Source organism: Triticum aestivum, chromosome 1A, assembly GCF_018294505.1.
Source record: "Triticum aestivum cultivar Chinese Spring chromosome 1A, IWGSC CS RefSeq v2.1, whole genome shotgun sequence".
Lineage (NCBI taxonomy): Eukaryota > Viridiplantae > Streptophyta > Magnoliopsida > Poales > Poaceae > Triticum > Triticum aestivum.
Window position 1 is genome coordinate 66,792,752 of NC_057794.1, and position 72,089 is coordinate 66,864,840.

General features: G+C 46.8%; 1 protein-coding gene across 1 annotated transcript; it reads left to right on the forward strand.

The window, feature by feature from the left end:
- Positions 1–42,099: 42,099 nt before the first annotated feature.
- On the forward strand, positions 42,100–51,992 carry LOC123190473 (acyl transferase 4). Its single transcript, XM_044603123.1, has 2 exons — positions 42,100–42,648; positions 50,809–51,992. Exons 1-2 carry the CDS (start codon positions 42,193–42,195, stop codon positions 51,658–51,660), a joined length of 1,308 nt encoding a protein of 435 aa, XP_044459058.1. The 5' UTR covers positions 42,100–42,192; the 3' UTR covers positions 51,661–51,992.
- The last annotated feature ends 20,097 nt before the right edge of the window (positions 51,993–72,089 follow it).

Below are 72,089 nucleotides of genomic sequence, written 5' to 3' on the forward strand. Positions count from 1 at the left end.
CATATATGTTTGTCTTGACTTGTGATCAATGTCAAAGAATTGGTAATATTAGTAGACGTGAGGAAATTCCTATGTACTATTCACTTGTTATTGAACCATTTGATGTTTGGGGCTTTGATTATATGTGACCTTTTCCTTCCTCTAATGGGTATACACATATTTTAGTTGTTGTTGATTACATTACTAAGTGGATAGAAGCTATTCCAACTAGTAGTGTTGATCATAACACTCTATTAAGATGCTAAAAGAAGTTATTTTTCCGAGGTTTAGAGTCCCTAGATATTTAATGACTGATGGTGGTTCACATTTTATTCATGGTGCTTTCCGTCAAATGCTTGCTAAATATGATGTCAACCATAGAATTGCATCTCCATATCACCCTTAGTCTAGTGGTCAAGTAGAATTGAGTAATAGAGAGATTAAATTAATTTTGCAAAAGACTATTAATATATCTAGAAAGAATTGGTCTAAGAAACTTGATGATGCTTTGTGGGCTTATAGAACTGCTTATAAGAATCCTATGGGTATATCTCCATATAAAATGGTTTATGGAAAAGCATGTCACTTACCTCTTGAACTAGAACATAAGGCATATTGGGCTATTAAATAGCTCAATTATAATTTCAAACTTGCCGGGGAGAAGAGGTTATTTGACATTAGCTCACTTGATGAATGGAGAACCCAAGCATATGAGAATGCCAAGTTGTTTAAAGAAAAAGTTAAAAGATGGCATGATAAAAGGATACAAAAGCGTGAGTTTAATGTAGGTGATCATGTTTTCCTATACAACTCTCGTTTAAGATTTTTTGCAGGAAAGCTTCTTTCCAAATGGTTAGGCCCTTATATCATCGAGGAGGTCTACCGTTCCAGTGCCATAAAAATTAACAATGCCGAAGGCAAAAATCCGAAGGTGGTAAATGGTCAAAGACTCAAACATTATATCTCAGGTACTCCCATAAATGTTGAGACTAGTATAATTGATACCGTAACACCGAAGGAGTACATAAGGGATACGTTCCAGAATGTTTCAAAATGCTAAAAGGACTATGTATGTGGTACGGTAAGTAAACCGACTCCAAAACATTTCCAATGATAAATGTTTTCCATTTTGGACTATTTAAAAAATTAGGAAAATTAGAAGTAGTCCGAAAGAGACACAAGGCGTCCACAAGGGTGGAGAGCGTACCCCCCAACCTTGTGGCCACCTCGTGTGCCCTTCGGACTCTGTTTTCTTGCATGATACTTCTTTTGGTCGGTAAAAATTCATTATATAATATCCCGAAGGTTTTGACCACTGTAGCACACAAAAAACCCCTGTTTTCATTTTGAGTTGTTCCTGCAGCAGATTTGGAGCAAGATGTCATCCCAAGACTCTGATGGAGAGAGATACATGGTTGATTATATCACAAACCCAAAAGTATATGGGGATGTGGAACATTATGCTTGGACCACGGAGGAAGAGGAAGATTATGAGCCAAAGGGGAAGGAGGAGACAAGCTCCGATGAAGAGGACGATCCACTGCCCCAACCTAGCGATATGCATGTGGAGTTCAAGAAGTCAAGCCTCCCTAAGGTTCAATCTATCCCACCACGTTTCCGCAGGACAGCAGGGTGGCATTATGCAAAAAGAAAATGAAACTTGAGCTCGAAAATGAGGATCTGAGGGGGGAAAATTTTAACCTCGGACGCAAGCTAGAGAAGAAAAATGCAACAACTCCTTCATCACCACCTCCGAAGAAAGAGCTCTAAATACATTGGTATGGGCACTCCCCTTGGCAACTGCTAAGCTTGGGGGAGTGCCCCGGTATCGTATCACCATCACATCTTTATCTTTATCGTTTTTCTTAGTTCGATCCTTTTGGTTATATCTTGATCTAGTAGAGTAAAGTTTTAGTATGATCTAGCTTTGAGTTTTTGCTTCGATCGCTATCTATGTAATCGAGTCCTTGAGATATATAATAAAGAGTACTTTTGAGATAAGGGCTTTGCTTTCTTGCTATGATCTTGAGGGAATTAAATAAAAGAAAGAATAAAAGGAATGAAATAAAAACATCATATATTGATCTTATGGAGAGTAATGACTTCACATATAAAGAGTATGATGAATAAAAGTTGTTGATAGTTGACAAACATAGTTTTGGTCATTTCTGCAATTAATAGGAAGTGATAAAGAAAGAGAGGCTTCACATATAAATATACTATCTTGGACATCTTTTATAATTGTGAGCACTCATTAAAATATGACATGCTAAGAAGTTGATGTTGGACAAGGAAGACAACATAATATGTTATGTTTTCTTATATCCGAATAGAAGTTATACTGTTTTGAATCATCCAACATGTTGAGTTTGCCTTTCCCTCTCATGCTAGCCAAATTCTTTGCACGAAGTAGAGATACTACTTGTGCTTCCAAACATCCCTAAACCTAGTTTTGCCATGAGAGTCCACCATACCTACCAATGGATTGAGTAAGATCCTTCAAGTAAGTTGTCATTGCTGCAAGCAATAGAAATTGGTCTTTAAATATGTATGACTTATTAGTGTGAAGAAAATAAGCTTTATACGAACTTGTGAAATGGAAGAAATAAAAGCAACAGACTGCATAATAAAGGTCCTTATCACAGAACGACAATATAAAGTGATGTTCTATTGCACTAAGATTTTGTACATCCAACCATAATAGCCCATGACAACCTCTGCTTCCCTCTGCGAAGGGCCTATCTTTTATTCTTTTCTTCTACCCTTATATAAAAGTCATGGTGATCATCATTTTTCCTTTTTATACTTTTTTCCTTTGGCAAGCTCTATGTGTTGGAGAGATCCGGATATATATATATCCACTCGGATGTAGGTTTTAATAAAGTACTATTGTTGACATTACCCTTGAGGTAAGAGGTTGGGAGGCGAAACTATAAGCCCCTATTTTTCTCTGTGTCCGATTGAAATTTTGTATCCATAAATATCACGTGAGTGTTCGCTATTGTGAAGGATTATATGATAGTTGAGTATCTGGACTTGCTAAAAAGCTCTTATATTGATTCTTTCCAATGTTATGATAAATTGCAATTGTTTCGATGTCTGAGATCATAGTTTGTTAGTTTTCAATGAAGTTTCTGATTCATACTTTACCTTGTGAATGAATTGTTGCTTGAGCATAAGATATTATATGGCATTATATGTTGTTGTTCTAAAGATGATCATGCTGCCCTCATGTATGTAGTTTATTTGTATCGACACCTCTATCTCTAAACATGTGGTCATATTTATCGATATCGGCTTTCGCTTGAGGACAAGCGAGGTCTAAGCTTGGGGGAGTTGAAACGTCCATTTTGCATCATGCTTTTATATTGATATTTAATGCATTATGGGTTGTTATTCAAGGAAATATGCCCTAGAGGCAATAATGATGTTGTTATTTATATTTCCTTATATCATGATAAATTTTTATTATTCCTGCTAGAACTGTATTAACGGAAACTTAGTACATGTGTGAATACATAGACAAACAGAGTGTCACTAGTTTGCCTCTACTTGACTAGCTCGTTGAATCAATGATGGTTATGTTTCCTAACCATAGACATGAGTTGTCATTTGATTAACGGGATCACATCATTAGAGAATGATGTGATTGACTTGACTGATCTATTAGCTTATCATGATGATCGTTCAGTTTGTTGCTATTGCTTTCTTCATGACTTATACGTGTTCCTATGACTATGAGATTATGCAACTCCCGAATACCGGAGGAACACTTTGTGTGCTACCAAACGTCACAACGTAACAGGGTGATTATAAAGGTGCTCTACAGGTGTCTCCGATGGTACTTGTTGAGTTGGCATAGATCAAGATTAGGATTTGTCACTCCGATTGTCAGAGAGGTATCTCTGGGCCCTCTCGGTAATGCACATCACTATAAGCCTTGCAAGCATCGTAACTAATGAGTTAGTTGCGAGATGATGTATTACGGAACAAGTAAAGAAACTTGCCGGTAACGAGATTGAACTAGGTATTGAGATACCGACGATCAAATCTCGGGCAAGTAACATACCGATGACAAGGGAACAACGTATGTTGTTATGCGGTTTGACCGATAAAGATCTTCGTAGAATATGTGGGGGCCAATATGAGCATCTAGGTTCAGCTATTGTTTATTGATCGGAGATGTGTCTCGGTCATGTCTACATAGTTCTCAAACCCGTAGGTTCCGTGACGGTGTCCTGGACTAGGGGGTACTCACCACGTCATCTCCCGATCTGTTAGATTGGGCCGAGGACCCCCATGGCCGTATACTCATGGGCTAGTTCGGACAGCTGCCGCATACAAGGAAGATTCCACAAGACTTGGCAATCAAGACAAGGACTTCTCCCCACCGGCGTATTCGGCTAGGACTCTTGTTATCCTAAGCCTCTGGTGCATTATATAAACCGAGGCCAGGCTAGTCGATAGATAAGATACAACAATAATACCATAGGCTAGCTTCTAGGGTTTAGCCTCTACGATCTCATGGTAGATCAACTCTTGTAATACTCATATCATCAAGAATAAATCAAGCAGGACATAGGGTTTTACCTCCATCAAGAGGGCCCGAAACTGGGTAAAACATCGTGTCCCCTGATACATCTCCAACGTATCTATAACTTTTGATTGCTCCATGCTATATTATCTACTGTTTTGGACTATATTGGGCTTTATTTTCCACTTTTATATTATTTTTGGGACTAACCTATTAACCGGAGGCCCAGCCCAGAATTGTTGTTTTTTGCCTATTTCAGTGTTTCGGATAAACAGAATATCAAACGGAGTCCAAACGGAATAAAATCTTCGGAAATGTGATTTTCTCACTGAACGTGATCCAGGAGACTTGGACCCTACTGCAAGGGATCAAAGAGGTGGTCACGAGGGTGGGGGGCGCCCCCTCCTAGGGCGCACCCTCTGCCTCGTGGGCCCCTCGGTGCTCCACCGACGTACTCCTTCCTCCTATATATACCTACGTACCCCCAAACGATCAGAACAGGAGCCAAAAACCTAATTCCACCGCCGCAACTTTCTGTATCCACGAGATCCCATCTTGGGCCTGTTCCGGAGCTCCGCTGGAAGAGGGCCGTCATCACGGAGGGCTTCTACATCATCCTAGCCCCTCCGATGAAGTGTGAGTAGTTTACCTCAGACCTTCGGGTCCATAGTTAGTAGCTAGATGGCTTCTTCTCTCTTTTTGGATCTCAATACAAAGTTCTCCCCCTCTCTTGTGGAGATCTATTCGATGTAATCTTGTTTTTTGCGGTGTATTTGTTGAGACCGATGAATTGTGGGTTTATGATCAAGTCTATCTATGAATAATATTTGAATCTTCTCTGAATTCTTTTATGTATGATTGGTTATCTTTGCAAGTCTCTTCGAATTATCTGTTTGGTTTGGCCAACTAGATTGGTAGTTCTTGCCATGGGAGAAGTTCTTAGCTTTGGGTTCGATCTTGCGGTGTCCTTTCCCAGTGGCAGAAGGGGCAGCAAGGCACGTATTGCATTGTTGCCATCAAGGATAACAAGATGGGGTTTATTTCATATTGCATGAATTTATCTCTCTACATCATGTCATCTTTCTTAAGGCGTTACTTTGTTTTTAACTTAATACTTTAGATGCATGCTGGATAGCGGTCGATGAGTGGAGTAATAGTAGTAGATGCAGAATCGTTTCGATCTACTTATCACGGACGTGATGCCTATATACATGATCATGCCTAGATATTCTCATAATTATGCTCAATTCTATCAATTGCTCAACAGTAATTTGTTCACCCACCGTAGAATACTTATGCTCTTGAGAGAAGCCACTAGTGAAACCTATGCCCCACGGGTCTATTCTCATCATATCAATCTCCATCACTTTTATATTATTTTCCTATTTACTTTGCCTTTACTTTTTACTTTGCATCTTTATATCAAAAATACCAAAAATATTCTATCTATCAGATCTCACTCTCGTAAGTGACCGTGAAGGGCTTGACAACCCCTAATCGTGTTGGTTGCGAGTAGCTATCGCTTTGCGCAGGTACGAGGGACTTGAGCATGGGCTCCTACTGGATTGATACCTTGGTTCTCAAAAACTGAGGGAAATACTTATGCTACTTTGTTGCATCATCCCTTCCTCTTCGGGGAAAACCAACGCAAGCTCAAGACGTAGCATCCCCCGTCTCATGTTACCATCGATCCTAGACGCACAGTTCAGGACCCCCTACCCGAGATCCGCCGGTTTTGACACCGACATTGGTGCTTTCATTGAGAGTCCCGCTGTGTGATCGACAAAAGGATCGATGGCTCGTCTGCAGATTAACTGCGACGTCGACATCTTTGTCACCGGCTCGACTGGTCACCTTGGCTTGACCGAGGACTGTGCCCTGCCTCCGATTGTCAAGTTCGGGCGAGGGCCTTCATCAACATCAACTCCAATCTCTATCAAGATCATGAAGGAATCATCCATGGAGCTCGGGGGCTCAACGTCAACATTGCCCTCGGGCGACCGTGCTGTTTTTCCGAACAGCGAACTTGTATTCGCTTCCACCACTTCTTTGAGCATCGCTTTGACGATCCCTTTGGTGGAATTGTGTGGAATTAAGTCTACAACAACCATGCAAAATTTCGTCGAGTTCCGATGGAGGAATCTCTGGCAATCTATGATACACCGGAGCTCTGTCAAATCTGGACGAGAATCTGGATGAGTTTAGGGTGTGGTCACCAGAGCCCAGCTCGGAGGTCCTTTGGAAGATCCAACCGTACATCTATGGCGGAATTCTCATATCTACCACCCCTCCAAATTTCATCTCGATCCGATGGCTCAAACTCCGGGAACCTTCTGATGAGTGGACCAATTTACGGATATGTTTTCTGCGCGAATACGAATCCGACCCGAATTCATGTTTCTTTATGAACGTGATATTGAACAACCTTTTTAGAGGAATTCTCTTCTAGGGTATTGTGCATCATTTCTGAACACGCGCCCATAAAATTTTAAGCCTCCCCTGAGATCATCTTCATCATCATGCTGGTGTCGAACCAGTTCGGCAATATTGCTCCAAGACTGCCGACCTGCGCTAGACACGTCGTCACTTTGTTGAGCCGAGCTCAACTTCTTCGATCATCATCTCGGCAAGCCGAACAAGAGTTTGGCATCGCGAATGATAAATCATCATCAACGTCGCTGCCCCACGGACTACACGGAGCGAGCACACCGGCATCGCCACGCGGTAGCTGCATCAAGCAGCGTCGATCGCATCACAAGTCTTGACCTGCGTCAGCATCACCATGTTGCCTCTTCTTCAAATCATCATCAAACACGCCGACCTGTTTCGAAACATCGGCTGACAGGTAGACTCTGGCATTTCTTTGACGAGCCGCTCCAACACCTCGGCTAGACCGGGGGCTTCATCATCTCTTCATCAACATACTCCGATGACTTCGGCGTCACCAGCCGACCAGCTTCGTCACGTTAGCTGGACTGAGGGTTCCACCTCGGCAAGCCAACCTTTGCCAGCATCACCAGGCCATCGCATTATCGCCCATCGGGCAATGGGTGTGCGGATCGATTCCCGATTTTGGGAGTCGCTTTTCTTCGGAATGCTACAACAAATAAACCAGGTGCTATTAATCCTAACAATTTTTGCTTGTTGGGTTTATTTTTCTTAAGGAATTATTACTCTGGTTTGTTCCATCATCTGTACACAGGTCTATCAAATGGCGGCCACATTAAAAACGGTCGCGTGGTGGTTCGGTCAGTTTCTGTACATAGCTCGGCGAACACCGCATCCGGAGCCCGGACCGCCTTGCAAATTCAGGCGTTGTCACGCCTTCACCGCCCTACAAATTCAGGCTTCGGCGACAGGCATATTTCTTTTATTACTCACTTTGAATAAATTATTTATTATGCAACGCTTTTTTTAATTATTATTATTACTATTATCTCCGGTTTGCACCATTTTTTGTGCGCAGAAAATGATCCGGGTTGGGCAGTATCATCAACTCGGCGTACTGACATACCACATCACCTCGGCTGGACGGGGGGCTTCGTCAACACTTCATTACCCCATGCCAGGGACTTCGGCATCACTCTGCCGGCCCGCATTGACCGTGCTATGTCACCACTTTGGAGTGTCGAGCTCTTCGCTCCGCCACCTTGGGACCGGCTTGGGGGATGGAACCTTATCCCGCATCAAGCTCGGGTCACGTCATCAATACCGAACACATTAACCAGCTAAGTTGCCTTCATGCTCAAAGTCTTAAATTTTTTCACTTGTGTTCGGTTCGACCAAGCATTATACCTTTTTAAAAAAAAGTTGCTTGTAGAGAATCTCCTTGTCAAAACTTTGTTTGTGACACACAAATTCAAATACCCTGTTTACTTGGGGCTCCCTTGATGGAGCTTTTCCTCTTGCATATGATTATACTTGTACGGCTTCGTTCCTTGTTCGTGTATTACGCCACAATATGCACCATATTGACTTAAGCGATTTGCAAGCTGAGTTGCCTCGCTCCTGTGTTTACCCCTACGTTCCCGATTGTTCGGCTAGGCGGTAAAGGGAGCACCGCTGTGATTGTCATGACTGGGTCGTCCGAGCTCTGACCTCAGACTGGGTGAAGCCGAAAGCTAGCGCTCTTATTGTTTTCAATCATGGTCGGCACACAATGGAACTCATGGGTACAAAAAATCTATTGCACAAGTCTCATAGTGATAATGAGCACCGAAGAAAGGTATCGGTGGGGGTACTATTTTCTTTCAAGATGCTTCTTACACTTCGTTAGTAATATAGCATAAGTTCCTTGAATGCGCTTTGTCTATTACAGCCCTATGGCCTGATTGCTTGGTCATCGGAAACACCGTCGATACTCTCGACACGCGGAGTACATGACACTTTTCGGCCCTTGGCCGAAGAGGGAGAAGCCAACGGTCGGTTAAGACGTGTTTAAAGTTCGGGTGAACAAAGATATGATATTAGTACTTCGGTACATACAATCATTATACATAAAATTCTTTTACCCAAGTCACTTGGGGGCTCTTAAATTTATATGAGCCGTTTTATAATAAGTGTTCTTCTTCTTAGTCGTTGCAAAGTTTTTATTACTATTATTATTTATCACTCCCTTTTTCGACACGAGTGTGTGGTCACTAGCCGGGGAGCCTAATTTCTCTCTCAAAGCCGCTAGAGTTTAGTTTGCTAAACTGGCCTAATGAGAAGTACTCCGCCTTCGGGATAGGAGGTTGAAGCCATAGGCTGACCCGCTTGAAGTCTTGAGATAGGATGTGTCATGTTAAAGCATGACAGAAGCACTTTTTTTCTAAAGTCCAATTTTCTGATTGGCACCGAACACTTGATCTTGTTCGGACGTCACATTTTTACTGACATTTTTTGGTTTTCCAAGCTTATGGCACTTTTAAACTATTTGTGTGTTTTCAACACAAGTCTCGCAGTGCAACGCCGGACACCTTTAGAGATTCGGCAAAAACATTCTCGGATCTCACTATATATGCATTGGTTTCGAATTGTGTCTTCGGTCAATAGTTGGGTTGCCCGGCTCCTGCGCTTGCCTCCTACATTCCGCTTTGTTTGGGTAGGTGTGCAAAGGGAGAACCACTACGATTGTGCTTCCAGCTCACATGGTTAAGCACCTCAGTGGAGAAAGCCGAAAACTGACTATCACAATAAGCGTAAACTGGTCAGCAATCCGATGACGGTGTTAAATGATGGGCCATTCATAACAATGGCCGAAGTGTTTACAGCTTGACCTCGACTGTCACCGAACATTTCTGGGGGCCATTAACTGGCCTCCCAAACTAAAATCCTCGATATTTTGCTCTTATATTAGAGCTGAGGTTTCATGATCATGCTTAGCATGACAACCCAAAGAAAGGAACCGATAGCGGGACTATTTTCTTTGGAAGACATTTCTTATGTTAAACAGTAATATAACATATCTCTCTGCATACCTTTGTTTATAAAACCATATGTCCAGATTGCCTTCTTTGTCGTAAATCTTTGCCCTCATAAAAGCTTTATAAAGTAGGACAAACACTCCTCGGCTACTGGCCGAGGAGGTGGAAGCCGATGGTCGGTCAACAAAGTTTTGTACAATGCGGATCCGAGCATTAATGACATAAAGTACTTGGATACATAGAGTCATTACACATAATTTGTGATTTTACTATGGATATCGATCCTTAATTCGGCCACCCGTGTCCGCATTAAGGCTCAGGGGCTACTGGGCTTCGGGCTTATTATTTAAAAATATTAAAGGGGCACATCGATCCCCTGATTTGGTGTTGCCACCCGACCAGTGTCTCGGGGGCTACTGCATTGCTTGTTCAATGCAGAAAATTTTAAGTGCAATACAGTTTCCAAGGAGATTTTGATCCTCGGGTTGGTCGGCCGCACCCAACCTGAGTCTCGAGGGCTGAGCACGCCACTTTTTGTGTCCCGAAGTATTCTGCCGAGCTAGGACTTGATCCTCAGGCCAATTTTGCAAATCAACCTGAGTCTCAGCGGCTACTGGGATCAGCGGTCTTACGTCATCCTTCAGGTGCATCTCGGGTTTTAAACCGATACACACCTTGAGGGCTACTGGCTATATATCTCAGCACAGAATAAATTGCACCAATCAAAAATATTGAAAAAAATCGGCCCATAGTCGGGGTGGTGCACCACCTCGGAAGCAGTCTGGCATAAAGCTCGGGCGCTAGTGGCTGGCTCCATATAGGGCATTTCTAGCATTAAGCTCAGCTAAACTCCTTCAACTTTTTTGAACCAAGGTGATATGACACCTCGGATATAGTCCGGCGTTGGAGCCCGGATACAGTCCGGCATTGGAGTTTGGACATAGTCCGGCGTTGGAGCTCGGATCCATTCCGGCGTTGGAGCTCGGAAAGCGGTCTGGCGTTGGTGCTCGGCTGCAAAGGATACCTCGAATGCAGTCCGACATTGGAGCTCGGATGCCAGAGGACACTGCCTCCGAGGAACAACTTCAAACCCGAGGTGTGGCATAAAAATAACAAGGCATTGATAAAGGCCGAAAACTTAAAGGGGCTCCTCGGATACCCGACATGTAAACTAGTCAAATGTATTTCGGCGATCCTCAAGATCGAAGATGAGAAGATTTGTTGAACCAGTTTTCAAGACCGACAACCGAAAATGAAGAAAAGTTCGGAAGAATCGAGGAGCATCCCTAACTTGAAGACCGGTTCAAGGGGCTACTGACGGTGTCCTAGACTAGGGGGTACTCACCACGTCATCTCCCGATCTGTTAAATTGGGCCAAGGACCCCCATGGCCGTATACTCATGGGCCAGTTCGAACAGCTGCCGCATACAAGGAAGATTCCACAAGACTTGGCGATCAAGACAAGGACTTCTCCCCACCGGTGTATTCGGCTAGGACTCTTGTTATCCTAGGCCTCTGGTGCATTATATAAACCGAGGCCAGGCTAGTCGATAGATAAGATACAACAATCATACCGTAGGCTAGCTTCTAGGGTTTAGCCTCTACGATCTCGTGGTAGATCAACTCTTGTAATACTCATATCATCAAGAATAAATCAAGCAGGACGTAGGGTTTTACCTCCATCAAGAGGGCCCGAACCTGGGTAAAACATTGTGTCCCCCGTCTCCTATTACCATCGATACTAGATGCACAGTTCGGGACCCCCTACCCGAGATCCGCCGGTTTTGACACCGACAGTCCGCACACTTAAAGTTTGATGACGATCGGTATTATGAGTTTTTGTGTTTTGATGTACCGAAGGTAGTTCTGAGTCCCGAATATGATCATGGACATGGCGAGGAGTCTCGAAATGGTTGAGACATAAAGATCGATATATTGGACGACTATATTCGAACACCGGAAATGCTCCGGGTGGTTTCGGAGAAAACTGGAGTGCCGGAGGGTTACCGGAACCCCCCGGGAGAAATAGTGGGCCTTATGGGCCTTAGTGGAGAAAGAGAGGGCTGTACTAGGGCAGGCCGCGCGCCCCTCCCCCTCTAGTCCGAATTGGACTAGGAGATGGGGGGGCGGCGCCCCCTTTCCTTCTCCCTCTCCCCCTTCCTTTCCCCCTCCTAGTAGGAGTAGGAAAGAGGGGAGTCCTACTCCTACTAGGAGGACTCCTCCTCCTCCTGGAGCGCATACAGGGGCCGGCCGGCCTCCCCCTTGCTCCTTTATATACGGGGGCAGGGGGCACCTCTAGACACACAAGTTGATCTGTTGATCTCTCCCAGCCGTGTGCGGTGCCCCCCTCCACCATAATCCACCTCGATCATATCATAGCGGTGCTTAGGTGAAGCCCTGTGTCGTTAGCAATATCATCACCGTCATCACCCCGTCGTGCTGACAGAACTCTCCCGTAAAGGTCTGCTGGATCGGAGTTCGTGGGACATCATCGAGTTGAATGTGTGCTGAACTCGGAGGTGTCGTGCGTTCGGTACTTGGATCGGTCAGATCATGAAGACGTACGAATACATCACCCACGTTGTGCTAAAACTTCTGCTTTTGGTCTACGAGGGTACGTGGACACACTCTCCCCTCTCGTTGCTATGCATCACCATGATCCTGTGTGTGTAGGAATTTTTTTGAAATTACTGCGTTCCCCAACAGTGGCATCCAAGCCAGGTTTATGTGTAGATGTTATATGCACGAGTAGAACACAAAGGAGTTGTGGGCGTGGGTATATACATATTGCTTGTCGTCACTAGTTGATTCTTGATTCAGCGGCATTGTTGGATGAAGCGGCCCAGACCGACATTACATGTACGCTTACGCGAGACTGGTTCTACCGACGTGCTTCGCACACAGGTGGCTAGTGGGTGTCTGTTTCTCCAGCTTTAGTTGAATCGATTCAATAAACAGGGTTCTTTTTGAAGATCAAAAAGCAATCACTATACTGCGTTGTGGTTTTTGATGCGTAGGTAAGAACGGTTCTTGCTCAGCCCGTAGCAGCTACGTAGAACTTGCAACAACAAAGTAGAGGACGTCTAACTTGTTTTTGCAGGGCATGTTGTGATGTGATATGGTCAAGACATGATGCTAAATTTTATTGTATCAGATGATCATGTTTTGTTAAAGTTATTGGCAACTGACAGGAGCCTTATGGTTATCTCTTTATTGCATAAGATGCAAGCGCCATATAATTGATTTACCTTATCGCTATGCGACAGCAATAGTTGCAAGAGCAATAGTTGGCGAGACGACCATGTGATGACACGTTGATAGAGATCAAGATGATGGAGATCATGATTGTGACGATAGAGATCATGATGGTATTTTGGATATGGAGATCAAAGGCGCAAGATGATCATGGCCATATCATGTCACATATTTTGATTGCATGTGATGTTTATCCTTTATGCATCTTATTTTGCTTAGTTTGGTGGTAGCATTATAAGATGATTGAGGGAGTCCTGGATTACGGGGTCTCCGGACAACCGGACTATATCCTTTGGTCGGACTGTTGGACTATGAAGATACAAGATTGAAGACTTCGTCCCGTGTCCGGATGGGACTCTCCTTGGCGTGGAAGACAAGTTAGGCAATACAGATGTGTAGATCTCCTCCCTTATAACCGACTCTGTGTAACCCTAGCCCCCTCCGGTGTCTATATAAACCGGAGGGTTTAGTCCATAGGAGGACATACAATCAGACCATAGGCTAGCTTCTAGGGTTTAGCCTCTACGATCTCGTGGTAGATCAACTCTTGTAATACTCATATCATCAAGAACAATCAAGCAGGACGTAGGGTATTACCTCCATCAAGAGGGCCCGAACCTGGGTAAACATCGTGTCCCCTGCCTCCTGTTACCATCCGCCTTAGACACACAGTTCGGGACCCCCTACCCGAGATCCGTCGGTTTTGACACTGACATTGGTGCTTTCATTGAGAGTTCCACTATGCCGTCACCGTAAGGCTTGGTGGCTCCTTCAATCATCGGTAACAATGCAGTCCAGGGTGAGGTTTTCCTCCCTGGATAGATCTTCGTATTCGGTGGCTTCGCACTGCAGGCCAATTCGCTTGGCCATCTGGAGCAGATCGAGAGCTACGCCCCTGGCCATCAGGTCAGGTTTGGAAACTTAAACTACACTGCCGACATCCGCGGAGACTTGATCTTCGACGGATTCAAGCCCATGTCAGGTGCGCCGCACAGTCACGACGAGCATGACGTAACTCTGCCGTCAGACAATATTCGGAGATCGCATGTGCAACTACTCCGGCCGTCAATCCAGAGCAAATCGTGCCATCCGAGAGCGGAGGGATAGACTCTGCCATGGAGGCCGCACTCTCAGTGGCGATAGATCCGAATACTGACCTCACCCCTTACGAGAGCTGTGTCGCCGAACCACTGGATTCACCTCCGGCCACGGACTCCGAGCCGCTTACATCCATGCCCGTCGAATCCGACTGGGCGCCGATCATGGAGTTCACCTCCGTGGATATCTTTCAGCACTCGCCTTTCGGCGATGTGCTAAATTTCTTAAGGTCTCTCTCCTTGTCAGGAGAACCTTGACCGAACTATGTCCGGCTAGAATTGGATGCGGACAACGAAGAAATTCGCTGCCCACCCACCACCCACTTAGTAGCCACTATCAATGACTTAACTGACATGCTCAACTTTGACTCTGAAGACATCGACGGCATGGATGAGGATGCAGGAGACAAACAGGAACCAGCGCCCACAGGGCGCCAGACAACCATGCATCACATGACATATACATGGTGGATACACCCAAAGAAGGCAATGGCGAAGAGACAGCGGAGGATGGCCCCTCCAAGAAGCAACCCAAGCGCCGACGTCAGCGGCGCCGCTCTAAGTCCCACCATAGCAAAAACTGCGATAACAGCGCAAGAGAAAATAACACTCCAGTCGACTCAAGAGGAAACGACGACCACATTGCCCCGACGGCAGAGCACAATGAAGCTACAAGCGGCGAACATAGTACGAATTCAGCGTCCGAACACAGCGACACCGAGGATAAACCTTATCAAACCCCCTCTTGGGAGGAAAACAGTTCGGACGAAGATGCACACATCAATTCGGAAACGCACTTGGAGCAAGAGAACCTCCGCAGCAGGCTTATTGCCACAGCGAGGAGTCTGAAGAAGCAGAAGCAAAGGCTTAAGGCCGCACAAAATACGCTCAACAGCAGGTGGAACAAAGTGCTCGACAACGAAGCAAAGTATGGTGGAAGTTACCACACAAAGATCTATCCAAAGCGCAAGCTATTGCCTGAATTCGACGACGAGGCCTTAGAGCCCACACTGCCAAAAAACAAAACGGCCAACCGGTCGGATCAACCACCTTGTGACCGCGATAGAGCGGCTAACAAGGTCGCAGGTAAGTCAACACACGATCTACGTGAGGACTTGCGCCAAAAATCCGATACGACCAGATCCATCTATGGATCTAGGGAGCGCGCTCCGGCACAAAATCAAAACCGAATACTACAACCGTCCGAACGCCATGGTACATCCAAGTACAGGGGTGCCGCACACTCCCTATGTTTCACCGATGAGGTGCTGGACCACGAATTCCCAGAAGGATTCAAACTAGTCAACATAGAGGCGTACAACGGGACAACAGACCCTAGGGTCTGGATTGAGGACTTTATCCTCCATATCCATATGGCTCACGGAGACGATCTCCACGCCATCAAATACTTGCCCCTCAAGCTTAAAGGACCAGCTCGGCACTGGCTGAAAAGCCTCCCCGAAAACTCAATTGGAAGTTGGGAGGAGCTCGAGGATGCTTTTCGGGCTAATTTTCAAGGGACCTATGTTCGACCTCCGGATGCAGACGATTTAAGTCATATAATTCAACAATCAGGAGGGTCCGCCCGAAAGCTTTGGAACAGGTTTATCACCAAGAAGAACCAAATCGTCGACTGCCCGGACGCCAAAGCCTTAGCAGCTTTCAAACACAGCGTCCGAGACGAATGGCTCGCCAGACACCTCGGCCAAGAAAAACTGAGAACAATGGCAGCTCTAACAAGTCTCATGACCCGCTTTTGCGCGGGCGAAGATAGCCTGTTAGCCCGCAGTAGCACCAGCGACCCAAGCACATCTGAAGTCAGGGATGGCAATGGAAAACCACGACGCAATAAAAGCAAGCGTCGAAATAAAGTAGATAGCCCAGATAATACGGCAGTAAACGCCGGATTTAGGGGCTCTTGACCAGGTCAGCGGAAAAAGCCTTTCAAAGGCAGCAGAGACAGACCGTCTGGCCTAAACAAGATTCTTGACAAACTATGTCAGATTCATGGCACCCCCGATAAACCGGCAAATCACACCCACAGAGAATGCTGGGTCTTCAAGTAGGCCGGTAAGCTAAATGCCAAACACAAGGGGGGAGACACCAAGCGAAGACGAGGACGAGCCTTGCCAACAAAGCACTGGAGGACAGAAAAAATTCCCACTAGAGGTTAAAACAGTCAACATGATCCATGTGACGAAGAGGAGAAGCAAACATGCACTCCGAGACACATGCGCCATAGAGCCCGTCACCCCTAGGTTCAACCCCTGGTTGGCATGTCCGATCACTTTTGATCGCGGGGATCACGCGACAAGCATCCGACATGAAGGATTGGCTGCCTTGGTGTTAGACCCAATAATAAATGGATACCATCTCACACGAGTCCTCATGGACGGCGGCAGTGGTCTAAATCTGATATATCAGGACACAGTCCGCAAAATGGGGATAGGCCCGACAAAAATAAGCCACCATACTACTACCTTCAAGGGAGTAATACCAGGCCTAGAGGCCCGCTGCACGGGCTCTCTATTACTAGAGGTTGTATTCGGTTCTTCCGACAACTTCCCAGGCGAAAGGTTAACTTTCTACATCGCTCCATTCCGAGGTGGCTATCAGGCACTACTCGGAAGAGCGGCTTTCGCTCGTTTTAATGCAATACCGCATTACGCTTCTCTCAAGCTTAAGATGCCCGGTCCACATGGCACCATCACAGTTAGTGGAAACACTGAGCGTTCTCTACGCGCGGAAGAATGTGTGGCGGCTTTAGCCGCCGAGCACTAGACGGCCTCACCAACCAGAAAAAATGACAGGTCGTCAAGACCATGGACACGGTTAGACAAGTCCGGTGCATCACTACATATACATGAGATTGGTTTGATGATCAAACCCTCCTAGACTGTACCAGGGGCTTCCCGCGTGTAATCAGGGCTAGTCCGGCTCAACTTAAATTATCTTGAATTTTAATGGTTTATTGATAATAACCAATTTTCTGGCACGACAACTTTCACCTAAGTTCTTCTCTTTTACAGATGACAATCGTGCTACACCCGTCTAGGACACGGCACAACGGAGACACAAGCGCAGACGTGCAGCAGGGACCCGCTCAAAGGTTTCTTTTTAGATTAAGACCTTGTGTAAACCTTTTTTAATGTCTCTTGTTGTTCACATCCTCCGGATACTCAATACAACCGAGAAGGATGCCGACGTATTGGCATGTGGCCACGTCAGGATATTGCACGTACCTGGACACCCGGGGTTTATTATTAAGGGCATTGTTCAGCCCGGCATATGTTATAAAGACCGAATACCTTAGGGAGTGTTCGGCGTCGCGAGTTTGGCCTTATATGCATCAGCTCTGAATCATGTCTTTGGTCAAATGTTGGGTTTGCCCGGCTCCCATGTTTTGGTACCTTACGTTCCGCTATATCGGCTAAGGTAGCACTGGGAGAACTACTGCGATTGTGCCCTGGTTCATCCAGATGAGCACCTCAGTAGAGAAAGCCGAAAACTGACTGTCATGATATAGCGCGAGACTGGTCAACCACTCGATGACTCAGCGGAATCTTCAGGATTCCTCCGCATTAATGAAAGGCCGTTTCCCGGTCATGTACGTACGCGCCCCATATTCAGACGAGCGCAGAAGTACCAGGGGCTATATAGTAGCCCCACCGTCAAACTCCTATGGCTAAGTGAAAGTGTTAAAGCAATATAGTCTGATTGCCTCGTTCGCTGTGCTACCACCTCCTTAATGGACCAAGACATTGGATCAAGTGTGAATACGCGTATTTTGCGAACACCCCCGCATTATATGCATGGGGGTGGAAGCCGACGACTGCAAACTTTCAGGTTATATACATATATACATAAACGGGCGCACAGGAGGCATCATAATACTTTCAGGCAAAAGTATAAACACAGCCTTGATAACTCAATAAAACATTGTTCTTACAATCAGAGTACATGTCACTAGAACATAATATTCTTTGAGCACTGAGCCTCTATCGAACGAGCGCCTTCAAGAACTTCTTCAAAGTAGTGCTCGGTAGCCACTCGGCCCACGGCCGAACCCTGTGTTGCAACAGTGGTGGCCTCCATCTCTACCCAGTATGTCCTGACACGGGCACCCTCTATGCACGCCGACCTCTTCATAGCATCGATGGGCGGCACAGCACCAAGGAATTGTTGCACTAAACTAAAGTAACTATTCGGCCTTGGCCCTCCCGGCCATAGATGATCCACAACGGACCTCATGGTGAGTCCGGACAACCTATGGAGCTCGGCCCACTCGGCCATTCGCTCATTCAACAGCAGCGGACGCACTGGAGCATGGAATTATGACCAGAACAGCTTTTCCACTATGCGATCTTTTTGATCCTTGAAGTACTCGGCTGCATCAGTAGCACTTGCCGCCAAATCCACGTAGGCGTCCATAGAACTCCATAGTTGATCAAGAGGAGCATACTTCCGGTCTTCGAACTTAGTCCACAACAAGAAGGGCTTCCCAGCCACGATATCCGCAGCTTTATGCAGCTCCTCCTTCGTCACTCTAATTTTAGAGCGGGCTTCCTTGGCTGCTACCATGGCCTTCTCCAGGTCCGTCGCCCTCGCTCGGCTTTCTTTTTCAAGAAGCTGGTAACAGTCAGCAGCATCTTTCAACTTAATGGCCATCTTGGCTATCCTTTCCTTGCTCTGGCGATGTGCGGACTGTTCGGCCCTCAGCTCTTCGGTCGCCTTTAGAGCGGCCGCATCACTATTCCTTGCTTGTTCCTTGGCTCGGGCAAGCTCTGCCTGAAGGGTCTCCACGGTGGCAGCTCCATCTGCAATCACAACATATTAAAGATACTGGCATCATGCTCCTCTTACTATGCGTTGATCACCAGAGAAATCACTTACCCTATGCCTCATCAAGCCGCTTGTTGACAAGCACGATGTCGGCATCTGTCAATCAAGTTGTCGCTTTAGCTCGGCAAACCCATCAGTCCGGCTAGCCACCGGAGCTTCAGCCACCTGCACATAAAGGCGCTCTGGTTATTACCTAGGACTATGATCCTCTATTTGCCGCCGTTTTCGATGACAACCAGAGTCTCAGGGGCTACTATCTGCATAGGGCACACCTAACGTGTGTGGTACTATAAAAAACATACACTATTTCACGTACCTCAAAGCCTTTCAGCAGGCTCATAAAAGCTTCATGCAATCCGCTTTCAGCGGATGAAATCCTTTCAATTACCATACCCATTAGCGTACGATGCACTTTTGAGATGGCCGCTTGCTCCAGAAGACCCTTCAGTGCGTCCGACCGCACACTCTATGGTTCCGAACTCTTTCTATTGATCTCTTTAGGAGCCGAATACTAAGGACTCTGGGTGGCCAAGGGATTACCCCCTGGCCTTGGCGGATCAGGAGAAACCCTCCTCGACGACACTTCAGGTCGCCCGCCTCATGAGGCGGGTGGCAGGGGGAGGTGTTTCACTCTCCATCATCTCCGGAAGAGGATCCCTCGAAGACGAACTCTGTCAAGAAGGGCTACGACCCGAGCTACAAGACATAAGCTTCGGTTATTGTCTTCAGAAGTAAGGTAGGATATTAACACTATTAAGTACTTTTCGATTACTTACACCTGTAGAGGGCTGATACCCTTGCGGACACTGTGCGGCATGGGTACCCCCTGAGGCAGGACCCTCTGGCGAAGATTTCTTCCCCCATTTGGAAACCTCTGTTTCCGGACCTTCAGAGGTGGTCATCTTCCTTCCTCGAGGAGAGGGAATGTCAGATTCTTCTCCCTGGTTATCCTCCTTCGCGGAGGCGCTCATTCCCCCGGTTGGGACGAGTAGTGAGTGAGGCTTGCTTTCGGCCTCTTTATTCCCCACTTTATCTTCCTTCGAGGGCACCTGATAAGGCGCCGGCTCCAGCATTCTGTCTAGTACTGGATTAGCCAAGCCCTCGGGAAGGGGGGCCAGACACCTGATCATCTCCGCCTTTGTTAGCCAGTCCTGGTCAAAGAACGACTTTTCAGAATAATGTTATGATAAATAAGGGAAACAGTGTGTTCGGCCATGGGATTACTTACTTGGGTATCCGGGTGATTACAGCTCAGACCCGCATCCTCGGTGGTGTTCGGACACTTTATTTGTGGTCTGAATAATAGCTTGTACATCTCCTCGAACATCACACCGAGGAAGTGCTGAATGATTCGCGGTCCCTTCGGATTGAACTCCCACAAATGGAGAGGTCTACGTTTGCAAGGCGGGACCTGGCGAACTAGCATGACCTGCATCACCGTGACCAGGTTGATGTCTCTCTCAATGAGATCTCGGATGCGACTCTGCAATATTGGCACATCCTTTACTGGACCCCAGTTTAGCCCCTCGCTGATCCATGACGTCAGTTGTGGTGGGGGGCGAGCGAAAGGCAGGGGCGGCTACCCACTTGACACTCCGGGGAGCTGTGATATAAAACCACTCCCATTGCCACAAACTGGACACCTCTGGGAAGGAACCCTCTGGCCATGGAGCCTCGGCGCTTTTGCTTATCACGGCACCTACGCACTCTGCGTGCCACCCCTCGGTCATCTTCGGCTTCACATTGAAGGTCTTGAGCCACAGGCCGAAGTGAGGGGTAATGCGGAGGAAGGCCTCACATACGATGATGAACGACAAGATGTGAAGGAGGGAATCCGGGGCCAGATCATGGAAATCCAGCCCATAATAGAACATGAGCCCCCTAACAAAGGGATCCAGAGCGAGGCCTAGTCCTTGGAGGAAGTGAGAGATGAACACAACACTCTCATTGGGTTTGGGAGTGGGGATGACCTGCCCTCGGGCAGGCAGCCTGTGCGAAATTTCGGTGGTCCGATATCTGGCCTCTCTCAGCTTCTTGATGTCCTCCTCTGTAACAGAGGAAGGCATCCACCAACCTTGGAGGTTGGATCCGGACATAGTTGAAGGTCCGAAGCGCCTGACCTGAGCCTTGGGTGTTGGAACTCGAGGCGGGGGGGGAGGATTCGATTGAGCGCGAGAAGAAAAAGGACAGGTCTTGGCCTCTTTATAAAGAGGGTGAATGTCAAGCGTCCTCCTTGCGTCCGTTTTGGACTCGCCTAAAATCGAGGAGTCATACCAACGGGCACGAGTGGGTTACCCACGTCCGTATTGATGAGAATCCCATAATAAGGGGGACACGATCTCTTCTTCGACAAGACGTGTCAAGAAAACCGCCTCGCGATATGTGCGGTGCTGGTTGAGAAAAACGGTTCGAATAATGACCGGGCCATGACGTGACGTCGTGCTGTCAAAACGCGTCAGCAGATTAGATTTGTGGAAATATTATTCTCTCTACGGTGGTATGTGGAAATTATTTTGCAGGGCCGGACACTATCCTTGGGTCCAAAATCTTCTATGGAGTATTCGGAGGAGGAACCTACCTTGCAATGCCGAAGACAATACTGCGCGCCGGACTCATCGTCATTGAAGCCTGGTTCAGGGGCTACTGAGGGAGTCCTGGATTAGGGGGTCTCCGGACAGCCGGACTATATCCTTTGGTCGGACTGTTGGACTATGAAGATACAAGATTGAAGACTTTGTCCTGTGTCCGGATGGGACTCTCCTTGGCGTGGAAGACAAGCTAGGAAATACGGATGTGTAGATCTCCTCCCTTGTAACCGACTCTGTGTAACCCTAGCCTCCTCCGTGTCTATATAAACCGGAGGGTTTAGTCCGTAGGAGGACATACAATCAGACCATAGGATAGCTTCTAGGGTTTAGCCTCTATGATCTCGTGGTAGATCAACTCTTGTAATACTCATATCATCAAGAACAATCAAGCAGGACGTAGGGTATTACCTCCATCAAGAGGGCCCGAACCTGGGTAAACAAGATGTTCCAAGAGTTGAAATTAGTATTTCAGACTCATGCCCATGTCGAAAGGTATGAGACCTTTGAGAAGCACTTTGCCTACAATATGGAGGAGAATAGCTCAGCTAGTGAGCATGTGCTCAGAATGTCTGAGTACTACAATCACTTGAATCAAGTGGGAGTTAATCTTCCAGATAAGATAGTGATTAACAGAGTTCTCTAGTCACTATCACCAAGTTACTAGAACTTCATGATGAACTATAATATGCAAGGGATAACGAAACAATTCCCAAGCTATTCGTGATGCTGAAATCGACGAAGGTAGAAATCAAGAAAAGCATCAAGTGTTGATGGTTCACAAGACCACTAGTTTCAAGAAAAGGGCAAAGGGAAGAAGGGGAACTTCAACAAGAACGGCAAGCAAGTTGCTTCTCAAATGAAGAAGCCCAAGTCTAGACCCAAGCCTGAAACCGAGTGCTTCTACTACAAAGGAAATGGTCACTGGAAGTGGAACTGCCCTAGATACTTGGCGGATAAGAAGGATGGCATAGTGAACAAAGGTATATTGGATATACATGTTATTGATGTGTACTTTACTAGTGTTTATAGCAACCCCTCGGCATTTGATACTGGTTCAGTTTCTAAGAGTAGTAACTCGAAACAGGAGTTGCAGGATGAACAAAAACTAGTTAAGGGTGAAGTGACGATGTGTGTTGGAAGTAGTTCCAAGATTGATATGATCATCATCGCACACTCCCTATACTTTCAGGATTAGTGTTGAACCTAAATAAGTGTTATTTGGTGTTTGCGTTGAGCATGAATATGATTTGATCATGTTTATTGCAATACGGTTATTCATTTAAGTTAGAGAATAATTGTTGTTCTGTTTACATGAATAAAACCTTCTATGGTCATACACCCAATGAAAATGGTTTATTGGATCTCGATCGTAGTGATACACATATTTATAATATTGAAGCCAAAAGATGCAAAGTTAATAATGATAGTGCAACTTATTTGTGGCACTGCCATTTAGGTCATATTGGTGTAAAGCGCATGAAGAAACTCCACGCTCATGGGCTTTTGGAATCACTTGATTACGAATCACTTGATGCTTGCGAACCATGCCTCATGGGCAAGATGACTAAGACTCCGTTCTTCGGAACAATGGAGCAAGCAACTGACTTATTGGAAATAATACATACTGATGTATGCAATCCAATGAGTGTTGAGGCTCGCGACAGGTATCGTTATTTTTTGACCTTCACAGATGATTTGAGTAAGATATGGGTATATCTTCTTGATGAAACATAAATCTGAAACATTTGAAAAGTTCAAATAATTTCAGAGTGAAGTGGAAAATCATCGTAACAAGAAAATAAAGTTTCTACGATCTGATCGTGGAGGAGAATATTTGAGTTACGAGTTTGGTCTTCATTTGAAACAACACGGAATAGTTTCGCAACTCACGCCACCTGGAACACCACAGCATAATGGTGTGTCCGAACATCGTAACCGTACTTTATTAGATATGGTGCAATCTATGATGTCTCTTACCGATTTACCACTATCGTATTGGGGTTATGCATTAGAGACAGTTGCATTCACGTTAAATAGGGCACCATATAAATCCGTTAAGACGACGCCATATGAACTGTGGTTTAGCAAGAAACCTAATGTGTCGTTTCTTAAAGTTTGGGTCTATGATGCTTATGTGAAAAAGTTTCAACCTGATAAGCTCAAACCCAAATCGGAGAAATGCCTATTCATAGGATACCCAAAGGAAACTGTTGGGTACACCTTCTATCACAGATCCGAAGGCAAGATATTCGTTGCTTAGAATGGATCCTTTCTAGGGAAGAAGTTTATCTCGAAAGAAGTGAGTGTGAGGAAAGTAGAACTTGACGAGGTAATTGTACCTACTCCCTTATTGGAAATTAGTTCATCACTGAAATCAGTTTTAGTGATTCCTACACCAGTAAGTGAGGAAGCTAATAATGATGATCATGAAACTTCTGATCAAGTTACTACCGCGTAGGTAAACCAGAGTAAGTTCCGCACCAGAGTGGTATGGTAATCCTGTTCTGGAAGTCATTTTACTAGACCATGATGAACCTACAAACTATGAGGAAGCGATGATGAGCCCAGATTCCGCAAAATGTCTTGAGGCCATGAAATCTGAGATGGGATCCATGTATGAGAACAAAATATGGACATTGGTTGACTTGCCCGATGATCGGCAAGCCATCGAGAATAAATGGATCTTCAAGAAGAAGGCTGACGCTGACGGTAAATTTACTGTCTAGAAAGCTTGACTTGTTGCGAAAGGTTTTTGACAAGTTCAAGGAGTTGACTGCGATGAGACCTTCTCACCCATAGCGATGCTTAAGTCCGTCCGAATCATGTTAGGAGTTGCCGCATTTTATGAAATCTGGCAAATGGATGTCAAAACTGTATTCCTTCATGGTTTTCTTAAAAGAAGAGTTGTATATGATGCAACCAGAAGGTTTTGTCGATCCTAAAGGTGCTAACAAAGTGAGCAAGCTCCAGCGATCCATTTATGGACTGGTGCAAGCATCTCGGAGTTGGAATATATGCTTTGATAAAGTGATCAAAGCATATAGTTTTATACAGACTTGCGGTGAAGCCTATATTTACAAGAAAGTGAGTGGGAGCACTATAGCATTTTTGATAAGTATATGTGAATGACATATTGTTGATCGGAAATAATGTAGAATTTTCTGGAAGGCATAAAGGAGTGTTTGAAAAGAGTTTTTCAAAGGAAGACCTCGGTGAAAGTTGCTTACATATTGAGCATCAAGATCTATAGAGATAGATCAAGATGCTTGATAAATTTTTTTCAAATGAGTACATACCTTGACAATATTTTGAAGTAGTTCAAAATGGAACAGTCAAAGAAAGAGTTCTTGCCTGTGTTGCAAGGTGTGAAGTTGAGTAAAGACTCAAAACCCGACCACAGCAGAAAATAAAAAGAGAATGAAAAGTCATTCCCTATGCCTCAGTCATAGGTTCTATAAAATATGGTATGTTGTTTACTAGTCCTATTGTATACCTTAGCATGATTCTAGCATGGGAGTAAAATAGTGATCTAGGAGTAGATCACTGGACAGCGGTCAAAATTATCCTTAGAGGACTAAGGAAATATTTCTCGGTTATGGAGGTGATAAAAGAGTTCATCGTAAAGAGTTACGTTGATGCAAGCTTTTACTTTGATCTAGATGACTCTAAGTCTCGATCTGGATACATATTGAAAGTGGGAGCTATTAGCTAGAGTAGCTCCGTGCAGAGCATTGTAGACATAGAAATTTGCGAAATTCATACGGATCTGAATGTTGCAGACCCTTGACTAAATTTCTCTCACAAGCAAACATGATCACTCTTTGGGTGTTAATCACATAGAGATGTGAACTAGATTATTGACTCTAGTAAACCCTTTGGGTGTTAGTCACATGGAGATGTGAACTAATCACATAAAGATGTGAACTATTGGTGTTAAATCACATGACGATGTGAACTAAATTATTGACTCTAGTGCAAGTGGGAGACTGAAGGAAATATTCCCTAGAGGCAATAATAAAGTTGTTATTTATATTTCCTTATATCATGATAAATGTTTACTATTCATGCTAGAATTGTATTAACCAGAAACTTAGTACATGTGTGGATACATAGACAAACAGAGTGTCACTAGTTTACCTCTACTTGACTAGCTCGTTGAATCAATGATGGTTATGTTTCCTAACCATAGACATGAGTTGTCATTTGATTAACGGGATCACATCACTAGAGAATGATGTGATTGACTTGACCCATCCGTTAGCTTAGCATGATGATCGTTTAGCTTGTGGCTATTGCTTTCTTCATGACTTATACATGTTCCTATGACTATGAGATTATGCAACTCCCTAATACCGAAGGAACACTTTGTGTGCTACCAAACGTCACAACGTAACTGGGTGATTATAAAGGTGCTCTACAGGTGTCTCCGATGGTACTTGTTGAGTTGGCATAGATCAAGATTAGGATTTGTCACTCCAATTGTCGGAGAGGTATCTTTGGGCCCTCTCGGTAATGCACATCATTATAAGCCTTGCAAGCATTGCAACTAATGAGTTAGTTGCGAGATGATGTATTATGGAACAAGTAAAGAGACTTTCCGGTAATGAGATTGAACTAGGTATTGAGATACCAACGATCGAATCTCGGGTAAGTAACATACCGATGACAAAGGGAACAACGTATGTCGTTATGCGGTTTGACCGATAAAGATCTTCGTAGAATATGTGGGAGCCAATATGAGCATCCAGGTTCCGCTATTGGTTATTGACCGGAGACGTGTCTCGGTCATGTCTACATATTCTCGAACCCGTAGGGTCCACACGCTTAAAGTTCGGTGACGATCGGTATTATGAGTTTTTGTGTTTTGATGTACCAAAGGTAGTTCGGAGTCCCGGATATGATCATGGACATGACGAGGAGTCTCGAAATGGTCAAGACGTAAAGATCAATATATTGGACGACTATATTCGGACACCGGAAGTGTTCCGGGTGGTTTCGGAGAAAACTGGAGTGCCAGAGGGTTAGCGGAACCCCCCTAGGAGAAATAGTGGGCCTTATGGGCCTTAGTGGAGAGAGAGAGGGCTGGCCTAGGGCAGGCCGCGCGCCCCTCCTCCTCTGGTCCGAGTTGGACTAGGAGAGGGGGGGCGGCGCCCCCCTTTCCTTCTCCCTCTCCCCCTTCCTTTCCCCCTCCTAGTAGGAGTAGGAAAGAGGGGAGTCCTACTCCTACTAGGAGGAGGACTCCTCCTCCTCCTGGCGCACCTACAGTGGCCGGCCGGCCTCCCCCCTTGCTCCTTTATATACGGGGGCAGGGGGCACCTCTAGACACACAAGTTGATCTGTTGATCTCTCCCAGCCGTGTGCGGTGCCCCCCTCCACCATAACCCACCTCGATCATATCGTAGCGGTGCTTAGGCGAAGCCCTACGTCGGTAGCATCATCATCACCGTCATCATGCCGTCGTGCTGACGAAACTCTCCTGTAAAGCTCTGCTGGATCAGAGTTCGTAGGACATCATCGAGCTGAACGTGTGCTGAACTCGGAGGTGCCGTGCGTTCGGTACTTGGATCAGTCGGATCATGAAGACGTACGACTACATCAACCGCATTGTGCTAACGCTTCCGCTTTCAGTCTACGAGGGTACATGGACACACTCTCCCCTCTTGTTGTTATGCATCACCATGATCCTGTGTGTGCGTAGGATTTTTTTTTGAAATTGCTGCGTTCCCCAACAGTTATTACACATTATATCATAATACTTATGCATATTCTCTCTTATTTTACAAGGTTTACATGAAGAGGGAGAATGCCGGCAGTTGGAATTCTGGGCTGGAAAAGGAGCAAATATTAGAGACCTATTCTGCACAACTCCAAAAGTCTTGAAACTTCATGGAGCATGTTTTTGGAATAAATAAAAGATATTGGGAGAAGAAAGTACCAGAGGGGGGCCACCAGCCAGCCACAAGGGTGGACGGCACGCCCTACCCCCTGGGTGCGCCCCTGACCTTGTGGCCCCCCTGGCAGGCCTCCGGTGCCCATCTTTGGCTATATGGTGTCTTTTACCCAGGAAAAATCTAGAAGAAGCTTTCGGGACGAAGCGCCGCCGTCTCGAGGCGGAACCTGGGCAGAACCAATCTAGGGCTCCGGCGGAGCTGTTCTGCCAGGGAAAACTTCCCTCTGGGAGGGGGAAATCGCCGTCATCGTCATCACCATCGATCCTCTCATTGAGATGGGGTCAATATCCATCAACATCTTCACCAGCACCATCTCCTCTCAAACCCTAGTTCATCTCTTGTATTCGATCTTAGTCCAAAACCTCAGATTGGTACCTGTGGATTGCTAGTAGTGTTGATTACTCCTTGTAGTTGATGCTAGTTGGTTTATCCGGTGGAAGATTATATTTTCAGATCCTTAATGATAATTAATACTCCTCTGATTATGATTATGAATATGCTTTATGAGTAGTTATGTTTGTTCCTGAGGACATGGGAGAAGTCTTGTTATAAGTAATCATGTGAATTTGGTATTCGTTTGTTATTTTGATGAGATGTATGTTGTCTCTCTTCTAGTGGTGTTATGTGAACGTCGACTACATGACACTTCACCATTATTTGGGCCTAGGGGAAGGCACTGGGAAGTAATAAGTAGATGATGGGTTGCTAGAGTGACAGAAGCTTAAACCCTAGTTTATGTGTTGCTTCGTAAGGGGCTAATTTGGATCCATATGTTTCATGTTATGGTTAGGTTTACCTTAATACTTCTTTCGTAGTTGCGGATGCTTGTGAGAGGGGTTAATCATAAGTGGGAGGCTTGTCCAAGGAAGGGCAGCACCCAAGCACCAGTCCATCCACATATCAAATTATCAAAGTAACGAACGCGAATCATATGAGCATGATGAAAACTAGCTTGACAACAATTCCCATGTGTCCTCGGGAGCGCTTTGCTTTATATAAGAGTTTGTCCAGGCTTATCCTTTGCTACAAAAAGGATTGGGCCACCTTGTTGTACCTTGTTTACTTTTACTACTTGTTACCCATTACAAATTATCCTATCACAAAACTATCTGTTACCGATAATTTCAGTGCTTGCAGAGAATACCTTGCTGAAAATCGTTTGTCATTTCCTTCTGCTCCTCGTTGGGTTCGACACTCTTACTTATTGAAAGGACTATGATAGATCCCCTATACTTGTGGGTTATCAGTATGTACCAGTAGCTATGTATTTGATCTCTCTCTTTGTCTCGTGTTCTTGATTTGGCACGATCTTGATGTACCGTGAGCTTTACTATTATAGTTGGATCTTATGATGTTTCTCCCCCTCTACCTTCTTGTAATGGATTGATTTTTCCCTTCGAAGTTATCTTATCGGATTGAGTCTTTAAGGATTTGAGAACACTTGATGTATGTCTTGCATCTGCTTACCTGTGGTGACAATGGGATATTCACATGATCTACTTGATGTATGTTTTGGTGATCAACTTGCGGGTTCTGTGACCTTGTGAACTTATGCATCGGGGTTGGCACACGTTTTCGTCTTGACTCTCCAATAGAAACTTTGGGACACTCTTTGAATTTCTTTGTGTTGGTTTGAATAGATGAATCCGAGATTGTGTGATGCATATCGTATAATCAAACCCGCGGATACTTGTGGTGACATTGGAGTATGTAGGTAACACTAGGGTTTTGATTGATGTGTGTCTTAAGGTGTTATTTTAGTAAGAACTCTAGGGCTGTTTGTGACACTTATAGGAATAGCCCAATAGATCAATCAAAAAGAATAACTTTGAGGTGGTTTTGTACCCTACAATAATCTCTTTGTTTGTTCTCCGCTATTAGTGACTTTGGAGTGACTCTTTGTTGCATGTTGAGGGATTGTTATATGGTCTAATTATGTTATCATTGTTGAGAGAACTTGCACTAGTGAAAGTATGAACCCTAGGCCTTGTTTCGAAGCATTGCAATACCGTTTTCGCTCACTTTTACTACTAGTTACATTGCTGTTTTTATATTTTTCAGATTACAAAAACCTATATCTACCATCCATATTGCACTTGTATCACCATCTCTTCGCCGAACTAGTGCACCTATACAATTTACCATTGTATTGGGTGTGTTGGGGACACAAGAGACTCTTTCTTATTTGGTTGTTGGGTTGTTTGAGAGAGACTATCTTCATCCTATGTCTCTCACGGATTGATAAACCTTAGGTCATCCACTTGAGGGAAATTTGCTACTGTCCTACAAAACTCTGCGCTTGGAGGCCCAACACGAGTCTACAAGAATAAGGTTGTGTAGTAGACATCATGCCAATCTGGGGTTAGGTTGCTGCGGGCCTCGTGGGCTAGACCGAGTCCGACTCGTGGAGGCTCGTCGCTTCGGCGGCCCGTCTTCAGGGTTTCCCTATCGACGATGTCGATTGGCCGAAGTGATCCGCGCCACTGGCCCAGGTGGGGTTCCCTACGCGTGGACTGACATCGTGGATGTCCAGTCCAATCGACGGTGGTTCCGCTCTGTTGTTGCCCGTTCCCTGGTGCCCGGCTCTCGATCATCCTGGTGTTCCGGTGGTGTTGGAAGGTTCATCTTTTGGATGTCGGGGCAGTGGCCCTGGGTGGTGGATCTGCATGGTTGGCTCTGCGATGGGCGGCATAGCAGCGGTGGCGGCATCTCCACTTCGCTATGTGGGTAGCAAGGGGAGGGACGGTGGGTGGCCCTGGTGTCGTCATGGCTTCGGCGGTGCCCCTAGTTAGGATGTGGAGGAATTGCGTGGGCGGCCGCGACCCTCTCTTTGCGGTGGGTTGACAACTTTGAGTTCGCTGGTGGTTTTTGTGTAGGTCCAAGAGAAACCTCTGTGCTTCGGTGCCGACAATGGCGGCACCTACAGGTGTCGCTTCTCTCTTGGGGCCGTTGTTGTGGGTTCCTACACGGTGCCAGGGCTCCGCGGTGAAAACCCTTGTCCATCCTGATGTAGGGTAGAACCCTAGTGGCCCGATCTTTCACGATAGGAGCGGAATCCCTCGAAGAACACGAAGAACATGAGGTGGAAAGAGAGGGAAAACACAAGGGGAACACAAGAGAAACACTAGACCAACAAGAATAAGTCACACATGTGCTAGATCCTCGAATACATAAGAGAAGATACACGATCCACGGACAACTAAGGACGATACAAGGGTAGCCGGTCTTCTCCGTGAGGAGGTCTTGAATCCATGGGGGGATCTTCCCTTAGAAAGGGGGCTTGAATCCAAAGGGATCTTCTCCGAAGAGGCTGCGGTCTCTCGCACGGAGGAGATCCGATATGGATGAGCGTAGCTCTATCTCTCAAATGAGCTAAACCAACGCTAACCCTAGTATGGAGCTAAGGGACAAGTATATATAGTCCAAGGGGTAAGTTGGGGGATACATGGGGTGAAACCCCTTTCACTGCGCATAGGCAGGGCGGTAGTACCGGTCATGGGGGCGGTTGTACCGCTGGATGCTCAGGTACGGGTTCCTGGAGGTGCTTCCGGATGTGCTCAGCGGTTGTACCGGTGCTTGGGGCGGTTGTACCGGTCAGGTGGCTGTTACGGGGATAAATCGTTGCTGCACCGGCCTTGCACCGCTCGATCACAGAAGCTTGGCCGGTTGTTGGGCGGTGGTCGAGCGGTTGCACCGCTTGTGGGCCTTCAGCGGTAGTACCGCTTGGTGTGGGCGGTAGTACCGCTCGGGCTATAGCAGCTGGCTCTCCTTCCCTTGCTCCCGTGCACACTTGGCATTGGTCCTTAGGCTCTCCATGGTCTCCTCGGATGGACCTGAGTATGCATAAGGTCCGCGCTTGAGGTAGCATCCATGTCTTACATGCGGAAAGGGAAGATTCGGAAAGGAGCGAGTTCACCTTGTGTCCAATGGCGTATGCTTGAGGTCTCAACATGTGGGCACTAGGGGCTTGGGGAGAAGTCGTAGTGTACATGGGGATGATCATAGGATGCTCCGCATCATCCCCTCCCCCTTGGGAAAGATCCGACCTTGGATCAAAAACCAAATCACCATGGGAAAGAGATGGCTTCGCCGTGTAGAAGCGGATGTTCACCAAGTAGTCATCATCGTCAAGCTTGGAGTGGGCACTCTCAAATGTCGCACTGTCTAGTGATTCCTTCAAAATGAGCAAGGACAACAAACACTTGGAAAAATAAATGTGGTTAGCGTTAGTGCAAAACCAAGCATTCAAGAGGTGGTTCACCAGACAAGTGTAGTCATCATGCAAAGCATATGGTGTGACAAAGGATTGTGACGTGGTATGTAAGCATATCAATCTAGAACAAGCAAAGAAATCATGGGGACAAGCATGTGAATGTGAGGTAGTGATGCAAATATGTGTGACAAGAGAAGAAGCATCTACCTCAAATTCATAGTAAGCATTCACAAAGTGCTCAATGAAAGGTCTATGGTAGGTATAGGAATCATTCACAACACCAAATAAAATGAAGTGTCTAAACACATGGGTCAAGTGCAAGACAATCCAAGCATAATGTGCATGGGGCGTAGTGAATATAGTGTGGCACTCAACACAATAGAAAGAGCAATTGTTCATCATGTGTGAGGCAATCAAGTCAAGCATAGTAATCAAGTCGTGCAAGCTAGTAGTGCGAAGATGCAACATACTAGAGTAAATCATGGCAATCATGTCATGAGAGCAAATAATAGGCATAGGCAATGCACATGACATATCGCAAGCACGAACACAAAGCAAGATGAAATTATCATCATAGGCATGGGGTACAAAGCAAACATAGCAATAGCAAGCAATATCTCCACCAAGCTTGCAAATACACATACAAGTATGAGAATCAATCATCATGTGTAATGCAAAGCATGGTGCACGAATGTATGGCAAAAGCATAGTAATGAGCATATCATGCAAAGTGAACATGGCAAGATGGGCATAGAGTATGTAGTGGACAATAACCCATAGCCAAGTGAGGGTCATGTAGAAGAATTGCACGAAGTCTTTGCGCGAAGAGAGCGGTGGGAAAGACAATCCATGGGATCCCAAGTCATCGTTGCTCTCTAGAGCTCGTTTTGTCAACTCGTGGGATTGCGAGGTTGACAAGTATTCATGGGTACCTACACAAAAGAAACACAAACCAAAGAAATTGTGTGTGTGGTAAATGTACACATCATCCATCATGATGTGTATGTGCACATGAGAGTTAGCACAAGATAAGCATCGCTCAAAGAAATTTGATGCATGGTATAAGAACATGGCATCCATCATGAAAGAATAGTTATTGTGTATAACACGATGGGGATGCAAATTGAGCATACAAGTATAAGGATCATGCAATGGATGGGAGTTATCAAAATCTCCTAAAATGTATGAGGAAACTATGGGGATCTCCTCATGAGCAATATCGGAAACATCATATGGAGAAAATGGACAACATCCAAAACAATGCATATCCAAAGTTAGGTGATCATGGCATGGCATATGAGATAAAGGATGCAAAGGGAGCATATCAATATCATCACAAGAAAAACAAATGCCGATAACCATGGGCTTGTCATCTATGCCATATGTGCAAATTGGGTTTATGTTAATGGCATATGCATAGTCACTATGAAGAGATTGCAAATATGACATGTGATTGATCTCATGCATAGCATATGACAAGTCAAGCGGATTGGCAAACATGATGTGACCGAGAGAATTAGCACAAGAAATCCTATGTAACATGGCATCACAACTAAGAGACTCCACATGGCAATCATCATACTCATCATAAATGGGTAAATCATCGCATGGTGAAATCATACTAGCATGAAGCATGTCAATAGGGGGATCAACATCATGAAAGCAATCAATGTCAAGAATGTCCACTAGTGGGACTAGAGCATCACCGTCACCTATGTTATCGTTTTGATTCCACTCAAGTGGTGTAGGTGAGGTGGGAAAGACCAAATGGTGGTCATCTTCATCTTGATGGAACCATGTGGGGGGTGCATCATATTCCACCATGGCCATCGTAGGACGTAGTCGTCATGAATCGGCGCGTCATCATAGATGGGACCTAGCACCAAATGAGAAGACACAATAGAGGTAGAGGTCAAGTAGTTAGTGTTGAAAGTGGCCTCGCATGACCTATCAACTAACTCACTCTCTCTATGTGGTGATTCACTCACTCCCTCCGAATAGGTGCACTCAAACTCACATATGGTGGAGTCACTCATCTCACTCAAGTGGTGGGGGTTGTGGCTCTCCTCACATGGGAATTGTGGCAACACATATATGGGGCTAGTGGTGAAGTCACTCTCACTCTCAATATGGTGGCACAAGTCACTCAAGTCATCATACGTCGCCGTGGTCGAAGGGAAAATCCCATGTTCAACCATCTCGTTGTCGTCACCGTGTATGAATGCCGAAGATGGCACATCATCACTCTCGCCTCCTAAGATGGAAGCATCATCCTTGCTCGCCACCTTGTCACTCGCCTTCAAAGCTTGGTCCTTGAGGGTCTCCGTAGTCGTACTCGTCGCCGCACCGTCTTGAAAAATTGTCATGGAGGACTCGGCATCGTCAATGCCACAAAGAGGGATGGCGTCGAACTTGGGAGTATCACCTTGGAGCTCGTCGGTCTTGGACATCGTGGTGGTACTAGCCTCATGCTCATTCTCATGGAGCTTGGTCGTCGCGAAGTGAGCTTGGGGTAGAGAAACTTTGTCCCTCATGAGTTCTTGTTCCGCCTTGAGAGCACCAATGTAGTTGTCGTCGAGGGACTTGTAGCTCTCAAGGAAGATCGTCTTGGAGATGTTGTTGTGCAATCCCATCATGAAGTGGAACTTCATCGAATTGGGGTCGTCCACGCCGGCTCCTCGCAAGGCAATCTTTATCTCCTTGAAGTACTCGTCGATGGACTTGTATCCTTGGATGGTGTTCTCCAATTGGCGTTGAAGTTGTTCCGTGTAGGTTGGAGGCACAAGCTCTCGTCCAAAGCTCTCTTTGTCTTTGGCCAACTCATGTCGTAGCTCTCCGAAGGTGTGTGAAGCCACCATGTGGACGCGTAGTCGTGGAAGTTCCTTGTGGCGCACTTCACTTGATCTTCAGGAGGGACTTGATGTAGCTTGAGGTAGTCGTCCATCAAATGCTCCCACTCGAGATACTCCTCGGGTTCTTGAGTCCCATAGAAAGGAATCGTGTGGTCGATGTCGAGGTCGTAGTAGCTCGTGGAAGTCGCGGACTTGAGCTTGGGGAGCTTCTCTTGAGCGTAGTCTTGAGGTGCTTGTTGGCGAAGATGCCATATATCTGAAGGCGAAGAGGCCTGGAAGTCGCTTGGCGAAGATGCCAAAGTGGTTGGTGTAGCCGTAGCTCCGTCTTGGTGGTGCTTGTCTCGCGGTCTTCTCTTGTGGTCATGAAGTTTGGACTTGGCGTGAAGTAGGGCTTGTTGCGACTTGTAGGTAGGCGCATCTCGAGCATCTTCATGATGATGTTGTCGTTGTCGTGCTTGAGCTCGATGTAGATGTCGTTCGTCGTCGTCATGCACAAGTTGCTTGGAGGTGACTTGCCCTTCATGACAATGTGGATCACGAACATGATGGTGGTCGCCATGGAGATGTGGACGTTGACGCCTTGCGCTTGCATCATTTTTGCGGTCCGAAGACTTGTGACTTGAACGTCGCTGCCTTGAGGATGATGAGGGGGAAGAACGGTTGATCAACAAGGTCCGAATCTCCTCCATCCTTGCATCTTGCTCCTCCTTTTGTGCGGAAAGCTTGTTGTTGATGTAGTTGTACATGCCGTCGTTGTTGCGGAAGACCGGAGATGAAATACCTTGCCTATCCATCACAAGACTCGAGCCAATATGAGTGGAGAAAGAGAAGAACGAATACCAAATGTACCTTAACCGAAGTTGAAAGTGGATCAATGATCACTCCAATGTGGACAAGGAAATAGCACAATTGGTACCAATTCTTGTCGGTTTCTCACACCTACACAAATAAGGCTTATGGTGGAGCTCGGTGAGGATAGTGGCACAAAAATTTGATGTAAAATGTTAGCAAGAGTCAATAATGTTGAAAGAGATTCACAAATTCGCAAGTGTAACAAGTAGACCAATAGCAATATGTGGTACACAGAAACACACACACGAATAGATAAATGGGGTCGTGCAACCAAGGATGAGCACAAAATGTGGAATCCATGGAAAAGGCTCGTGTTGCACAACTCAAGAGAGACGTTAGCACGATTGCTCAATAGGCGGATACGACACTTGTGCACAACCTATAAGATGCAGACTGTATGAACTTCTATCCCAAGTATGCTATATATGTATGGCTCCCGGTGTTATGATCCAAGATGATCTTATATGACAATGTGGTATGATGCTACGGCACTTGCTTACAAGCTCTTTGTTCACTCTTTTGCTTAAAAGCTTATTCTCTTTTTTTTGATATGTATGGCCACTTTGCGAAATGCACAAACAAAGATAGCTATTGTGTATATATGCGGGAACAAACTTGTGGCACAAAGGATGATATGTTACCAAGATGATACCGATATGGTATGTTATGGTATGTATGTAATGGAAGGTGTAGACCACTAATGTGCACAAGTAACGTTGCCGGCAATACTCAAAGGCTAGTCTCGATAGGCAAGTAACGCAAAATGGGCTAGGGGTTATCAATGGAGGGTACCACGATACCAAGATGATATGGAGGTTACCGTCCGCGGTGATGATGAGTGGCAGTGATCTTGATGACGATACCAAGATGATGGAGACTCGTCCCTAAGTAGATGAAACACCTTAGGAAACGGAAAAACCGCGAACTCAAAATATCAAATGTCAAATGGTGGTAGCGGGAATGTGGTGGTGATTTTGTGGAAGCTCAATGGAATTGCGGAATGGCAATGATGGGTTGTGGAGTATGCAATGCGGAAGTCGAGGGTAAGGTGGTGGACTATACACGGTGTCGGAGTTGGAAGCACGGTCCCTAAGTAGCCGAAACACCTTAGGAGACACAACTCACAACACAAGCAAAATTGGGTTAAGTTGGGTGGTCGGAGTGTATAGTGGTCAAGCCTATGCGGAAGTGGTGGTGGTGGTTGATGAAGAAGTGACCGTCCCTAAGTAGCCTAGACACCTTAGGAGACTCAAATCACTCCTCAAGCAACCACTAATGCGATGGGGAACGAAATTGGTTAGGTTGCGGAAGGCTAAGGTGGTGTAGCGGATGATGTGGTGGAAGCCCTAGGCAAAGATACCAAAGTTCCAAAAATTTGATGGAGTCAAATGGTGTTGAAACCTATGTATATGGATGGGGGGATGTCAATAGCTACTCAACGAGCTAAAGAACGCGAAAATCGGACTCCGGATGTGAAAGTTATGGTCAAAACTGTCAATCAGCCGAGGCTGAAACTAGGAGGGGCGGTTGTACCGCTTGGGTGGGCGGTTGTGAAGGAAATATGCCCTAGAGGCAATAATAAAGTTATTATTTATTTCCTTATAATCATGATAAATGTTTATTATTCATGCTAGAATTGTATTTACCGGAAACATAATACATGTGTGAATACATAGACAAACAAAGTGTCACTAGTATGCCTCTACTTGACTAGCTCGTTAATCAAAGATGGTTATGTTTCCTAACCATGAACAATGAGTTGTTATTTGATTAACGAGGTCACATCATTAGTAGAATGATCTGATTGACATGACCCATTCCATTAGCTTAGCACCCGATCGTTTAGTATGTTGCTATTGCTTTCTTCATGACTTATACATGTTCCTATGACTATGAGATTATGCAACTCCCGTTTACCGGAGGAACACTTTGGGTACTACCAAACGTCACAACGTAACTGGGTGATTATAAAGGAGTACTACAGGTGTCTCCAATGGTCGATGTTGGGTTGGCCTATTTCAAGATTAGGATTTGTCACTCCGATTGACGGAGAGGTATCTCTGGGCCCTCTCGGTAATACACATCACATAAGCCTTGCAAGCATTACAACTAATATGTTAGTTGTGAGATGATGTATTACGGAACGAGTAAAGAGACTTGCCGGTAACGAGATTGAACTAGGTATTGGATACCGACGATCGAATCTCGGGCAAGTAACATACCGATGACAAAGGGAACAATGTATGTTGTTATGCGGTCTGACCGATAAAGATCTTCGTAGAATATGTAGGAGCCAATATGGGCATCCAGGTCCCGCTATTGGTTATTGACCAGAGACGTGTCTCGGTCATGTCTACATTGTTCTCGAACCCGTAGGGTCCGCACGCTTAAAGTTACGATGACAGTTATATTATGAGTTTATGCATTTTGATGTACCGAAGGTTGTTCGGAGTCCCGGATGTGATCACGGACATGACGAGGAGTCTCGAAATGGTCGAGACATAAAGATTGATATATTGGAAGCCTATGTTTGGACATCGGAAGTGTTCCGGGTGAAATCGGGATTTTACCGGGTTACCGGGAGGTTACCGGAACCCCCCGGGAGCCATATGGGCCATCATGGGCCTTAGTGGAAAGGAGAAAGGGGCAGCCCAAGGGGGCTGCGCGCCTCCCCCCTTCCCCTTGTCCTATTAGGACTAGGAGAGGTGGCCGGCCACCCCTCTCCCTCTTTCCCCCTTGGGAATCCTAGTTGGAATAGGATTGGGGGGGGGGGGAGTCCTACTCCCGGTAGGAGTAGGACTCCTCCTGCGCCTCTCTCTCTTGGCCGGCGCCCCCTCCCCCCTTGGCTCCTTTATATACTGAGGTAGAGGCACCCCAAAGACACACAAGTTGACACAAGTTGATCCACGTGATCTATTCCTTAGCCGTGTGCGGTGCCCCCTGCCACCATATTCCTCGATAATACTGTAGCGGAGTTTAGGCGAAGCCCTGCTGCTGTAGTTCATCAAGATCGTCACCACGCCGTCGTGCTGACGAAACTCTTCCCCGACACTTTGCTGGATCGGAGTCCGGGGATTGTCATCGAGCTGAACGTGTGCTCGAACTCGGAGGTGCCGTAGTTTCGGTGCTTGATCGGTTGGATCGAGAAGACGTACGACTACTTCCTCTACGTCGTGTCATCGCTTCCGCAGTCGGTCTGCGTTGGGTACGTAGACAATACTCTCCCCTCGTTGCTATGCATCACATGATCTTGCGTGTGCGTAGGAAAATTTTTGAAATTACTACGAAACCCAACAGGTTGTACCGCTCCTGGAGCGTCCTGGGGTTCCAGTTTTAGCTGGCAGAAGTATCAGGTTATGGGGGAGCGGTTGTACCGCCTCGGGGGCCGGTTGTACCGCTGGTGTCGGGAAAAATTCTCAGATCTGGATCGGGGATGAACTTGGGGCGCAAATGGATGATCTTGGGGGCAAAATTTGATGGATTTCGTGGATGGAAGGTGGGGAAACTTGGGGAGATGCTAGATCCACTTGAAACCAAGCAAATCCATGGATCAAAATCAACAAAACATCATCAAACCAACAAATCACAAAAAAATTTGGGGCTATTTTTGGTGGGGATTTTCAAAATTGGAAAAGAACACAACAAAATTAGGCTAGAAAACAACGAGGGGAGGCTCCGAAATCGTGATCAACGTGGCTCTAGGTACCAAGATGATGGTATCAAGAGACAAGCTGGCTCTAATCCAAGATGATGTAGGGTAGAACCCTAGTGGCCCGATCTTTCATGATAGGAGCGGAATCCCTCGAAGAACACGAAGAACACGAGGTGGAAAGAGAGGAAAAACACAAGGGGAACACAAGAGAAACACTAGAGCAACAAGAATAAGTCACACATGTGCTAGATCCTCGAATACATAAGAGAAGATACACGATCCACGGACAACTAAGGACGATACAAGGGTAGCCGGTCTTCTCCGTGAGGAGGTCTTGAATCCACGGGGGGATCTTCCCTTAGAAAGGGGGCTTGAATCCAAAGGGATCTTCTCCGAAGAGGCCGCGGTCTCTCGCACGGAGGAGATCCGATATGGATGAGCGTAGCTCTATCTCTCAAATGAGCTAAACCAACGCTAACCCTAGTACGGAGGTAAGGGACAAGTATATATAGTCCAAGGGGTAAGTTGGGGGATACATGGGGTGAAACCCCTTTCACTACGCACAGGCAGGGCGGTAGTACCGGTCATGGGGGCGGTTGTACCGCTGGATGCTCAGGTACGGGTTCCTGGTGGTGCTTCCGGATGTGCTCAGCGGTTGTACCGGTGCTTGGGGCGATTGTACCGGTCAGGTGGCTGTTACGGGGATAAACCGGTGCTGCACCGGCCTTGCACCGCTCGATCACAGAAGCTTGGCCGGTTGTTGGGCGGTGGTCGAGCGGTTGCACCGCTTGTGGGCCTTTAGCGGTAGTACCGCTTGGTGTGGGCGGTAGCACCGCTCGGGCTGTAGCAGCTGGCTCTCCTTCCCTTGCTCCCGCGCACACTTGGCCTTGGTCCTTAGGCTCTCCATGGTCTCCTCGGATGGACCTGAGTATGCATAAGGTCCGCGCTTGAGGTAGCATCCATGGCTTACATGCGGAAAGGGAAGATTTGGAAAGGAGCGAATTCACCTTGTGTCCAATGGCGTATGCTTGAGGTCTCAACATGTGGGCACTAGGGGCTTGGGGAGAAGTCGTAGTGTACATGGGGATGATCATAGGATGCTCCGCATCACATCCTCTCGGACTCGACGGCGGTGGCATCTGGCGTCATCACCTTCTTGAGGGCGTCGTTGTGGAGCCTCGATCTCCCTCAGTTGCAGATGGCCTGCAGTGTCAGGTTTGCCTCTCCCTGGCGTATCGCGTCCTCAACTCTGGCGAAGTGGTGGTTTGGTGTTCTCCTATCTTATAGGCATGTCCTCATGTTCTTCGTTCTCGGTCCTTGTTGTCTCTTGGCAGGAGCGGCACTCCACGGCCCGGAGCGAGGGGACGGCCTCAACATTGAGGTGGTCCCTTCCCGAGACGGCTTGGTGTGTTCCGTACCACAAAGAGCAGTGCTTTCTCGAGGCGACTCGGCTAGTGCCTTGTCCAGTAGTAGTGGGTGTCGTGTGTTAGGGGTGGTTTCTCCTGGTTTCATGTTTGGTGTTAGGTTCGTGGTCCTGCCACTTGCTCGGTGTCGTTTTATTTTTCTTTGACCTGCTTGTCTTAGGGTTTCCTCATCACTTTATTTCGGTTCGGCCGTTTGTGCCTTTATTTATAAAGGGGAACAAAAACCTGTTTGGAGAGAAATCAAACAACATCTCTCATGACTATCTAATACTGTTGTTGGCCACGAGGACAATTTCTCTCGTGATCATGTGCCTAACATACCAGCTTCTATATTGGCTACCTAACAATGTTTTTATATACTCCCTCCATTTCTTTTTAGTCCGCATAGAAGGTTTGATCAAAGTCAAGCTTTGTAGAGTTTGACTAACCTTATATTAAAAAAATATAAACATTCACAATATGAAATCAATATTATCAGATGCACCATGAAACGTATGTTCATACTATATAGTTTTAGTATTGTAGATGTTCATATTTTTTTATATAAATTTGGTCAAACTTTGTGCAGTTTGACTTTGACCAAATCTTATATGCGGAGTAAAAAGAAACAGAGGGAGTATTAGGTCCGGGTTACTTGTGTTTGACTCAAACATCCAACTCTTCCTTAATTACATGTTCAATCGTAGCAAACTTCCTACACATATTCGACATAGTGCCAACACAACGTACCGACCGCTCTAGCTAGGAGATAACCTACTACATCATCATTGAAAAACCACTCTGACTTGTGCGTGGACTAAAAGACTTGTGAAAAGTTATTTCTTCGCCCGTGGCTAAGCAGATATCAATCTGTGGAAGCAACTTCTGCAATTAAATTCTTATTAAAGGCATGTAATGCGTAACTTGAAATGGACCTATCATAGAGTAATACATAAATAAATAGCTACGGAACAACTTGCAAGTTACCTTGACACGGACACTTTCCATCTTAGAGTCTACTGATCTTATCTCTATAGCTAAGCTAGTAAAGTGGACTTAACAACCACTTCAAATAAATAAAAGACAAAAAGCAGACGACGATGCTCGTTTTTGCTTTTCACGACCTGAATATGCAAATCTGACGACTAGATTTACTTAACCCTCATGACTAGGATTTAGAAAAGTGAACAAATTCGACCTACGATGAGCTAGCCTTTGGTACGCAGTGGATTTCCTTTTCTCTAATGACAATGATGACGTGCACAATGAAGTAACCACCGTAACAACAACATGCACAACGTATATGCGATTCCATGGAGGCTTCGCGTCCACCATGCAGATGGGTGTACAAGAGATACGTTCGAGCCTGGTCAAGTGCATGTGGGGCCCACCATTAATTCTTCCTCATTTCACCTACTACCGGTGAGAAGCCATCGTCTATATATACACAGCTACACACACATGGCTTGCACACGCACACACACCTCGCATGTAACTAAGCACGCCTGCATTAACCGAGCAACGACACCTTAAAGTGGAAGAACCAGGGCTAGGAATCGGTAGATAGCTATGGGGTTCGCGGTGACGAGGACGAGCAAGTCGCTGGTGGCGCCGTCGTCGCCGACGCCGGCCGGGGAGACGCTGCGGCTGTCGTGCCTGGACCGCGTGCCGGGGCTGCGCCACCTCGTGCTGTCGCTGCACGCGTTCGACGGCGCCAAGCGGGTCGACGGCGCCGTCGGCGAGGGAGAAGCTGCTGCCAGCCCGGCAAGCGCGGTGCGGGAGGCCCTGGGGAAGGCGCTGGTGGACTACTACCCGTTCGCCGGGCGGTTCCTGGAGCCGGAGGAGGAGGGCGGCGAGGTGAGGGTGGCGTGCACCGGCGAGGGCGCGTGGTTCGTGGAGGCCACGGCGGCGTGCAGCCTGGAGGACGTGAAGCACCTGGACCACCCGATGGTGATCCCCAAGGAGGAGCTGCTGCCGGAGCCGTCGCCCGACGTGCCGGCGCTCGACATGCCGCTCATGATGCAGGTACGCAAGTGTACGTACGTATATGTGCGTGCACGATATTAAAAAGGAGAACGAATAACTAAGCAATACTCAATCGAGTACACACAAATATACGAACGCTAGTTGATTATTAGTTCTGGCTTGCACGGAGGTGGGGAGCCGTACGTTCGTCAAGAACCTCATTTTCTACCGTGGCGAACCTCGATCATTAGCTACCCTCCAACTAGGTTATGCGTGTTCCTCTCACTCGTCTACAAATCCATCCATTAACTACACACATTTGACAGCTACTGGTTTTCAATTATGCTAGCTTTGATTTTAAGAAATCTTAACGACGTGACGTGCAAATAATCTTAATGCTACCCGCAAAAAAAAGGTAAGTACAAACTAGCTGGCTACGTACCCATGGCCCGATCGAAAAGCTGTGGTTTTTATACATAGTCCGGCCGGCCCTATGTCTCCAGAACACAAGTTTGAATATTAGTATTTCTGTTGACCCATACGGAATAGTATTATTAAAAGAATTATTACTCGACGCAAATTGATCCCTTTTTTTTGTGATGACGCAAATCGATCTTCATCAAGCAACAACTTTTTGGGGAGAGAGTGGTAGTACTATAAATTTGAAAAGCCATAGCGTGTAGCAGGTGGCAGCACTGGGACAATTTTGTGCGCGCTGGCTACTTTCTGACATGCAGACAGCGACGAGAGCACGTATAAACCAGTCGTGGTACTATACATGCTTTTTGATGTTGTAGCGATCCGTGGTACCTCCACGCCAATGAACATGGTGCCGGCAGCGACGCATGAAATATAGGAGTAGTACTATATACTATATCAATATATGTATTGTATTGGTGAGAGATGGTCGATATCATCACGACCGGCCACCCGATCTCGAGCATGTTAAAGCTGGATCGACAAAAGCAATGTCGTTCGCCCTCTACATACACATATGTAGGTGATATTCCATGCGGCACGTACCGACGTACTCCCTCCGTTCGGACTTACTTGTCTCGGAAATAGATGTATTTAAAACTAAATACATCTATATACATCCATTTCTGCGACAAGTAACTCCGAACGGAGAGAGTACGAGTACGAGCACAAAACGATGGATCAACGTACCTGCCAAGAGACCGTCTGCTCGATCGTTTCTTAATCGAGAGAGTAGGAAACTTGGTGAACCACTCCACATCAGAGCAGGCCGATCTGGAAAATATATGCGTGGTGCAAGTCGATCGCTGGCTTGGCGGGAAAAAGATGTAACACGTGAGTGAGGCTGCACTCGCACAGTACGGGGAGTAACCTTTTTGGGTGGGCAAGGAGGCATGCAGGAGATGGGAGCCCCATCGATCACGGCAAGCTAGGCATAGTGGAGTAGGGAGATCGCTTCAGCAGAGTGGCAGAGCGTACACTCGATCCAGATCGGGCGAGCACCTACTACCACGCACTACCTTTTACCTTTTGAAATATACTACTATAATGGATGATACGGATCTTTTTTCTGGTGAAATGACAAAAAGGATGCACACGATATATGCAGCTAGTATGCACCACAACTAGCTTGTTAAGATAGGACTGCCCATCCACCGGTCCAACGAATCATCATAGCTAAAAGCAGTAGTATATTCTCGCTGGGTATAGGTCAGTTGGTGCATGTCCAAAGGCTAGGACACATGCCTGATGCACGGGTGCACGGTACATGCCACATTTGTCACCTGCACGGGTAAGCAGATGTCATGCTTGCGTGTTCTTACTACAGTTAGCTGGTGCTGCTATAGTTACACCGGGACATGCACGCAGCCGTGAGGTTGTTCTTTTTTTTTGGAAATGGCAGGATTTTTGCACTCATTAAGAAGAAAAAAGTTGCTCGATTAATTAGGAAAATTCAAAATATCATTTAATATGGAAAGCCGTGAGGTTGTTGTTATCGTTGGTTCAAGCTGGCGACGCCTTCTGGTCAATGGCTAGCTATGCACGCATTTGTGGGTTTTATGCGTTGGTTGCTCTCCATCAACTTTGTTTACTCCCTTGGGCAATATCATATCAGTGCCTACTTTTCTTGAGCATCGTATGTCACCTGTGAGCGAAACATCCGGGTTACCTCTCACGTCTTTTTCTACGTACGTGTTGGGCTAATCGTGCACCATGGTTTGCTAGGTTGACCTTAAAGCCACAAAGTGCAACCATGCCATGTGGAGATAAGACTCCAGCTAGCAGGTGCTTGGGTAGTTTTCTTCAATGAATTGGAAGGAGTGGATTGCCACTATTGACCATGTTAGTGTTACCATCAAAAGTCTTTACTCAATCTATACCCAGCTGGTCCTGCCTGGCTTGACTAAGACTGCCAGTACTGATGGCTGCAAGCTGCTAGTAACTTATAGGTTGTAAATTTTAGGAAGTGGGCCTTGCTTGACTTGGGAGCACTAAGATCTAGCTAGATCATGCATGAAGCTGGTGGTGCGGGAGTAGTTGCGTCGGTGAAAAAGAGCAAGATTTAACCACCCGTTTTGATCAGTCGGCAGTGCACGCGACCACGGTATAGTATCGGGTCACATTCTTGCATGACTCAGCTAGTAGGTTGTAAATGGACAACTATTAAATCGATCAAGTAGCTTTCTTTGACCCCGGGTGGTGTCTTCCCTAGCGCGTACCACCAACCTTGCACACGCCAAAGCCGGCCACTCCCTAGCTGTCACATATTGGTCACGTTAGTGACATAGTATCATCTTAGTTTCGAATTATAAGATGTTTAATTTTTTTAATATAAATTACATGCATATTGAAATAAGTGACCGAACACACTAAAACACGTCTATATACATCAAATTCAAAAAAAAAGTTTGAAGATCCTATAACTCGAAACAGAGGCTTAGCTAACACTAGACATGTGTTAACGGTTTTTCTGGTCCATTTCATTAAGCCGGGAAAATGGTTTAGGTAGCTAGACCGAACTAGTAGCAAAGGTTACATCCGTATTGATTGCTTACGCACAAGAACAGAAACACCCGCAAAAAAACAAGAACAGAAAGAGGTAAGCACCAAAAACACCTCAAAAAAAAAGAGGTGAGCATCACGTCAAAAAAAGAAGAAGAGGTGAGCACCAGATAAAAAGCACAACACTGGTACGTACAGTTGCGAGCTTGCGACCACTTGAGTTGAGTGAAGTGAAGGTGTCTATGGGCAGGCCAGGCATGCAGGTCCATCACAACAAGTTGCTACCTAGTAGTAGCTAGCTAGCCGGCCTTCTGCTGGATGGAGATTTGAGAGTGGAGGGTCGAGATCGATCGAGCACCTACCACCACCACCTCCATTGATTTCCTTTTCATACGTCACATACATACATACTCTAGTTAATTGGTACTCCCTCCATTTCAAAATATAGTGTGCCCGCGCTTCCTGAGGTTCAACTTTGACCATAAATTTAACCAACGAGACCAACTGCGGCAGAAGAAAAAATTATATAATTAAAAACTTCTTTCGAATACGAATTCACTGATATTATTTTTGTTCCCGCCGCAATCGGTCTTGGTAGTTAAAATTACGGTCAAAGTTGAAGCACGTGGATAAAGAAAGCACTACACTGTGAAATGGAGGGAGTAGCATAGAAGCCCAAATAGGGATTGGCTACCGGTTATGCCTTGCTAGGCAGTACTATATTCCTGTGGCTAGCTAGCTAGGGTGCAGGTGCAACCCTAGGGTACCTCCACACAATGGGTTAGAAACGTGGACGCACGCCCAACCGTAGTACTACGCGTGTAGGGTCAATGATGCATATCTCTAACCTGCTAGCTTGTTGCTTGAGTTGCACCTTGATCTGCACGTAGCTCTAGTCCTCTTGCTGTGTGCACACGTCGTTGTTGCCGATTAGTTAGCTCCAGCTTGCCACCTGGTGTGATCGATGTGCACGCCATAGGACTAGAGCTGTTGGGGGGTGGACTTACTGGCTAGTTTGATTGTGTCCTGGAGGCGGTTTGGTCGAAAGGATGCCGTCGTGCTTGCACCCACCTAGCCAGCATCCGTACTGTTGGCCGCTGTAGATGTATGGTCCAGTGGTGGATCGATCGTTTTCGGGCTATGTAACTGTTGTACCAACTTGTTGCACCAAAAGAGAGAGATGTTGCACCAAGTTTCTTGAGCACGCAAGGTCACCTCTCTCATATAATATTTTATGTGCGTGCTGCGTTAATCATCATGCATGAATTAATGGACCATGATTTGTTTGGCCGGCATTGACCTTACGTTCAGTTACCTACAGAAATTGAAGCACTTTGTACGTTGTCATATGCAGAGAAAATGAAAGAGGAGGCCCGGGGGTGGGGGGTGGGGGGTGTCTAATGGTCAAGGGACGACAATGCGGATCATGGGAATAGGGGAAATTTATCCTTTTTGGTTGGTGTTTTATCAAAAAAAAAAAAGTATTCCCGTTTATGTTTTCGTTCTGTGAATTTCCATTTCCATTTTTTCTTTTAAATATTTAGCTGGAACGGATGGTAAGTTTCCAAGCTGGTTTCATCCCTAATTGTCACTAATGACCTTGTTACTTGCTGGCTCTTGGATGAGCAGTGGACGTTAAATTGACTAATTATTTTTCCTATGTCTCGAATTGACTCTGAAAAATGCAACTTTAGCTTTGTGAAAAGTGCAAGAAGGAGTTGTACATTTCCAACAACATTGACTTAGATGTAAGAAAACCACAGACTAGTTAGGTTTAGTGAAACCCAAAATTGTTATTTTGGCTGACATACTCATGAAATTCTATTTATAGTGTCGAGCTTGTTTAAATTAGAATTTAAAAACTATGCGGATTAGTAGAAGAAAATCTCTGCTCAACAGACCATATTGGATTCTCTCTTGCCAAGTTCAAGCACTATTGGATTCTATAATAAGTGGTTGGCGTACGTGTTCATAACAATGCAAAGGTGGATACACTTGCTTCTCCTATTACATAAGTAAATACAGTGCATCCCTAAAAAAAAGAAGTAAATACAATACATATAATTACAGTTGCTTTTTTTAACACAGTTGCAGTTGCATTTAAGTATAGTGAACTCGATTGGGCATAATTTGGGTTCAGTTTATGGTTGTTACATTATGTTGTCACATGCTTATTTTATAATCTGCTGTGAAAATTTAGACATAATAGTAGGGTTAAAAATTTCAACGAAATTTCTGAAATTTTGCATATTTCAGTGGGGTCCGAAATATTTTCAACCCTGAAATTTCGAGGTAGATTCAAACAGATTTCGAATATATTTAAATTATGTCTTAATTCATTAAAATTAAGTGAATTTTCAAAAATTCAAAATTCAAAATAATTTCTGAAATTTCGCATATTTCGGCGAGGTCCGAAATTATTTTGTTTCCAAAATAACAAAAACCTAGCCGAAAGCGAGTCACAGAAATACTAAAATAGAGAAAGACAGGTGGAGCAAACTGGGTTACCGGAATCTACTTCAATGTCAAACGCAACCTTGGCTGAGAGCTATGCCACCGGGAGGGAGCAGGCACAGGTTTTGTTATCTAGAGTAATGCTGCACTTACATAATGCTTTACGGTGGTGGAATCAACGGATTAGTATTGGAGGATGCACAAACCGAAATTCAGGAGATTAGTGATTGGGTCGGTGAAAAGAGGAAGCAGGGATTGAGGAACATCACGGACCCAGCCCCCGCGTCGTCCCCCTGGGGGCGGCTCGGGCGGAACCCTAGCCGCCGCCGCCGCCGACCCCACCAACGCCACCTCCCCTCGCCGCTGCTGGCAGATGTCGCCGGGCAAAGCCCGCCGACGGCCGGCGGCGGCGGGATTCGCTCCCTTGCGTGCGCATCGGCTCTCCTCTCCCGCATCCTCCCCTGCTTCAACGACGACCCCTGACCCTTCTCCCTGGAGCCCCCCCGCTGCGCAGTGCCTCCCCTTGTCAACGTCGTGGCTGGCTCCCCGGATCCCCTCTGTCGTGGTCTAGTTGGGGCACCTCCTTGCATCGGCCTCCTCTGGCCTGCGGGGAAAGCGGCGGCTCCACTCAGATCCAGGGGCTCGCGCGGTACGGCTCCCCCTCGCTCGTTCGGCGGTGACTGGGCAGCCCTCGTCCGGCAGTTGCAGCAGCAGGTGGCTGCTGCTCCCTGATGGCCTGGGTCGTCGTCGCCTCCTCGTGGTGAGGCGGGCTGCTCGTTGCCGCCGTTCTCCCCGGCTGCGGGCTGCCTCCCCTTCGTCGGATCTGATGTCTCCTGCTGGCCGTGCCAGCTTGTTTCCTCGGCACCCCCATGGCCCGGCTCTTGCCTAGATGTTGGGCTTCGGCGGTGGGTGGCCAATCTCCTCGGGATGCAGTGTGGAGGATGCAAATGCCGGGTAAAAGCTCAATCGACGGCGACACCTACGGGTGCCGTTTCCTTCCTGGAGGCGTCGAGTTGGCACTGCCGTCCTCTCCCCCTTGCTCTTTGATCCAGAGAGAAATCTCGGACCCGGGTTCCCCGAGTCCGGCGGTGTCGACGTCTCCACGTCAATTCCTCGTTGGGGGCATCGTCTTGGATTGTTCTGCTCTGGGCGGATCCGCCCCTTGCTGCTCCATCTTCACCTCGGTTAGGATCCTAACAAGCCTTTGTCCTAGGACACTCTGTTGGCGCTTGCCTGGACGCCTGGGGTGGCCTAGACGACTTGCTACCCTTCGACCTCGGCGGCAGTACATCGGTACTGTGCCCTCCGGTCTCGGTGGCGCGTTGTCTTTCGGCTTCGCCGGCGGCACACCGGTGCCGCCGCACCAACTCGGCTATCCGACGCCCTTCGTTCGTGCCATTGACGCTTCTTGGCATGCTCCTACTTCGATTATCCTTATGGACAGGGCTATGCATCATGGTGGCCCAGACGACGCTTGCGTGGATATCCTGGCGTGGCCTTGGCGGCAAGCTGCCCTTCGACCTCGGCGACGATACACCGGTGTCGTGCCCTTCGGTCTCGGTGGAGCGCCGTCTTGCGGCTTCGACGGTGGCACACCGGTGTCACCGCACGAACTCGGCTATGCGACGCCCTTCGTTCGTGCCAATGATGTTCCTCTGTGAGCTGCCGTTTTTGGTGCCTTTTTTCTCCCTAGGGCTTCTTGTGGTTCTTTGTTGATGGTGGAACGAGCTGCTCGGCGGAGCTTGCTCCTGAGGTGTTGGTTACCAGGGTTTTCGGTTTGGTCTCTGTGCCAACCTTCCCCTCTGTTTACTTCGTTCTTTCTCTAGTTTTTGGCTCTCCTCCTGGGCGCCGTCCTCTGTAATTTTCCTTTGCACTTTGTGTGCGCCTTCATGTATTTGTACTGACTGCCAAGTCACTCTTCGAGTTGGAATATAACAAGCGGTGGGGTTTGACCCCCCCGTCAATCTCAAAAAAAAAAAAAGAGGAAGCAGGATTCATTAAGTGAGTTATAGGTCAGATGAGTCAATCGGTAAGTAGCTCTCATTGACAAGTGACTTGTAACACGACCACGACAGATCTTATCTGTTCCTACTGTCCTGCTACCAACTTTCCGCTTCTTTGACAGCACCGTGCTACCAACCATGGACATACCACCGGTAAATTTTTCATTTTTTTGTTGAGTTAAACCGAAAGGAGATTCTTGCATGCCCACATGTTTTTCCTTTTACCATTCGCTAGATAACATCCATAACATGGAGGCCCAGTCGAATGGTACATTTAGTTGTGGGCGATGAGTGGATATTTATCTTTTCTATTCTAAATTATTGACCATTTCTTTCGTAAAAATCTCTCTAGTATTTAAAAAGAACATAAGACTCCTATTTCACTTTTTTTTTCATCATCCCTTTGTTCAACCTTCTATGTATATGATAATCAATTACCTTAATTTACTTATCTTCTGAATCAATTGCACTTTAATTTACTTACCAAACTCATAATCAAAATACAAGGTAATTCACAATTAAAATTTGATGAACATTTATTTACACAATTACTTCCTCCATTCTAAATTAGATGACTCAACTTTGTACTAACTTAGTACAAAGTGAAGGAGTATATTCTTATTGACAGGTAAATCATAAACTAACATACTAGAATATTTATATCCCTTTGCAACGCACAGGCATTGTTGTAGTAAAATAAAGCAATCAGCAATGATCCTTGAACGCTTGGTAAAAAAAAAATCCCCAAACATTAAGTTTCGACTGATGATTGTTCGACGTGCAGGTGACGGAGTTCACGTGCGGCGGGTTCGTGGTGGGCCTGATCTCGGTGCACACGATCGCCGACGGCCTCGGCGCCGGGCAGTTCATCAACGCGGTGGGGGACTACGCGCGCGGCCTGCCCAAGCCCCGCGTGTCCCCGGTCTGGGCGCGGGACCTCATCCCGGACCCTCCCCGGATGCCGGCCCCGCCGCCGAAGCTGGAGCTCCTCGACCTCCGCGAGTCCACCGTCGACCTCACCCCGGACCACATCGCCAAGGCCAAGTCCGACTTCTTCGTGTCCATGGGGCAGCGCTGCTCCGCCTTTGACGTCTGCGTCGCCAAGACGTGGCAGTCCCGCACCCGCGCCCTCCGCCTCGCCGGGCGCCTCGCCGACGACCACCCCGTCCACGTCTGCTTCTTCGCCAACACGCGCCACCTCATGCTCGCCGGCGCCGCCGAGGGGTTCTACGGAAACTGCTTCTACCCGGTGACGGTGACGTGCAGCAGCGCGGAGGTGGCGGCGGGGGAGGTGGTGGACCTGGTGCGCACGGTGCGGGACGCCAAGGCGAGGCTCGCCGGCGACGTGGCGCGCTGGGCGGTGGGAGGGTTCGCGCAGGACCCCTACGAGCTGAGGTTCACGTACGACTCGCTCTTCGTCTCCGACTGGACGCGGCTCGGGTTCCTGGAGGCGGACTACGGGTGGGGCGCGCCCACGCACGTCGTGCCCTTCTCGTACCACCCGTTCATGGCCGTCGCCGTCATCGGCACGCCGCCGGCGCCCAAGATCGGCGCGCGGGTCATGACCATGTGCGTCGAGGAGGCGCACCTACCAGAGTTCCGTGACCAGATGAACGCCTTCGCCGCCGGCAAGTAATTGATCATCGCCGATCAACACCCAAGACCCAAGCAAGTATGCAATGCAAGCTGTTAATTTCTATTTTTAATCCAGTAGATCTTTATACTTGTCGAAACGGCCGTCACGGTTCGTGTGCGTGTGTAATTTGGTTTGCTTTGAATTTCCCTAAACAATCTGGTGCAATTAGCGTTGTGCTTGTACGGATTTGTCCAAGGCTGTCATGTACCGTGAGATGGTCCATGTACCGGGAAGAATATCTCTAGGTGCAATCGATGAATGATGAAAACAATAAATAACCATCATTTGTACTCCAATATATGTCTACAATATATATGTCCCTCAGCGGCTCAGCCTGTGTCATATGGGAAAATGGTTCTTGTGGCATATGAAAGTGTACACTCAATGAGGAGAAGGAAGAAAGGAAAGAACTATTCATGTGCGGTGAAACTTGATATGATGAAAGCCTACGACAGAGTAGAATGCCATTTTCTAGAAGCTATTATGATTAAGTTGGGCTTTAGCATCAGATTTGTGAGACTGGTCATGAAATGTGTATCCTCGGTGAGATTCTCAATGAGAGTTAATGGGGAACTTTTGCCCTACTTTACACCGTCGAAGGGACTCGGGCAGGGGGACCCAGTATCACCTTATCTTTTTTCTTTTATGTCCTCAAGGGTTCTCCTCCATGCTGAAATTTTATGGTGGTAACTATACATTGACAGAGGAGTCAAAGTGAGTTACAGATCCCGGGTTAGCCACTTATTATTTGTCGATGATAGTTTGATTTTCATTGGTGCAAGCGATCAAAGTGATGTCCGTTTAAACAAGACACTTCAAGTTTATGGTGATGCATCTGGACAGCGTGTCAATAGAGATAAAAGTGCCATCTTCTTCAGTTCTAATACGCCTCCACATGTGATGCCTGGTTTGAAAAACTCATTGAATATTCATGCAGAGGCTTTTAGTGAGAGATATCTCGGGCTTCCCACGGCAATTGGGCGAATTACAAGTGGGACTTTTGATCATATTGTTGAGTGAGCTTGCAGTAAGATACAAGGCTGGTTAGACAAGTTGTTAGCTTGTGCTGGTCGTGAGGTCCTGCTTAAATTTGTCGTTCGAGCGATGCCGACATATAGTATGGGCACGTGTCTGCTGACAAAAAAAGTGTGCAAAAGCATTACTTCCCCAATGGCTAAATATTTTTGGAATAGTTCTCTTGACAAGATGATGTAGGGTGGAACCCTATACGGCCAATCTTTCATGAAAGGAGCGGATCCCGCAAAGAACACGAAGAACACGAGGAAAAAATGAGAGGAAACACGAGGGGAAACACTAAAACCAACAAGATATGGTCACACATATGCTAGATCCTTGAAACACAAAGAGATACAAGATCCGAATCCAACAAAGGACGATACATAGGGTAACCAGTTCTTCTCCGTGAGCCTCAAGTGCTTGAGCTTCACGGAGTTGTTGTTCTTGGCGTTGTGCCTCGGCATCTTGTGCATCTTGGTGTAGACGCGCTCGCTCTTCCGCTTCATGTTGACGTTGTCGTTGCCGTTCTCGTGCTAGCGCAAAAGCCGCTTGGGTTTGACGTTGTCGGTGCTCATATAGAGGATTGAGGCTTACTCGACGATCGTTGCGCGCGGCACGTCGAAGAGTGTTCGATTCGGTGTACTTGAGCCGGAGAGGGTGAAGTCGAAGTGTCGACTTGAGCGGCTCTGTCTTGATGAGGACGAAGTGAAAGAAGAGCAGTTGAGCAACAAAGCACGAATCTCGTCCATTCTTGCGTCGTTCTCTTGCTTGTGATCGTCGAGTTTGTGGTCGAAGTAGTCCCTTGTACGTTGCTCGGAGAGTCGCAAGTCGGCGGCGAGGTTGTCGATGCGTTCACTCATTGCTTGTTGCTCTTGATGCAACGCACGTTGTGCATCAAAGAGGTGGCTCTTGGTGACATAGGAGTTCATGTCATCGCCGTGCTCAATGAAGAGTGGGTTGGTAGAAGTACTTGGCCTATCCATCATTTCAAGAGAAAAATATGAGTGGTAGAAAGAGAAAAACGTATACCAATTGTACCTTGACCAAATTTGAAGGTGAATCAATGATCACACCAATGTGGAACAAGGAAATAACACAATTGGTACCAATTCTTGTCGGTTTCTCACACCTACACAAGTAAAACCTTATGGTGGAGCTTAGTTAGGATGGTGGCACAAAATTTGATGCAATTGTAAGTGAGCTTCAATAATGTTGAAAAAGATTCGCAAGATTGCAATGCAACAAGTAGACCAAGCAATATGCGGTACACGGAAACACACACGCAAAAAGATAAGTGGGGTCGTGCAACCACGGGTGAGCCAAAATGTGGAATCCACAAAAATGCTCTTGTTGCACAACACTAAAGAGACGCTAGCACGATTGCACAATAGGCGGATACAAGACTTGTGCACAACCTACTAGGCAAAAATGCAACGACTTCTATCACAAGTATGCTCTATGTATGGTGTTTCTATGACATGATCCAAGATGATCTAGTATGACAATCTTAATGTTGTATGATGATATGGTTCTTGCTTAAAAGCTCTTTGCTTATCTTTCCCTTTTGCTTAAAAGCTTGTTTGGCTCTTTCTTGTTTGAGCTCTTTTCTCATGCAATGCTTCATGAACCAAGATAGCAATTGTGTATGCAATGACAACCTTGTGACACAAGAGATGATACCAAGATATGCACCAATGATGTATGTATGCTATGGGAAATGTGATCACTAATGTGCACAAGTCTCGTTGCCGGCAATACTCAAAAGCTAGTCTCGATGGGTAAGCAACGCAAAGGAGTAAGGCTATTGTCGGTGTCAAAACCGGCGGATCTCGGGTAGGGGGTCCCGAACTGTGCGTCAAGGCCGGATGGTAACAGGAGACAAGGGACACGATATTTTTACCCAGGTTCGGGCCCTCTCGATGGAGGTAATACCCTACTCCTGCTTGATTAATATTGATGATATGGGTAGTACAAGAGTAGATCTACCACGAGATCAAGGAGGCTAAACCCTAGAAGCTAGCCTATGGTATGATTGTTGTATATGGAGTTGATTCCCTACGGACTACAACCCTCCGGTTTATATAGACACCGGATAGGGTTCGGGTTACATAGAGTCGGTTACAATGGTAGGAGATCTTGAATATCCGCATCGCCAAGCTTGCCTTCCACGCCAAGGAAAGTCCCATCCGGACACGGGACGAAGTCTTCAATCTTGTATTTTCATAGTCCAGGAGTCCGGCTGAAGGTATAGTCCGGCTACCCGAACACCCCCTAATCCAGGACTCCCTCAGTAGCCCCTGAACCAGGCTTCAATGACGACGAGTCCGGCACGCAAATTGTCTTCGACATTGCAAGGCGGGTTCCTCCTCCAAGTCCTTCATAGAAGATTGTAAACACCAAGAGTAGTGTCCGGCTCTGCAAAATAAGCTTCCACATATTGCGATAGAGAGAATAATATTAACACAAATCAAATCTGCTGACGTTTTCCGCAGTGCGTCATCACACTATAGCCAAGTCCTTGACTTGAATCGTTTTCACCTTTCCGCCTCAGCGTGTTTTGCGAGGCGGTTTCCTTGGCACGTCTTGTCAAAGCAGAGATCGTGTGCCCCCCTTTTACGGGATTCTCATCAATACGAACGTGGGGTAACCCAACCGTGCCCGTTAGCGTGTTTTCTCGATTAAAGGTGAGTCCCAAACGGTTACGGGGAGGGCTCCTGGTATTCAACCTCTTATAAAGAGACCAGGGCCTTACTCCTTTTTCTCCAATCCCAAAACAAGTTCGCCCGTCGCCTCGAGTTCCAACACCCTAGGCTCCAGATTTCGAGCGCCTCAGACCTTCGACAATGTCCGGTTCCGACCTTCAAGGCTGATGGATGCCCTCCTCCGTCACGGAGGAGGACGTGCTAAAGTTGAGAGAGGCTAAGTTCTTGACCGCCAAAATTTCGCACAGGTTGCCTGCTCAAAGGCAGGCTATCCCCAGTCCCCAGCCCGGTGAGAGCGTAGTGTTCGTGTCTCACTTCCTTCGGGGGTTAGGCTTCCCGATGGACCCCTTTGTGAGGGGACTGCTGTTTTATTACGGGCTGGAATTCCACAACTTAGCTCCGGAGTCCATCCTCCATATTTCCTCGTTTATCGTTGTATGCAAAGCGTTCCTCCATGTTACCCCTCACTTCGGATTATGGCTCAAGACTTTCAAAGTGGAGCCGAAGATGATCAAGGGACGGCACGCAGAGTGCGGAGGCGCTGTTATAAGCAAAAATGTTGATGCTCCATGGCCCGAGGGCTCTTTTCAAGAGGAGCTAGGCTTGTGGCAACGAGAGTGGTTTTATATCACCGCTTCCCGGAGCACCAAGTGGGTGGCGCTTCCTGACTTTCGCTCGGGTCCCCCACCACGGCTAGCGTCATGGGTTAACAGAGGGTTAGATTGGGGTTTGCCCAAAGACGTGCCCCTGTTACAGGGCCGAATTAAGTATCTCTTGGAAGGAGACCTGAGCTTGGTCAAGGTGACGCAGGTCATGCTGATTCGCCGAATATTGCCCGGCAAACGTCGCCCCCTTCACCTGTGGGAGTTTAATCCAGAGGGACCGCGAGCTCTCCAGAACTTTATGGGTGCGACGCCCGCGGAGATGTATAGACTGTTCTTCGGATCACAAGAGATGTGTCCGGATTTAACCGAGGACGCATGCCTAAGCTGCAATCGCCCGGATACTCAAGTAAGCAACCTTGTGCCCGGACCTTCTATCCGTATAATTGTCATAAACTTGCCCCTAAAAGAGTCGTCCTTTTAAACAGGAGTGGATATCGAAGGCAAAGCTGATCAGGTGTCCAGCTCCCCTTCCTGAAACCAGGACGGATCCCATGCTGGTCAGGATGCTGGAGATAATGCCTTTGGAGGGGGAGGACAAGGAAGCTATGGCCTCCTCGAAGGAGGCTGCTCCGAAGGGAGGAACCGACAATTCCTCTCCTAAGGGGAAGAAGAGAGCCGCCTCTGACGACCCGGAAACCATGGCCTCGAAACGGGGGAGAAAATCCTCGTCAGAGGGTCCGACGCCGGGGAGTTCCTCGGCCGGACTACGCCCTCAAGGGGATCAGCCCTCCAGCGAGCTGTAAGTGGAGAAAAGATTTTCCTTTTGAGGGATGAGGGAAGTCCTTGATTTATGTCTGAGAAGATTAACCAAACCTTTATCTTGTAGCTCGGACCTCAGCCCTTCTCAGCAGAGCTCGTCTTCGAGGGATCTCCTTCCGGAGATGATGGAGAGCGGGACGCCTCCCCCTGCCGTGCCGCCTAGCGAGGCGGGCGACCCTGAGGTGTCGTCGCGGAGGGTTTCTCCAAATCCGGCAGGGGCGGAAGGTGGCTATGCGGCCCCCCGAGGTTCTCCGCGTCCGGCCTTCGAAAGAGGTCATGGGACGATCCCGGCACCGTCTGGTGCTCGGCCGGAGGAGCTAAAGATTCTGCTGGGGCGAGCTTCTATCTCAGAGGAGCACCGCGCATTGATGGGCACGGTGATTGAAAGGATTTCATCCGTAGAGAGCGGATTGTATGCGGCCGTCAAAAGTTTACTGACGGGTTTCGAGGTACATTAGATAATGTATACTTTTGCCAGTTGTGCATGAGTAAGATGCGCCCTGTGTAGATAGTAGCCCCTGAGACTCTGCGCGTCGTCAAGAAATAACGGCACGCGGAGGATCATAATCCCAGGTCTAAGATGTCGCCTTTGAATGTAGGCGGCAGGGTGTCCGGAATCAAGCCGAACTGACGATTTTGCCGAACTAAAGCGGCAACTGGACGTGGCAGATGCCGACATCACGCTTGTCAATAAGCGGCTTAATGAGGCTCAAGGTATGTAATTCCTCGGGCGGCATCAGGTAAGAACAGTTTTATGCCTGTGTCTTATGATGTGTGTGCTTGACGCAGATGGTGCGGCCGCCGTGGAGAGTCTTAGGGCAAAACTTGCCCGAGCTAAAGAACAAGCCAGCGGAAGTGACGCGGCCACCTGGAAAGCCCTTGAAGAGCTGAGAGCCGAACATGCTGCTCATTGCCGAAGCAAGGAAGAGATGACCGAGATGGCCGAAAAGTTAAAAAGCGCTACAGACCGTTGCAGACTTCTTGAAAAAGAAGACCAGGCAAAACAGACGGACTTAGAGAAGGCCGTTGCCAATGCCAAGGACGCGCGCTCTGCGATGAGAGCTGCGAAGGAGGAGCTGCGTCAGGCCGAACAGATTGCGGCTGGAAAGCCCTTTATGCTGTGAAGGAAATTTTGTGATCCGAAGTTTGCTCCGTTGGACCGGATGTGGAGTGAGGAGGATACCTATCTGGACTTGGCAGCGAGTGCTGCTGATGCGACCGAACACTTTCGAGATCAGAAAGACCGCGAAGTGGAAAAGCTTTTCTGGTCGCAGTTTCACAATCCAGAGCGTCCACTGGCAGTGGATGATCGTTTGGCTCAATGGGCCGAACTGAATAGGTTGTCTGGACGTGCCATGAAGTACGTCATAGGTCACCTGTGGCCGGGGAGATCGGAGCCGAAGAGTTATTTCAGCTTGGTGCAGCAATTCCTTGACGCAGTGTCGCGTATAAATGTAATGAAGAGGTCAGCATGCATAGAGGGCGCTAGGACGGCTCTTGCCTGTGTTAAGACATACTGGGCAGAGATGGAGACCACCATTGTTGCGTCCCGAGATTCGAACAAAAGCCGAGTACCCTTCGAGCACTATTTTCAGGAAGTTCTTGAAGGCGCTCGTGTAATAGAGACGCAGTGCCTAAAAGATGCTATGTTATGATAGCATATGTAATTATAAAGTAATATTTTGATAAACTGTAGTGGCCTTTTTTATACTTGTGCCTCCAAGTATTGGGAACACCTCCTGTGCGGCCATTTTAAGATACATACATATATATAGAATCTGAAAGATGGCAGTCGTTGGCTTTAGCCCCCACGCACATAGTGCGGGGGTGCGTGCAGAAGACGCATTTTCACACTTAACCCAACGTCTTGGTCCTACAAAGGAGGTGATAGCGCAGCGGGCCAGGCAACCGGACTATAATGCTTTAACACTTTCACTTAGCCATAGGAGTTTGACAGTGAGACTATTTAGGTAGCTCCTTGGTGGCAACTGCGCTCGTCCGAGTTTGGGGCGCGTATGTGCCTGACCGGGAAGTGGCCCTTCGTTAAAGCAGAGGAATCCGATAGATTCCAATATGTCATCGAGTGGCTGACCAGTCTCATGCTACATCATGACAGTCAATTTTCAGCTTTCTCTACTGAGGTGCTCGCCCGGCCGAACCGGGGCACAATCGCAGTAGTTCTCCTGGTGCTACCTTAGCCGATAGAGCGGAACGTAAGGTAGCCGAACTTAGGAGCCGGGCAACCCAACATTTGACCAAAGACATGATTCGGAGCTGATGCATATAATGCCAAAACTCGCGACGCCGAACACTCCCTAAGGTGTTCGGTCTTTATGAGTGCGGGCGAAACAACACTCTTTATTAAAAAAAGCCCCTAGTGTCCAGGTACGTGCAAAAATTCTGACGTGGCCACATGCCAAGACGCCAGCCTCCTCCTTGGTTATATCAGAAAGAAAAAACCAGGGGATGTGTATCAACAAGAGACAGTAAAAAAGGTTTACGCAGGGTCTTAATCTAAAAAGAATCCTTTAGGACGGGTCCCTACTGCACGTCTACACATGTGTCTCCATTGTGCCGTATCCTGGACGGGCGTCGCACGACGTTCATCTGTAAAAGAGAGGAACTGAGTTGAAAACGGGTCGTGCCGAAAAAGTTTAAAATAAGCAAAGTATAAAGTAAGATATATAAGATTGAGCTTTATTGTCTCTTATTGTATATGCATGGAGCCCCTAGTGCGGGGGTATATGGCTTCTAGGCCTGCATCAATGATGATTTTGCACCGAACTCGTCTATCCACGTTCGTGGTCTTGAATGACCTATTTCGAAGTTTTTTGGCCGGTGAGGCCATTTTGCTGTGGGGCTGTCAAAGCAGCCGCACAGTCCTCCGCTTGGGGAGGCGCACTTTAGTGCTTCCCCTTCAAAGAGATGATGCCTCGTGGACCGGGCATCTTAAGCGTAAGAGATGCGTAATGCGGTATTGCGTTAAAGCGAGCGAAAGCTTCGCATCCCAGTAGTGCTTGATAGCGACTTGAGAACAGGACGATATGGAAGGGCAGCTTTTCGCGGCGGAGGTTATCGGCAGAGCCGAATATGACTTCGAGCCGGAGAAAACCCATACAATGGGTGTCCGGACCAGGTATTACCCCTTGAAAGGAGGTTTTGCTGCGGCAGATTCTTGCTGGGTTTATCCCCATGTGCTGGATTGTATCCTGATATATCAGGTTTAGTCCACTGCCGCCGTCCATAAGGACATTTGAAAATTGGAGTCCGCCAATTATTGGATCGAATATCAAGGCAGTCCAGCCTACATTCTTGATATTCCTAGAATAATCTAGCTGATCGAAGATGATCGGTTTTGACAACGAGTGGCAGGACCCTTTGGGGATGGGCCGTGTGGTGCGTACCTTTACGGGCGCCGCACGTTTTGTTATGTGAAGTGAGTTCACTGTTTTTACTTCTCGTGGGAAGTTCTTTTGTTTCCTGGTGCTCTGCTTTTGGGGTTCGTCCTCGTCTTCGCTTGGTGTATCGAGCCCCTTGTGTTCGGCATTGAGTCTGCCGGATTGTTTGAAAACCCAACAGTCTCTGTGGGTATGGTTAGCAGGCTTCCCGGGAGTACTGTGTATCTGACATATCCTGTCCAGGATTTTATTTAGGTTGGATGGATCGTCCCTGTTATCCTGGGGGCGGGGGGCGATTTTTCCTGATTTTGTCGTGAGCCTTTGAATCCGGCATTGACTGCCATGCTCTTCGGACTTTTGTCCTTAGTCCAGCGACGGTCCTTGTTGCATCGCGGTTTTCCGTTTCCATCCCTAGTTTCGGATGTACTTGGGTCGCTAGGGCTGCACCTTGCCAACCAGCTGTCCTCCCCTGCACAAAAGCGAGTCATGAGGCTTGTTAGTGCGGCCATTGTTCTTGGCTTTTCTTGGATGAGGTGTCTGGCGAGCCATTCGTCTTGGACGTTATACCTGAAAGCTGCTAAGGCTTCGGCGTCCGGACAGTCGACTATCTGATTCTTTTTAGTGAGGAATCTATTCCAGAACTGTCGAGCTGATTCTCCGGGTTGTTGAGTTATGTGACTAAGATCGTCTGCATCCGGAGGGCGGACATAGGTCCCTTGAAAGTTTGCTCGGAAAGCATCCTCGAGCTCTTCCCAGCTTCCAATTGTGTTTTCGGGAAGGCTTTTAAGACAATGCCGGGCTGGCCCTTTAAGCTTAAGGGGTAGATATTTTATGGCGTGGAGATCATCTCCTCTAGCCATGTGTATGTGGAGGATATAATCCTCGATCCAAACTCCAGGGTCTGTTGTTCCATCATATGCCTCTATGTTTACGGGTTTGAATCCCTCTGGGAATTCATAGTCCAGGACCTCATCGGTGAAACATAGGGGGTGTGCGGCGCCCCTGTATTTGGGTGTGCCGGATTCTGATGATGGCTTCATAGCGTTGCTTACGAGAGCTTGCTTTCTTGGCCCATAAATGGACCTGACTGGGCCATGATGCAAATCCTTAAGTGGGTCACATGCCGATTTAGGTGCGGCGCCGCTTTCCACTTTATGGGGTCGTCTATCTGACCGTGTGGCTTTTTCATTTTTTGAATGCGAGGGCTCTAGGGCCTCTTCGTCGAATTCAGGCAGTAGCTTTCTTTTCAGATAGCTTTTAGTGCGGCGACTATCGCCATACTTATCTGTGGTATTGATTACTTTGCTCCATCTAATCCGGAGTGCATCTTCCGCTGTTTTTAGCTTCCGCTTTTGCTTTTTTAGGCTGCGTGCAGTTGCAACGAGCCTCTCGTGGAGATTCTTCTGCTCCATAGGTTTATTCGGCGCGAGGTCGTCCGGAATGCCGTTTTCGCCGGAGGAGGGATGTTCGGTTTCTCTATCCGTGTTGCCCTGTTCGGACGGTTGCTTTAAGGCCTGCTCGTCGTCTACCGGCTCGTCCTGCTCTATGGCTGGGTTTTTGTTGAGGCGGGGCTTGGGCCGACGCTTTGATTGCTTTTCGGGGGGTCGATCTCCCGTCCCATCCCCTTTTTCCTCGTTGTCGCTTCCTTTAGGGGTATCCACCATGTACACATCATGAGGTGAGGTGGCTGTCTAATGCCCTATGGGCGTTGGTTCGTCGGTATCTCCTGCATCGTCATCCATGCTATCGATGTCTCCGGAGTTGAAGTTGAGCACGTCGTTTAAATTGTCGACAGTGGCTACCAAGTGGGTGGTGGGTGGGCTTTGAATTTCTTCATCGTCCGTATCCCATCCTCGCTGACCGTAGTTCGGCCAGGGCTCTCCTGATAAGGAGAGAGACTTGAGAGAGTTCAGGATATCACCACAAGGCGAGTGCTGAAAGTGTCTGCGATGGTGAACTCTATTATCGGCGCCCAATCGGATTCGATCGGCAGGGGCGCGGGGGGTCCGGAGTTCAGAAAGGAGTCCGGATCCTCGGAGTCAGGATCATGCAGAGTGCGGGGCTAGCGTTCGGCTCGATCGCCTTTGAGATCGAAGCACCCGAGGTGACGTCCAACCGCTCATCCTCGATTGGCGCAATAGGCTCCGAGTTAGGAGTCGGAACCGATGCGTGTGCGGCCTCCAGGACACTGTCCGGAGGCAGAGCTAGGTCGTGCCCCTCGAGATAGTGCGGCGCGCTTGGCCGTGGCTCAAACCCGTCGAAGATCAAGTCTCTGCGGATGTCAGCCGTGTAGTTTAAGCTTCCAAACCTGACTTGATGGCCAGGGGCGTAGCTTTCGATCTGCTTCAGGTGGCCGAGCGAATTGGCCCGCAGAGCGAAGCCGCCGAAGACGAAGATTTGTCCGGAAAGAAAAGTCTCACCCTGGACCGTATCGTTGTTGATGATCAGAGGAGCCATCGGGCCTAAAGGCGACGACACAGAGGAACTCTCAATGAAAGCACCAATGTCGGTGTCAAAACCGACGGATCTCGGGTAGGGGGTCCCGAACTGTGCGTCAAGGCCGGATGGTAACAGGAGACAAGGGACACGATGTTTTTACCCAGGTTCGGGCCCTCTCGATGGAGGTAATACCCTACTCCTGCTTGATTAATATTGATGATATGGGTAGTACAAGAGTAGATCTACCACGAGATCAAGGAGGCTAAACCCTAGAAGCTAGCCTATGGTATGATTGTTGTATATGGAGTTGATTCCCTACGGACTACAACCCTCCGGTTTATATAGACACCGGATAGGGTTAGGGTTACATAGAGTCGGTTACAATGGTAGAAGATCTTGAATATCCGCATCGCCAAGCTTGCCTTCCACGCCAAGGAAAGTCCCATCCGGACACGGGACGAAGTCTTCAATCTTATATCTTCATAGTCCAGGAGTCCGGCTGAAGGTATAGTCCGGCTACCCGAACACACCCTAATCCAGGACTCCCTCAGCTATGATGGCTATCAATGAAATGGCAAGAATGACATGTCCAATACCAAGGTGAGGTTACCGCATCTTTTGTACGGTATGGTGTCAAAATGGTGGCACGAATACCAAGATGTAGTCGAGGTGGTCGTTGTTGATGACGCGTCCGTGGCGAAGATGAGAGGCGGTGATGTTGATATCGAACCGTGCCTAAATAGCCAAAACACAATAGGACACGGAACCGCAACTCAAATTCTCAAAGCAAAATTGGGCCAAAATTGTCGGAGTTGGGAGTGGTAAGAGATGATGGCGTATGTGGTATATGGCGGTGCTATGCGGAAGTGGTGGTGGTATGCGGAAGTATATGTGGGCACCGGAACAAAATTTGGCGAAATATGGACGGAAAACAGGGCGGTGGATGGAGATGTTGCTTCCAGGGGCTGGATGACCGGGCCTGATGGCCGGATGACCGGGTGTCGGGCCGGATGTCCGGGCTCTGGATCCGGACGAACTCCGCGTGGAAGGTGGCAAATCTGGGCAAAATTCGGAGGAATTTGTTGATGAAATTGGGAAAAGTGGATGGAAGGCTAGATCTACCTACAACACACGAGATCCGTGGATCAAATCCAACAAAACTTCATCACACCAACAAATCACAAAAAAAATTGGGGCTATTTTTGTGGGGAAATTTTCGAATTAGGGACAAAATCAACAAAAACAAGGCTAGAAACACAACGGGGAGGCACCGAAATCGTGATCAACATGGCTCTGATACCAAGATTATGTAGGGTGGAACCCTATACGGCCGATCTTTCACGAAAGGAGCGGATCCGCGAAGAACACGAATAACACGAGGAGGGAAATGAGGGGAATCACGAGGGGAAACACGAGAGAAACACTAAAACCAACAAGATATGGTCACACATATGCTAGATCCTCGAAACACAAAGAGATACAAGATCCGAATCCAACAAAGGACGATACATAGGTAACCGGCTCTTCTCCGTGAGGAGGTCTTGATGTTCTTCTCCGCGAGGAGGTCTTGAATCCAAGAGGATCTTCTCCGAAGAGGGGCCGCGGTCTCTCTCGTAGAGTAGATCCGATGTGGATGAGCAAGGCTCTATCTCTCAAATGAGCTATCACAATGCTAACCCTAAAATGTAGGTAGGAGAAGAGTATATATAGTCTAGGTGGGCGAAGGGGTGCACGGGCCTCGGCCCTTACACTGTGCGCAGACAGGGGAGGCCGGACGTCCGGGCGTCGGGCCGGATGTCCGGGCGTTCGCGGAGGGCCGGATGTCCAGGCTGGGAGGCTGGCCATGTCGCTCTCAGGTTTGGGGGTGTCCGGATTTCCGGGCTGGAGGCCGGATATTCGGGAGCTCGGGAAGGGCTGGATGTCCGGGCTGGCGGGGCAGGATGTCCGGGGCCTGTAGGTGCTTGGTGGTTGAGCAGCTGTTGTGGACGATGCTTCGGGGGGCGGATGTTCGGGGTCACGGCCGGATGTCCGGGGCCTGGGAAGTGTTCTTGTCTCCTTCCGTTGGTTCTCTTCATCCATGGACTTGGGGACTTGTCCGTCTTCACGTGCATCTTCGGGAGGGTCCTCTTGGTATCTAATCATGCACAACATCTCGGACTTAGGTAGTAGCCATGTCTCGAGAGGATCATATGTAATATCACTAAGGAGAGAAGTCACCTCGGTCTCGAAAGCTCTAGCTCTAGCTCGAGTCATAGGTCCTCTTGGCACTTCGTGAGACGATGGTAGGTCCATGGGGATGACCGTAGGATGCTCCGCATCACAAGAAAGGTGTGCTTTGGCTTTCTTGAAAAAATTGTCCACCCCTAAGTGCCAGGGAGGGATGGGATTCCAGGACATGCATCATTTTAACCTAGCATTACTTGGAAAACAGGGTTGGCGCCTGATGATGAAGCTAAATTCTTATGTGATCGAGTGTTAAAAGGTTGTTACTTCCCAGATTGCGATTTTATTCAAGCATCTGTTCCCAGGTCAGCTTGGGCCACTTGGCGAGCGATATTAGTAGGCAGTGAAGCCTTGAGTCTGGAACTAGTAAAAAGAGTTGGGGATGGAAGTTCCATCCCAGTTTGGACCGAGAAGTGGATCCCTGGAACCATCTCGATGATGCCCATGCTGAAACCGGCCGACTCCACTGTTGAGTTAGTTTCTGAACTAATTAATTCAGATAATTGTATGTGGAGTCAACAGGTGGTTCGTGACAATTTCATTGCCCATGATGCGGAGGCGATTCTTCACATGCCGCTACGATTTGGAGGTGGGGATGATTTTTATGCGTGGGCTTTTGATAGAACGGGTAATTACACTGTTAGGACGGCGTACCATGCTCTTGTGACTCGAATAGAGCGGCTTGATCTAGAGGAAGGGACGGCTACCGGAGCATCACAGAATGATCAACAGTTGTGGAAAACCTTGTGGAAGTTAAATGTCATACCAAATGTCCTTGTCTTCTGGTAGCGGGTCCTCCGAGGGATTCTTCTTGATGAAGCCACGCCAAAGAGAAGACATATTGCAGAAAATTGGCCGTTGCAAAATTTGCTTAGCCATGGACGAAGATTTACAACACGCACTCATGTTTTGTTCCCATGCAATGCGTTTCTAGGAGGAAGCCTTTGCAATGTTTGAGGTACGTCTACCAAGATTACATCCTGACTCTTGGGCACGGAACATTTTGAGTGATGCGGTTCAGAGACAAGGATCGTGCAATTATCATTACTATTATGTGGTCAATCTGGTACTCTAGGAACCAAATCAAGCATGAAGAAAGAGGGTCGGACCCTGTCTCTTGTATAAAGTGGACAAAGGAAACCTTGGCGATTCTGGACATGCCCAAAACTATGGCAAAGGTCTTACCAGGACATTGGTGGCTACCATTTGAACCGAGAGTGGTCAAGATCAACACCAACGGAGCACTTAATGTTGATGCAAGCTGCAGTGGTGCTGGTGGTGTTGCCAGGTCCTCCACTGGACTCCTTGGTGCTTGGTGTAAACCCCGTATGGGGATAACAGATCCACTGATAGCTGAAGCGGTGTCCATGCGAGAGGGCGCGCGATTTGCTTATGTTTGCGGCTATACACATGTGATCGTGGAAGTAGATTGCCTGGAGACGGTAGATCTTTGGAACACTCGCCAACATTCTTGTTTGGTTGTGGCTCCTATCTTATTAGAAATTGGAGAGCTTGTTAGAGATTTTTAATATTTTATTATTCTTCATGTAAATCGAGTGGCTAACGTTTAGGCGCATCTATGTGCTAAACATGCTTGCACACTGAATGTGACGGACTGCTGGCTTGATGAGACTCCTAGCTTCTTAGTGACCAGTCTATTGGCTGATTGTCTTAGGATTGCCTTTTTTAATAAAGCTCTCTGAATTGTCCATAAAAATATATGGGAAAATGGTGTAGAAATTCTATTTATAACATAAGATTTTGCAACTTAGATCTCATTACTGGGAAAAAAATTGTGTGGTGCTCGCGGCTTGGTTATGCGGTGCTTGGCGAGGCGTGTTCCGTGCTCCTCCGCGAGCTAGTCATGGGTCTTCCATGGGCGTGCTATTTAGGATCCGACGTTGCTTCATGCAAGATGGCGAGAACCTCCTCGGCGCAATGGAAGTTCTTCTTCGTGGGATTCCTTGTGGTGTCTTGGTGTGTTCAGTGATTGGATATGGTCTCTGCTTTCATTGCCTTGTCAACTGGTGGGGGCTTTGTGCCCTTTGTATGTGTTTTTCACCCAGTTTTCCCTAATTAACCAGACAAGTCTCTTCTTCAATGAAGGAACCCTCTACCCCTATCATATTAATTTGTACAACCCCTCTCACATGCCCTATTTTGAAACTACTAGTGAAAGTCTTCAAACACATATTCATCCTTTTAATATATGGTGTCCCTTTTTAGGGATTGAGATATGCGAGGGGCTAGCACTCCAATTCTATGGCTTTTTTATAAATGCGCTCACTACATACCTAAAACGTCACCATGATAAACAAAAAAAATAATGTTTGTTAGGGATTTAATATATGCAGGCATCTCAATCCAAGATTCGGCAACACGTTTTGGAGTGTGGTTTAATGAATTTTCATTCGACTGAAAAATAGGAAACCTTTTGAAATATATCGTGTTTTTTCCATATTAGGCTTAGACCTTTCTATTACAGAGATTGGGCCAGTTTTGGTAGCCTTGGTGACTAGAGGAGTACATGGCCCAATATTTTGGCTTCATGGCAGCTCCATGGACTCTCTTTTCGGTAGGTGCTCCTATAGGGCGCCTTATGAAGGAAATATTCCCTAGAGGCAATAATAAAGTTCTTATTTATATTTCCTTATATCATGATAAATGTTTATTATTCATGCTAGAATTGTATTAACCAGAAACTTAGTACATCTGTGAATACATAGACAAATAGAGTGTCCCTAGTATGCCTCTACTTGACTAGCTTGTTAATCAAACATGGTTAAGTTTCCTAGCCATAGACATGTGTTGTCATTTGACGAACGGGATCACATCATTAGAGAATGATGTGATGGACAAGACCCATCCGTTAGCTTAGCATAATGATCGTTTAGTTTTTCTGCTATTGCTTTCTTCATGACTTATACATGTTCCTATGACTATGAGATTATGCAACTCCCGAATACCGGAGGAACACCTTGTGTGTTATCAAAGTCAGAACGTAACTGGGTGATTATAAAGATGCTCTACTAGTGTCTCTGATGGTGTTTGTTGAGTTGGCATAGATCGAGATTAGGATTTGTCACTCCTTGTATTGGAGAGATATCTCTGGGGCCCTCTCGGTAATGCACATCCTATGAGCCTTGCAAGCAATGTGACTAATGAGTTAGTCACGTGATGATGCATTACGGAACGAGTAAAGAGACTTGCCGGTGACGAGATTGAACTAGGTATGATGATACCGACGATCGAATCTTGGGCAAGTAACATACCGATGACAAAGGGAACAACGTATGTTGTTATGCGGTTTGAGCGATAAAGATCTTCACAGAATATGTAGGAACCAATATGAGCATCCAGGTTCCTCTATTGGTTATTGACTGGAGATATGTGTCGGTCATGTCTACATAGTTCTCGAACCCGTAGGGTCCGCACGTTTAATGTTCGATGACGATTTGTATTATGCATTTATGTGATTTGATGACCGAAGGTTTTTTGGAGTCCCGGATGATATCACGGACATGACGAGGAGTCTCGAAATGGTCGAGACATAAATATTCATATATTGTAATGTTACATTCGGACACCGGAATGGTTCGGGTCGTTTCGGATGAGTTTCGGAGTATCGGGGGTTACGGGAACCACCCCCCGGAAGTTATTGGGCCTCATGGGCCTAATTGTGGAAGAGAGGAGGCAGGCCAAGGAGTGGCGCGCGCTCCCCCTAGCCCAAACCGAATTGGACTAGGGCTAAGGGGGCCGGGCCCCCCTTTCCTTTTCTTCTCCTACTCCTTCCCCCCTTCTCCTTGTGGAAGTAGGAAAGGGGGGGGGGGCGAATCCTACTTGGAGTAGGACTCCCGCCCTTGGGCGCGCCACCCTTGGCCGCCTCCTCCTCCGTCCCCCTTGATATACATGGGAGGGGGCACCCCATTGACACACAAGTTAATATTTTAGCCGTGTGCGGTGTCCCCCTTCACAGTTACACACCTCGGTCATGTCGTTGTAGTGCTTAGGTGAAGTCCTGCGTCGGTAAATTCATCATCACCGTCATAACGCCGTCGTGCTGACGGAACTCTCCCTCGGCCTCAATTGGATCAAGAGTTTGAGAGACGTCATCGAGCTGAACGTGTGCTGATCGTGGAGGTGTCGTGCGTTCGGTACTTGATCGGTTGGATTGCGAAGACGTTCGACTACATCAGTCGCGTTACTAAACGCTTCCGCTTTCGGTCTACGAGGTTACGTGGACACACTCTTCCCTCTCGTTGATATGCATCTCCTAGATAGATCTTGCATGATTATAGGTGAAATTTTTGAAAATAATGTGTTCCCTGACACCTTAAGGGCACCTTTAGCTTCTCGGCACCCATCCGCCCCCGCTCATGGGTCGGCCCAAGAAAGAAGACAAGCGCTCGATGGTTATGATGTTCGCTTAGATTGTGTCTACCGATCATGAATGACCAGTTGACCATCAACCATAGAATTTTCAAAATTACGAAAATAAATATAAAAATTTTGAAGTAAAAAATGTTATGGATTTCTTAAAAAGTTCACAAATTTGAAAAAAAAAAATCAACGATTATCCAAAAAAGATCATCAAATTTTAAAAAAATACCAAATTCTGAAAAAGTTCATCGATTTTCAAAAACAAATTATAGAAATTGATAGAAGCTCATCAAATTCTAAAAAATGTGCATCAATTTTCAAACAAAGTTCACGAAAAATTGAAAAATAAATAAATAAAGTTCATGGATTTTTAAAAAGTTCACCAATTTATAGAAAAGTTCAATGATTTTCCAAATAAATATCATCATATTAAAAAAAGATTATGAAATTTGGACAAAAGATCATCGATTTTGATTTTTTTATGGAATTTGATTAAAGTTCATGGAATTTACAAAAAAAAACTCCGTCAATTTATGAACAAAGTTCACAAAAAAATTTAAAAAATTATGGAATTTAAAAGATAATCGTCAAATTCGAAAAAAGAAGATCAAATAGCAAAAAAAGTTCATCAATTTTGAATAATGTTTATCCAATTTGGAAGAATGTTCCCCAATTTTCAAAAAAAATCATCGATTTGAGAAAGTTCTTAAAAACTAAACGAAACGTTCATCAATTTTGAAAAAATGCATCGAATATGAAAAAAAATCATGCAGTTTCAAAAAGAAACAATAAGAAAAGAAATAAGAATAAAAATGAAAACAATGAAATCACAGGCGGAAACACGGAAAAAATGAACAAAAATACGAATAGCCAGCCCGCTAATAGATTAACTTTTTTCTTTTCATTTTTTGCTTCCGTTTTTTACTTATGTTTACACTTGGCAAAGTTATAAACATATACATTACAAACATATAATTTGTACAATGTTCTAAAAATGTTAATCATGCATTTAAAAAAATTGAAATTGTGTATAGAAGAAATGTTGACCATCTATATGAAAAATGTATAGAAAAATATACAATGTTTGTGAAAAAGTTGACCATGTATCTAAAAAATGTTAATAAATCATTTCAAAAAATGTTAAACAAGTATTTCAAAAATATTAATGGAGCACCTGATTTTTTGTATATAGATAAATGCTAGCCATGTATTCAAATGTTAATATTGTATTTGAAAAAAATGTTGATCAAGTATTAAAATGTAAAATGTGTATAGAGAACATGTTGACCATGTATTAAAAACTGTATTTGAAAAATGTTTAAAATGTGTATAGAAAAAGTCTTGACCATGTATTAAGAAAATTTTATATTGTATTTGAAAAATCTTAAAAGTTTATTAGTTAAATGTATTAGATATATACCAAAAATGCACAGTTGTCGGATTCAGGGCTCCGCAGACCCTTGAGAGGTTCGAACACTGAGGTGCGTATGAAGAACTCCTTCTCCCAGACCTGCCGGCCCAACGATCCCACAACCTACCTCGACGAACCCTAGGGACAAGAGACACAACAATTTATCCTGGTTCGGGCCACCTTGCGGTGTAATAACCAACTCCAGCTTTGTGGTGGATTGCCTCGAGGAGCTGAGGATGAACTAGTACAGTGGTTGAACTGCCTTAGGAGGTGAGATGTTCTTGATCTCGATGAGCTGGTGGGTGAGAGGATGGTCTGAATGATCCATCTCTCTGGCTCGATCACTCGATGCCTTGCTACGGTGGTGGCTAAGTCCTATTTATAGTGGCCTTGATCCTCTTCCCAAATATAGGCAGGAAGGGATCCCACAACGACCAAATTCAAAGAGAGACAACTAGTACAAGTTATCCTGACAAAAGTAGTCTTCGCGTGCAAAGACTCTGGTGGTGACGCTGTGGTGGGCTCCGCGATGACCTCCGTCATGTCATCCTGGCGGTCTTGGTCTTGTTGCACCAATATGGAAACCTTTGACTGATTCCTCAGTACTCCGCGCATGCGCTTGCCCCTTGGCACCAAAGGGGAAACTGGTACGCTGCACCCGCTGGCGCTCGCCTGGCCTTGGTCGTCATGGCTCATGTCATGTAAACCTCATGAGGTGCACCTTGCCTTGATATCTCCGCTCCTTGGGAGCCAGCCTGGTGAGGCCGCCCCCTGGGGAGGTTGTGGTGTCGTCCGCCTCGCGAGGCTTGGCCCCTCGTGAGGGTCTTGTATTGTTGCTGCTGAAACTGGATCGTACCAGGCCGCTGGTGGAGCCAGGCCATGGGCCGCAGGCAGGCAAGTCTGGCTACCCCCGTTCCCAGGACGCCGACAGTAGCCCCCGGGCCCAAGGCGTGCTCGAGCTTGGTTTTGATACGTCTCCAACGTATCTATAATTTTTGATTGTTCCATGCTATTATATTATCTGTTTTGGATGTTTAATGAGCTTTAATATACATTTTTATATTATTTTTGGGACTAACCTTTTAACCGAAAGCCCGGTGCAATTTTTTGTTTGTTTGCCTATTTCAGTATTTTGCGGAAAAGTAATATCAAACGGAATCCAAATGGAATGAAACCTTCACGAGGATCTTTTTGGAACAAACGTGATCCAGGAGACTAGGAGTGGACATCAAGGAAGCAACAATGCGGAAACGAGGTAGGAGGGCACGCCCAGGGGGCCAGGCACACCCCCGCCCTCGTGGGCCCCTCGCAGCTGCACCGACCTACTTCTTTTGCCTATATATACTCTTATACCCTGAAACCTTCCGGGAGAGCAACGAAACACCTTTTCCACCACCTCAACCTTCTGTACCCGTGAGATTGTTGGGGAACGTAG

What these genes read in the sequence shown, in the direction of transcription:
- LOC123190473 (XM_044603123.1), top strand. Translation starts at nt 42,193, where the DNA reads ATGGGGTTCGCGGTGACGAGGACGAGCAAGTCGCTGGTGGCGCCGTCG. An exon ending in ACATGCCGCTCATGATGCAG is followed by an intron (nt 42,649 to 50,808) that starts GTACGCAAGTGT and finishes TTCGACGTGCAG; the next exon opens with GTGACGGAGTTCACGTGCGG.